The 72,089-nt window shown below is 43.0% G+C and overlaps 5 protein-coding genes across 5 annotated transcripts; all 5 read left to right on the top strand.

Annotated features, from left to right (window-relative positions):
- Window positions 1–42,476: 42,476 nt before the first annotated feature.
- On the top strand, window positions 42,477–45,748 carry LOC109764666 (GCN5-related N-acetyltransferase 9). The gene is made up of 6 exons (XM_020323463.4): window positions 42,477–42,819; window positions 42,932–43,003; window positions 44,064–44,151; window positions 44,761–44,893; window positions 44,983–45,021; window positions 45,176–45,748. Exons 1-6 carry the CDS (start codon window positions 42,582–42,584, stop codon window positions 45,239–45,241), a joined length of 636 nt encoding a protein of 211 aa, XP_020179052.1. The 5' UTR covers window positions 42,477–42,581; the 3' UTR covers window positions 45,242–45,748.
- Window positions 45,749–45,963: 215 nt separating this feature from the next.
- On the top strand, window positions 45,964–48,765 carry LOC109764674 (chloroplastic import inner membrane translocase subunit TIM22-2). Its single transcript, XM_020323469.4, has 5 exons — window positions 45,964–46,244; window positions 46,697–46,761; window positions 46,856–46,928; window positions 47,014–47,067; window positions 48,291–48,765. The coding sequence occupies exons 1-5, from the start codon at window positions 46,076–46,078 to the stop codon at window positions 48,527–48,529; spliced, it is 600 nt and encodes a 199-aa protein (XP_020179058.1). The 5' UTR covers window positions 45,964–46,075; the 3' UTR covers window positions 48,530–48,765.
- Window positions 48,766–54,388: 5,623 nt separating this feature from the next.
- LOC109764696 (cytochrome b561 and DOMON domain-containing protein At4g12980-like) lies at window positions 54,389–55,482 on the top strand. Its single transcript, XM_020323491.2, has one exon. The coding sequence runs from the start codon at window positions 54,654–54,656 to the stop codon at window positions 55,221–55,223; it is 570 nt and encodes a 189-aa protein (XP_020179080.1). The 5' UTR covers window positions 54,389–54,653; the 3' UTR covers window positions 55,224–55,482.
- A 1,087-nt stretch (window positions 55,483–56,569) lies between these two features.
- On the top strand, window positions 56,570–57,247 carry LOC109764685 (uncharacterized). Its single transcript, XM_020323479.1, has one exon. The coding sequence runs from the start codon at window positions 56,570–56,572 to the stop codon at window positions 57,245–57,247; it is 678 nt and encodes a 225-aa protein (XP_020179068.1).
- A 2,467-nt stretch (window positions 57,248–59,714) lies between these two features.
- LOC141021949 (uncharacterized) lies at window positions 59,715–60,143 on the top strand. The gene has a single exon (XM_073497809.1). The coding sequence runs from the start codon at window positions 59,715–59,717 to the stop codon at window positions 60,141–60,143; it is 429 nt and encodes a 142-aa protein (XP_073353910.1).
- The last annotated feature ends 11,946 nt before the right edge of the window (window positions 60,144–72,089 follow it).

The raw sequence follows: 72,089 nt of genomic DNA, 5'->3' as shown, positions 1-72,089 counted from the left end.
CAGACACTTGTCATTTGAGAGCATCCCATCCTCCGAGGACTTTGAGCAAAAATCATCAAGTGAGGAAAACCCAAACCCAAACACCTACAAACCCAAAGTGATTGAGCATCACTGAAGAGATTGATCCTGCGTGGATCCGACGCTTGTTACCTTTGAAGACTGTGCATCTTCCAGACGGTTAGGCGTCATGGTCTAGAGCATCCAAGAGGAAATTGTGGATCGCCGAGTGACCGAGTTTGTGAAGGTTTGGAAGTCACCTGAAGACTTACCACGAGTGATTGGGCGAGGTCTGTGTGACCTTAGCTCAAGGAGAATACAGTGAGGACTATGTGTCCGGGACTATGTGTCCTCAGGTTTAAATACCTAGCCGCTCCAACCAGACGTACAACTGTCACAGCAGTTGGAACTGGTCTACCAAATCATTGTCTTCACCAAGCCTACTGGTTCTATTTCCTCAACTCTTTCATTTCCTCATTACTGTGTTGTGTGCTTGTTCATATCTGTTTGTAGACTTTAACTAAAGACTTTCTCAATTTCCTCAGTTCAATTTCTTCAGTCTGTTTGTCTTCATCCTGTTTTATCCTATGCTTACGCTTCCTGTACTCTATGTCTGTTTTCATTTCATCATGATGTCCATGTTTATGTTATGTCATGTATGCATCTGAGTACTTATTCCGCTGCAAGTAGTTCTTCGCTTAGGAATTTCCTCACCCTGAAATTCCTCAGTGAAGAATTCATAAAAATCACCTATTCACCCCCATCTAGTCGATATAACGCACTTTCATTTGGCCCTACTCACTACTCTACCCTTACTACCACTACTTGCCTCTATGGCTTCATTATTGTTGATGATTACTCGAGATATACATGGGTGACATAATCCTCTACAAGAATGAAGTGCAGGATGTCTTCAGACGATTCGCCGATCATGCCATGACGAACTATGGCATCAAGATCAAGCACATCAGGAGCGACAACGGCACAGAATTCAAGAACTCCGGCCTCGACACTTATCTTGATACATTGGGCATCACTCATGAGTTCTCGGCTCCATACACACCTCAGCTGAATGGCATCATGGAGCGCAAGAACAAAACCCTCATTGAGATGGCTCGGACGATGCTTGGTGAGTACAAGACTCCAAGGAAGTTCTGGCCTGAAGCCAATGATACTGCATGCCACGTCATCAACCGTGTTTATCTTCACAAGCTTCTAAAGAAGACATCCTATGAGCTCCTAACTGGTAGGAAGCCAAATGTCAGTTACTTCAGAGTATTTGGTGCTAGGTGCTGGATCAAGGATCCACATCACACTTCAAAATTTGCACCGAAAGCACATGAAGGTTTTATGCTTGGCTACGAAAAGCATTCGCACTCCTACAGAGTTTTCAACCTCTTTCACTATAAAGTGGTTGAAATTGTGGATGTGCGGTTCGATGAGACTAACGGCTCGCAAAGAGAGCACCTGCCAAATGTGCTAAATGAAGTCCCACCTAGTGAATCTATCAAGCTTATGGGTACTGGAGAAATCCTACCTTCAGAGGCACAGGCTGAAGAAGAAATCATCATTTCTGCACCTAGTCAACCCGAAGACACTGCTCAGCCTGAAGCCAATGCTGAAGATGAAGACAATGATCAGCAAGGGCAAAATCTTCATCCAGTTCATCCTCGTGTTGCAAATGAAGTACAGATTGAGAAGATAATTGATAGCATCAATGCACCTGGTCCGCTCACTCGTTCAAGAGCAACACAGCTAGCAAGTTTCTGTGGGCACTTTGCATTTGTCTCTATATCTGAACCCAAGAAAGTTGATGAAGCCTTCATGGAACCTGAATGGATTCAAACTATGAAAGAAGAGCTTCAACAGTTCGAGCTGAACAATGTGTGGGAATTGGTTAAGCGTCCTGATCCTCGCAAGCATAATATCATTGGCACCAAATGGATCTATCGGAACAAACAAGATGAGCATGGTAAAGTTGTCAGAAACAAGGCTCGTCTAGTTGCTCAAGGTTACACGCAAGTAGAAGGGATTGACTTCGATGAAACTTTTGCTCCCGTGGCTAGGCTTGAAGCCATTCGTATACTACTAGCAACCAACCATCACAACATCCTCCTGTACCAAATGGATGTGAAGAGTGCCTTTCTCAATGGAAAGATTGAAGAAGAAGTGTATGTTGCACAACCACCTGGTTTTGAAGACCCAAAACATCCTGACATGGTATACAAGCTCAACAAGGCACTGTATGGCCTCACACAAGCTCCTCGCGCTTGGTATGACACACTCAAAGACTTCCTAAAGAGCAAAGGCTTCAAACCTGGTTCCCTGGATCCCACACTCTTCACAAAGACATATGATGGTGATCTGTTTGTGTGCCAAATCTATGTGGATGACATTATCTTTGGCTGCACTGACAAGAGATACAGTGATGGTTTGGACACATGATGCAAGAGCAATATCAGATGTCCATGATGGGTGAGCTGAAATTCTTCCTTGGTCTTCAAATCCGTCAGCAGAGCAACGTCATCTTCATATCACAAGAGAAATACCTCAAAGATTGCCTGAAGAAGTTTGGAATGCAAGACTGCAAAGGGTACACGACGCCAATGCCAACCAAAGGGCAATTGGGTCCCGACGACAATGGTAAAGAGTTCGATCAAAAGGTATACCGCTCCATGATTGGTTCCTTACTCTATTTATGTGCATCTAGGCCAGATATAATGCTTAGCGTTTGCATGTGTGCCCGATTCCAAGCGGCACCATAGGAATCGCATCACTTAGCAGTGAAGCGAATTCTTCGATATTTCGCTTACACCCCAACACTAGGATTATGGTATCCAAAGGGCTCAGAGTTTGATCTAGTTGGATTCTCAGATGCTGATTATGCTGGTGACAAGGTTGATCCCAAGTCCACATCAGGCACATGTCACTTTCTTGGACGATCTCTTGTCTGTTGCTCTTCAAAGAAGCAGAACTGTGTATCCCTCTCCACTGTTGAATCTGAATACATTGCTGCTGGATCTTGCTGCGCTCAGCTTCTATGGATGAAGCAAACTCTCAAGGACTATGGCATCCATCTGAAGCAAGTGCCACTCTACTGCGACAATGAAAGCACCATCAAGATTGCCAACAACCCAGTTCAGCACTCAAAGACAAAGCACATTCAGACCCGTCATCACTTTCTCAGAGATCATGTCATGAAGGAAGATACTGATATCATTCACGTCAACACTGAAGAGCAATTGGCAGATATCTTCACAAAGCCCTTGGATGAGAAAAGGTATTGCAAGTTGCGGTGTGAGCTATATATCTTAGAATCCTCAAATGTCCTGTGATTGGACACACATCCTAACGCTTATGCATGTTGATGACTTAGATGTGCAACACACAAAGTAACGTATATCTTCAATCAATGAAGACATACACTCTAAGTGTGAATACATTAATGCGGAATTTGACTTCGGAGCGCCACGATAATTGTGCGCCGTGTCTGGGTCTAATACTTCCTATACGGTGGGTAACGCCACCACCAAATTCTTTTGAAGTGTTTCAATTGGCGTCACAATTGCAAGGTCTTCGCATTTGGTTTGTCTTCAACATTGATTTGACTTCACGTTTATCTTTGCAATGTTGAGTGGTCTTATGCTTATATATTCGTGTTCTGTCCTCTACAGCATTCACTTATGGCTATGTCTTCATACTTGAATTTTTTCCTAATCTAAGTGAATGTGATCGGACCCTAACCCCTTCTGTGCTTCTACCTCAAATTCTATCTATCCAAATCATATGCATTCTATTGAAACCTGTCGATTGTCTTCTCTGAATCCTTGTCAGCAGAAGGCGAAGAGACAAAAGTTTAAATCTGTTTTTAATGCTATATCCTTACTGCCTGAATACCGGAGAAGCCGGAACGACCACCCGACAATCCTGGCGTGCGTGGGAACATGGAACAACTTCCAATAAGTTGCATGCATGCCACGTGTCCTTCAGATGTGAACCGCTAGGGGCACCTGTGTAATTACGCTGTGTTGTCCCTTTCCTTATAAATATACACTAACCACGGTCATATCTCTTCTTCCACCTCGCCACCTCGCACAAACCCTAGCGCCTCCGCTAGCTCGTGACGACGCCGGAGACGAAGCGCTTAGCTGCCGCGACTTCTTCGACGCTGTCCTCACGCCGGCCGCGGACCTCGTCCTCTCCGCCGCCACCGCCGTAGGTGTCTTCCGCCGCCAAGTTAGGGCGCGGGAGATTGAACTGCTCGGCCTCTAACTCTGCCTCGTCTAGCAGTTCATCAGCAGTAATTAAATCTCACTTTTTACTGCCTTTTAGATCCGTCAAATCCATCCACTTCAACCAAAAGTGGTTTCTACACTTCCAAATCTGGATCCGTCTTTATCTGCATCTCATATCATGCTAAGTATATTCACTTATGCTTCATAACTACTTAGATTCCTCACTTGTACTTATTCATGGGTTAGTACAAATCTGGAACCAACTCTCTTCAAATAAGTGAATGTCTTCGCACTATGAGGTCAATGTCTTCAAACTGATTTATCTTCAAAATCTTCTGAGAATGCATATGACCTCTTCCCCTTCCCTTGCACCTCTAATGCTGTCACGGGTACATGTCCATGGGAAAATCCCTTGGTTCTCATAGTCTGCATTCATTTGCAGAGTTCTTACAACGTCATATTCACTCACCTGAAGCCAGCTCTTGTCTGACCAGCAAAAGAAAGCCATTCACTGTTCTGAAGCCATTCAGTCTGAATATAATGGCAACTGAGAAATCAGCAAGAAAAGGTGGCAGGCAGTGCCATGGAGATACTGCTAAGGATTTACCTCCTGATCTGTTTGAAATGTACAAAACCGATCCTGAGGAGAGCTACGGCCAGCGCAAGACCCGAATCCAATGGATTCAGAGATATTGGGCAGAAGAATGGTTCAAGTACAGATTTGTAACTGTCGAATATGCTGAAAAGAACGCCATCAAGCGCCCATGGGGAGATATTCTGTACAGGAATCTGCAGCCCAAGTCAAAGTCTGGAGCCATTGCTCAAGGCTTCTACCCATGCATGGTCCGAGGACCGAAGCCAGAGAATGCCGACCCATCATCTATGTTATGGTGTCGCGAAGACAATCTTTTCAATCGCAACTATCAGTTTGCAAAAGAGTCAGCTGTGAAGAACAAGAAAGATCTTGGACTCAACTTCAACCCTGGTCCGTCTGCTCCAAGAGTTGATGGCACCCATGATGCAAGTCCCAATATCATCGGCCCCTTTGACAACTTTGATGGCCTTCTCTCTCACATTGCTGCTCAAAGGGCCACTGTGGAGCAATCAGCTGATGACGCAGACTCTGAAGATGCGCCAGCACCACCGAAGCAGAAGAAGAAGAAATCAAAAGCTTCAAAGCCTTCTGCCGCACCAAATGCTTCGACTGTGAAGCCATTGGCCACTGCACCTCCTGAACCCAGTGTGCAGTCTGAGGATTTGTCTCGTGTCTCCAAGAAGACCGAGAAGTCCAAGAAAATCAAGAAGCCAAAGAAGATTTCTGGGCATGAACTGACCCCTGCTGCCGTTCTGCGCAATGAGGATGACACCATTGATCTGTCCAGTGATGAAGATCTTGGTGATGATGCCCTTGAGATGCTAATCAAGAGCAAACAAGAGGCGGAGATCTTCAACGATCTGCCCCTCTTTGACATGGACATTTTGAACAATTTCATTGATGAGTGGTTTAATGACCAGAGCATCAGCATTGATGATCTTCAGCTGCCTGTGGACATCAGCGTCACCTTTGATGGAGCCATTGCTAATGAGTTGGCCTTGGCTCAGAAGATAGTCGAGCTCAAGAACAAAATTGATTATGAGAAGGCTCACTTCAAGAAGAACATGGCCAAGCTCAGCATGGTAGATGTTCAAATCTTCAAGAAGATGCTGCTTGACCTCAAGGAAGAGTTCCATAAGAAGCGTAATGAAGCTAATGGTTCAAGAGAGTGCATGAAGTACTTTGCACAGAAATGTGTTCAAGCACACAATGAAGCTGAAAAGTGCAAAGCTCTTGGGCGTCCTGGCATCGACCCCAGAATGGCTGCCAAGCAGAAGAAGTCTGCTGTGACCCAAACTGAAGCATCAAGGCAGGAAGAACCTCGCATTGTCTTCCCTACCAGCATGACTAGCTCGAAGCCAAAGGTCATCTCAACAGCTTCAGAGCTGAAGAAGACAAGGGCAGCTGAAGCCGAAGCCAGGAAACGCAAGCACAAGGATGTTCCTGATGAAGCCCCGTCCAAGAAGAAGTTGATGACAAAGTCTTCAAAGAAAGAGTGTGCTGCTACCACTGAGCTCCTCATTGTTGAACCCATTTATGTTGCACTTCCAGCTTCAAACAACCAAGAGCGTCGTCTTGTGATCCATGAGCCTGCTTCCACAGAGGCTCATGAAGATGAAGAAGTTCCAGCTGTTGACCCCATCACAGCTGAAGACATTGGTCATGAAGACAATGTTAATGATGATGTAGTCCTTCCTTAGCTCGAGCCCCAGTCGGTATCATCGCCTACTCCAACGAGCAGTGAACTAATCAGCATTGGTCGTCCATTGACGCCAATCGCTCAAGATGACTCATGGACCGAGCGCTCACAACAAGAAACCCCCATTCATGATGAGACACCCAGAACTCCACCACCTCAAGTCACCACTCCGGTGCTTGACGACGACAACTACATGGTGTAGACCACTCCCTCACCAAAGGCGTCGCCCGCATTTCTCAGGCTTCGCAAAGGCCCCAGGCCACAGGTCACCATGTCGAGCATTCCGGAAGGGGAAGTGCAACAAAGCTCAGTAGCACGTCAAGTGTTTCCTGAAGCCACCCCTACTTCGAATGTCTCTGAGTCTGAAGCTAAAGCTGCTGAAGACATTCCGGCTGCATCAGCTGATGAAGATCAAGGAGAAAGAGTTGCCACACCCCCTGCTGCTGATCCAGTCATTCTCGAGGAGAATGTGATCGTGCCCGACCCTCCTGTTATTAAAGAAACGGAGGTTGAAAACACTGAGGCTGCCACAAACAATGCTACTGACGACGATGACGTTGCCATGGCCGAAGACAATGTGGAGCCTGAAGCAAATGTGGTGCCTGAAGCTCATGTACAACCTGAAGCCACTATGAATGCTGAAGCCACTGTTCCACCTCCAAGGCCTCACACAATTGAACAGGCACATGATCATGGCCAGCTTGTCACAGTGAGATGGCCCATTATGGTTCCTCCCACAGCTCCTGGACCACAATATGACTATCATGTGGAGCAAAGGCCACAAATTCAGAAGCCCAAGCCACGGCTGCCAAGGCTTCTAGGTGTGGCGACTACACCAGGATCATTCAGTGTGCACAACTTCAGAGCCCACAACACCTTCTTCGATAGCGCCAAGAATCCCTATTCACAGCCAAACATCTCTTCTGATCGATTCTGGAGCTGATACGTCTCCAACGTATCCATAATTTATGAAGTATTCATGCTATTATATTATCCATCTTGGATGTTTAATGGGCTTTACTATGCACTTTTATATTATTTTTGGGACTAACCTATTAACCCAGAGCCCAGTGCCAGTTTCTATTTTTTTCCTTGTTTCAGTGTTTCGTAGAAAAGGAATATCAAACGGAGTCCAAACGGAATGAAACCTTCGGGAGTGTGAATTTTGGAACGAACGTGATCCAGGAGACTTGGAGTTGAAGTCAGGGAAGCTCGAGGTGGCCACGAGGCAGGCAGGCGCGCCTGCCCCCCTGGGCGCGCCCCCACCCTCGTGGGCCCCTCGTGGCTCCCCTTACCGACTTCTTTCGCCTATATATATATATATATATATATATATATATATATATATATATATATATATATATATATATATCCATATACCCTAAAAACATCGGGGAACATAATAGATCGGGAGTTCCCCCTCCGCAAGCCTCTGTAGCCACCGATAACCAATCTAGACCCGTTCCGGCACCCTGCCGGAGGGGGGATCCCTCACCGGTTGCCATCTTCATCATCCCGGCGCTCTCCATGACGAGGAGGGAGTAGTTCACCCTCGAGGCTGAGGGTATGTACCAGTAGTTATGTGTTTGATCTCTCTCTCTCGTGTTCTTGATTCGGCACGATCTTGATGTACCATGAGCTTTGCTATTATAGTTGGATCTTATGATGTTTCTCCCCCTCTACTCTTTTGTAATGGATTGAGTTTTCCCTTTGAAGTTATCTTATCGGATTGAGTCTTTATGGATTTGACAACACTTGATGTATGTCTTGCATGTGCTTATCTGTGGTGACGATGGGATATTCACGTGATCTACTTGATGTATGTATTGGTGATCAACTTGCGGGTTACGTAACATTGTGAACTTATGCATAGGGGTTGGCACACGTTTCCGTCTTGAATCCCCGGTAGAAACTTTGGGGCACTCTTTGAAGTACTTTGTGTCGGTTGAATAGATGAATCTGAGATTGTGTGATGCATATCGTATAATCATACCCACGGATACTTGAGGTGACATTGGAGTATCTAGGTGACATTAGGATTTTGGTTGATTTGTGTCTTAAGGTGTTATTCTAGTACGAACTCTATGATAGATCGAACGGAAAGAATAGCTTCGCGTTATTTTACTACGGACTCTTGAATAGATCGATCAGAAAGAATGACTTTGAGGTGGTTTCGTACCCTACAATAATCTCTTCGTTTGTTCTCCGCTATTAGTGACTTTGGAGTGACTCTTTGTTGCATCTTGAGGGATAGTTATATGATCCAATTATGTTATTATTGTTGAGAGGACTTGAACTAGTGAAAGTATGAACCCTAGGCCTTGTTTCAACGCATTGCAATACCGTTTGTGCTCACTTTTATCATTAGTTACCTTGTTGTTTTTATATTTTCAGATTACAAATACCCATATCTACCATCCATATTGCACTTGTATCACCATCTCTTCGCCGAACTAGTGCACCTATACAATTTACCATTGTATTGGGTGTGTTGGGGACACAAGAGACTCTTTGTTATTTGGTTGCAGGGTTGCTTGAGAGAGATCATCTTCATCCTACGCCTCCCACGGATTCATAAACCTTAGGTCATCCACTTGAGGAAAATTTGCTACTGTCCTACAAACCTCTACACTTGGAGGCCCAACAACGTCTACAAGGAGAAGGTTGCGTAGTAGACATCAAGCTCTTTTCTGGCGCCGTTGCCGGGGAGGTGAGTGCTTGAAGGTATATCTTTAGATCTTGTAATCGAATCTTTTTGTTTCTTTTTTTATCACTAGTTTAGTCTATAAAAGAAAACTACAAAAAAATGGAATTGAGTTTGTCTCATACGCTTCATCTTTTTAATATCTTTCGTGAGAATGATGGGAAGGAAAAATGTGCTCAAGTGCTAGAAGAAGAAGTCTATAAAATGTTTGGCACTAAATCTTTGAATGATGAGCATGATTGCAATGTTGTTAGTATGAACTCTTTGAATATCCATAGTACTAATGATGATTGCAGTAGTCATGATAAAAATATCTCTTATAAGCATGTTGATTTTTGTGGAGTGCATAGAGTTTGCAAGTACATACCAAATAGAGAAGATAGATTTTGCAAGAGGCATAAGTATTTAGAAACTAAATGGTTGCAAGAAAGGCTAAATGTGAGTGCTGAAAATTTAAAATGTCTTTACCGTACTTGTGAACTTTGCAATGAACATGGTCATTTAAATCTCTGATGCAAATTGTTTCATGATTGAATCGTGTCCAAAAATTGTGATGACTTGATTTCCCTTGCACATCATAATGAACTTAGTTTGCTTTTGGGTTATGAAGAAATGAAACGTCAAACTAAGCATATTCCAGAGTATAGCCTTGAGAAATTCCTCGATATTGATCTAGAAGAAATTTATATGTATTGTGCGGTGAATTGCATTGAAAATCCTTATATTGCCAAGTATATAAAGAAAAGAAAACAAATAGAGGATGAAGAGAATATTAATGAAAGGGAAGAGACTTCCCAATATCCTCCTATTATTTCTTATGATGAATCAGGTAACGAGGAGGAGCCTTCTATTCAACCAATCTCATTAATAAGGAGCTCAAAAAAGAAGGTTAAACCCACACATGATGTGAAGAAGAAAAAGAAAAGACGGAGAAGCAAAAGTAGAAAGGTATTCCTCTCAAATGATGTTGCTCCTACTACTCATTGTGATGATGATAATTGCTATACTATTGGTGCTATCCATACTATTAATGATGAGAGTGATTATGCTTATGATATGAAAAGGCCCAAGCTTGGGGATGCTATGTTTGATGAGAATGACGTGTTTGAGAATATATTTGCTGCAATTAATGTTTGTCCCAAGCTTGGGGATGCTACGTTTAATGAAGATGATATTTTTAGTCTCCCAAGTTTTGATATGCAAATTTATAATGATGATAGCATGTCTCCTACTTATGATGATTATATTGATGAAAGTGGGTTTGGAAGAGTGTCAACTTTAGGAAGTAATGATCCCACTATTTTGGAGGGTGTTGAATCTTATTGTTACAATTATGAAAGTGGATTTGGAGAGGTCATGACTTTATTTAGTAATGATTCCACTCTCTTGGAAGAGGTTTCAATCGATTATGATGAGAATAAAGTTGCTACTTATGACGATTATTGTGATGAAACTTATGCTATAAAAAGTAGTGATGATAAAAATTGTCATGATTATGATTACCATTTTTCTGAATATCACTCTTTTAATGTGGAAACAATTTATAGTATTCGAGTCTCTTATGATACTCCCACTATTCTGAAAGAGAAGAATTTTGCTTATGCGGAGAGTAATAAAATTTCTATGCTTGTAGATCATGAAAAGAATGCTTTATGTCAAGGTTATATTGTTGAATTAATTCATGATGCTACTAAAAATTATTATGAGGGAGGAATATATGCTTGTAGGAATTGCAATAATATCAAGTTTCCTCTCTATGTGTTGAAAATCTTGAAGTTATGCTTGTTTTGCCTTCATATGCTAGTTGATTATTGTTCCCATAAGTTGTTTGCTCACAAAATCCCTATGCATAGGAAGTGGGTTAGAATTAAATGTGCTAGTCATATGCTTCATGATGCTCTCGTTATGTTTCAATTCTTATCTTTTATGTGAGTATCATTGAAATCATCATGCCTAGCTAGGGGCGTTAAACGTTAGCGCTTGTTGGGAGGCAACCCAATTTTATTTTTTGTTCTTTGCTTTTTGCTCCTGTTTATTAATAAATAATCTATCTAGCCTCTGGTTAGATGTGGTTTTATGTTTTAATTAGTGTTTGTGCCAAGTAAGACCTATAGGATCTTTTTGGATGATAATTATTTGATCTTGCTGAAAAAGACAGAAACTTTATGCTCACGAAAACAATTGTTAAGAATCACCAGAAAGTGATAAAATACTGATTCCAATTTCAGTAGATCAATAAACAAATTATCTAGGTATTCTTATTTTGGTAGATTTTTCTAAGTTCCAGAAGTTTGCGTTAGTTACAGATTACTACAGACTGTTCTGTTTTTGACAGATTCTGTTTTGTATGTGTTGTTTGCTTATTTTGATGAATCTATGAGTAGTGTCGGAGGGTATGAACCATAGAGAAGTTGGAATACAGTAGATATTACACCAATATGAATTTATAATGAGTTCACAACAGTACCTAAGTGGTGATTTATTTTCTTATACTAACGGAGCTTATGAGTTTTCTGTTAAGTTTTGTGTTGTGAAGTTTTCAAGTTTTGGGTAAAGATTCGATGAACTATGGAATAAGGAGTGGCAGGAGCCTAAGCTTGGGGATGCCCAAGGCACCCCAAGGTAATATTCAAGGACAACCAAGAGTCTAAGCTTGGGGATACCCCGGATGGCATCCCCTCTTTCGTCTTCATTCATCGCTAACTTTACTTGGAGCAATATTTTTATTCACCACATGATATGTGTTTTGCTTGGAGCCTCATTTTATTTTGTTAGTATTTGCTTGCTGTTATTTAGATTAATGTTTTGCATCTCTATTTTCAATAAAAATGTCAAGGATAGCCTTTACCATGCTTATTTTGCAAGTATACATGTTGCTGTTTCAAAACAAAAAGTTTAACGCTGTTGCAAAAATTCCCTAGAAAAGCCAGAATATGATAAAATGTTGAAACTTTTTGCATAATAAGCTCTGATAAATTTTCTAAAGTGTGGTAGAATTTCATAATGTTTGGAGTTAGGGAAGTATGATGAATCTTGCATTCTTTACAGACTGTACTGTTTTGGCAGATTGCTGTTATGTTTGCATATGTTTGCTTGTTTAATGATTCTATTTGAGGATAGGAGTATTAAATATGCAGAGGCATTTAGTATGAAATGTTGAATAATAATTTTAGTGATTTTTACAGTAGAAAATGATAAGGTTTTTGCATTGGTTTATACTAACTTATCTCATGAGTTCTTGTTGAGTTATGTGTGGATGAAGTTTTTGAGATTTAGGGAAACCGTGATATGAGAGGAATTAAGGAGACACAAAACCTCAAGCTTGGGGATGCCCAAGGCACCCCAAGATAATATTTCAAGAAGTCTCAAGCATCTAAGCTTGGGGATGCCCCGGTAGGCATCCCACCTATCTTCTTCAATAATTATCGGTTAGTATCGGTTGAGCCTAAGTTTTTGCTTCTTCACATGATGAGTGCTATCCTTGAAATGTCGTTTTATTTTGTTTTGCTTGCTGTTTGAATAATATCCCAAGATCTGAAATTCTTAAATGAGAGAGAGTCCTCACATAGCTACATAATTATTTAACTACTCATTGATCTTCACTTATATCTTTTTGGAGTAGTTTCTCATTTACTCGTGTGCTTCACTTATATCCTATGAGTAAATGGTTGAATGATTTGAATGTCATAAATCTGAAATTATATATGTTTCATATGCCTTTCCCATGGGGAGTAATGCCTTCACATATAAGAAGTAGAGGTGGTAAAAAATTTGAAGGTTAGCAAACATTGTATTGGTCACTTGAACAATTCATGAAAGTATATTGAAGGAAGAGAGATTTCACATATAAATATACTATCTTGGACATCTTCTATGATTGTGATCCCCTTATATTTTTTCAAACTTGATCAAATTAGTTGAAGTTGTACAAGGAAGACAACTTAATGAGTTATGCTTGGGTATATTTGTACAAGTTATATTGTTATGGATCCTCTAACATGTGGTGCTTGCTATTTAGAATCCTTTGCTAGCCAAAATATCTGTACTAAGCAGGAATACTGCTTGTGCATCCAAATTCCTTGAACCAAGTTTCTTCCATGAGTGTTCACCATATCTACCTATATGCGGTATTTACCTGCCGTTCCAAGTAAATTTGCATGTGCCAAACTCTAAACCTTCAAATAATAATCTGTTTTGTATGCCCGGATCGCTCATGTAGCGACTAGGGGTTGTCAGTATCTTCCATGCTAGGTGGGTTATTCTCACGATGAGTGGACTCCGCTCATCATTCACGAGAAAATGGCTGGTAACTGGGATGCCCAATCCTATGATCAAAAGATCAAAAACAAATTCGCAAATAATTTAAACAAAACTCCCCCAGGAATGTTGATAGTTGGACGGCACCCGCTGTTTCGGACAAGCCGTGGAGTGTGAATGTTGGTGGAGGGGGAGTAAAAATTTTACCTTTCTGCGTGGGAATCGCCTATGATGTATCAAGTATGGAAGATATTTGGGAACTCTTGGTCGTAATGTTGACAATGAAAGCATACCTCTCAAAATTATTTTCATCTTTGTTTTTGCTTCGAGCTCTGGCACCTCTGCAAATCCCTGCTTCCCTCTACGAAGGGCCTATCTTTTACTTTTATGCAAGAGTCGGTAGTATTCCTTCTCATTCCAACCTACTCTTTAGTTGGAAAGCATCATGTGATGGAAAGATCTAAGCATATATGGCCATTCAAATATATTTGAGCATGAATTATTACTATTGACATTACCCTTGAGGTAAAAGGTTGGGAGGCGAAACATTAAGCCCCTATCTTTCTCTGTGTTCGATGAATACTATTTATTCTAAAAATATGCTTTGAGTGGTAGCAATCATGGAAGACTATATGATAGTTGAGTATGTGGGATTTGCTAAATCAAAGCTCTTACATAGACCCTTCCTGAAAATACGATGAATTGTAATTGTTTGATGACTAATAACACGGTTTGTTAGTTTTCAAGAAAATTTATGATCTATACTTTAACATGTGAATAGTTTGTTACTTGATCATGAAAAGTTCTATGAGTTGAGCTACTGTTATGACATATAATGATGCTAGAAAAGGTGATTGAAATTATCATTGATCAAACTTATGCACGTACTAGCATTCACACGTCATAAATTATTTCTTTTATCATTTACCTACTCGAGGACGAGCAGGAATTAAGCTTGGGGATGCTGATACGTCTCCAACGTATCTATAATTTATGAAGTATTCATGCTATTTTATTATCCATCTTGGATGTTTAATGGGCTTTACTATGCACTTTTATATTATTTTTGGGACTAACCTATTAACCCAGAGCCCAGTGCCAGTTTCTGTTTTTTTCCTTGTTTCGGTGTTTCGCAGAAAAGGAATATCAAACGGAGTCCAAACGGAATGAAACCTTCGGGAGCGTGATTTTTGGAACGATCGTGATCCAGGAGACTTGGAGTTGAAGTCAGGGAAGCTTCGAGGTGGCCACGAGGCAGGGAGGCGCGCCTGCCCCCTGGGCGCGCCCCCACCCTCGTGGGCCCCTCGTGGCTCCCCTTACCGACTTCTTTCGCCAATATATATCCATATACCCTAAAAACATCGGGGAACATATTAGATCGGGAGTTCCGCCTCCGCAAGCCTCTGTAGCCACTGAAAACCAATCTAGACCCGTTCCGGCACCCTACCGGAGGGGGGATCCCTCACCGGTGGCCATCTTCATCATCCCGGTGCTCTCCATGACGAGGAGGGAGTAGTTCACCCTCGAGGCTGAGGGTATGTACCAGTAGCTATGTGTTTGATCTCTCTCTCTCATGTTCTTGATTCGGCATGATCTTGATGTACCGCGAGCTTTGCTATTATAGTTGGATCTTATGATGTTTCTCCCCCTCTACTCTTTTGTAATGGATTGAGTTTTCCCTTTGAAGTTATCTTATCGGATTGAGTCTTTAAGGATTTGAGAAAACTTGATGTATGTCTTGCATGTGCTTATCTGTGGTGACAATGGGATATTCACGTGATCTACTTGATGTATGTTTTGGTGATCAACTTGCGGGTTCCGTAACATTGTGAACTTATGCATAGGGGTTGGCACACGTTTTCGTCTTGACTCTCCGGTAGAAACTTTGGGGCACTCTTTGAAGTACTTTGTGTTGGTTGAATAGATGAATCTGAGATTGTGTGATGCATATCGTATAATCATACCCACAGATACTTGAGGTGACATTGGAGTATCTAGGTGACATTAGGGTTTTGGTTGATTTGTGTCTTAAGGTGTTATTCTAGTACGAACTCTATGATAGATCGAGCAGAAAGAATAGCTTTGCGTTATTTTACTACGGACTCTTGAATAGATCGATCAGAAAGAATAACTTTGAGGTGGTTTCGTACCCTACAATAATCTCTTCGTTTGTTCTCCGCTATTAGTGACTTTGTAGTGACTCTTTGTTGCATCTTGAGGGATAGTTATATGATCCAATTATGTTATTACTGTTGAGAGAACTTGCACTAGTGAAAGTATGAACCCTAGGCCTTGTTTCAACGCATTGCAATACCGTTTGTGCTCACTTTTATCATTAGTTACCTTGTTGTTTTTATATTTTCATATTACAAATACCCATATCTACCATCCATATTGCACTTGTATCACCATCTCTTCGTCGAACTAGTGCACCTATACAATTTACCATTGTATTGGGTGTGTTGGGGACACAAGAGACTCTTTGTTATTTGGTTGCAGGGTTGCTTGAGAGAGACCATCTTCATCCTACGCCTCCCACGGATTCATAAACCTTAGGTCATCCACTTGAGGGAAATTTGCTACTGTCCTACAAACCTCTGCACTTGGAGGCCCAACAACGTCTACAAGGAGAAGGTTGCGTAGTAGACATCAGGAGCCATCAACAGCGCAGCTACTACTCCTGCATTCTATACAATCAAGAGCGAATCTTTCCTCATATGCGTCTGGATTGCGAAGCTATTGCTGGGCTGCCCTGTCTTGAAGAAGCACTAGACTGCTTTCGGGATGTTGGTCTTCCGCAGTTTGTAACAGACAAAGAGCACTGGAATGAAGAGCTTCTGCTACAGTTCTATGCCACACTTCACATTCGTGGCTACAACAGGGATCCGAAGACATGGATCCTTGAGTGGATGACAGGAGATGTGCATCGTGAAGCCAAAGCTCAAGACATCATCGAGCTTACTTCCCTGTCCACTCTAAGTGAATTGTATGAGCCTGGTTATCAGCTTCATAGAAATGAACTGTTGAGTATTTTTTCAGAGGCCTGAACCCAATATGAGTCAGATGCTCAGTATGATGAAGCCACTCTTGGGCAACGTAGTAATTTCGAAAAATTCCCACGCACACGCAAGATCATGGTGATGCATAGCAACGAGAGGGGAGAGTGTTGTCCACGTACCCTCGTAGACCAAAAGCGGAAGCGTTATGACAACGCGGTTGATGTAGTCGTACGTCTTCATGATCGACCGATCCTAGTACCGAACGTACGGCTCCTCCGCGATCTGCACATGTTCAGCTCGGTGAAGTCCCATGAACTCACGACCCATTAGAGCTTCGAGGGAGAGCTTCGTCAGCACGACGGCGTGATGACGGTGATGATGAAGCTACCGGCGCAGGGCTTCGCCTAAGCACTACGACGATATGACCGAGGTGGATTATGGTGGAGGGGGGGCACCGCACACGGCTAAGAGATCAATGATCAAATTGTGTGTCTATGGGGTTCCCCCCCGGTATATAAAGGAGTGGAGGAGGGGGAGGAGGCCGGCCTCCTAGGCGCGCCCCAAGGGGAGTCCTACTCCCACCGGGAGTAGGATCCCTTCCCCCCTTTCCCTAGTTGGATTAGGAGAGAAGGAAGGGGAAGGAAGGAGGAAGGAAAGGGGGGGCCGGCCCCCCTCCCAATTCAGATTGGGCTTGGGGGCGCGCCCCCTCCTTTGCTCCCTTCTCCACTCTCCCACTAGGGCCCAATAAGGCGCATATACCTCCCGGGGGGTTCCGGCAACCTCCCGGTGCACCGGTATATGCCCGAACTCACCCGGAACCATTCCGATGTCCAAACATAGGCTTCCAATATATCGAACTTTACGTCTCGACCATTTCGAGACTCCTCATCATGTCCGTGATCATATCCGGGAGTCCGAACTACCTTCGGTACATCAAAACACATAAACTCATAATACCGATCGTCACCGAACTTTAAGCGTGCGGACCCTACGGGTTCGAGAACTATGTAGACATGACCGAGACTCATCTCCGGTCAATAACCAATAGCGGAACCTGGATGCTCATATTGGTTCCTACATATTCTACGAAGATCTTTATCGGTCAAACCGCATAACAACATACGTTGTTCCCTTTGTCAGCGGTATGTTACTTGCCCGAGATTCGATCGTCGGTATCTCAATACCTAGTTCAATCTCGTTACCAGCAAGTCTCTTTACTCGTTTCGTAATGCATCATCCAGCAACTAACTCATTAGTCACATTGCTTGCAAGGCTTATAGTGATGTGCATTACCGAGAGGGCCCAGAGATACCTCTCCAACAATCGAAGTGACAAATCCTAATCTTGATCTATGCCAACTCAACAAGTACCATCGGAGACACCTGTAGAGCACCTTTATAATCACCCAGTTACATTGCGACGTTTGGTAGCACACAAAGTGTTCCTCCGATATTCGGGAGTTGCATAATCTTATAGTCATAGGAACATGTATAAGTCATGAAGAAAGCAATAGCAATATACTAAACGATCAAACGCTAAGCTAACGGAATGGTTCAAGTCAGTCACATCATTCTCTAATGATGTGATCCCGTTAATCAAATGACAACTCATGTATATGGTTAGGAAACATAACCATCTTTGATTCAACGAGTTAGTCAAGTAGAGGCATACTAGTGACACTCTGTTTGTCTATGTATTCACACATGTACTAATTTTCCGGTTAATACAATTCTAGCATGAATAATAAACATTTTTCATGATATAAGGGAATATAATAACAACTTTATTATTGCCTCTAGGGCATATTTCCTTCAGTCTCCCACTTGCACTAGAGTCAATAATCTAGATTACACAGTAATAATTCTAACACCCATGGAGTCTTGTTGCTGATCATGTTTTGCTCGTGAGAGAGGCTTAGTCAACGAGTCTGCAACATTCAGATCTGTATGTATCTTGCAAATCTCTATGTCTCCCTCCTTGACTTGATCGCGGATGGAATTGAAGCGTCTCTTTATGTGCTTGGTTCTCTTGTGAAATTTGGATTCCTTTGGCAAGGCAATTGCACCAGTATTGTCACAAAAGATTTTCATTGGACCTGATGCACTAGGTATGACACCTAGATCGGATATGAACTCCTTCATCCAGACTCCTTCATTTGCTGCTTTCGAAGCAGCTATGTACTCCGCTTCACACGTAGATCCCGCCACGACGCTTTTTTTAGAACTGCACCAACTGACAGCTCCACCGTTCAATATAAATACGTATCCGATTTGTGACTCAGAGTCATCCGGATCAATGTCAAAGCTTGCATCAACATAACCATTTATGACGAGCTCTTTGTCACCTCCATAAACAAGAAACATATCCTTAGTCCTTTTCAGGTATTTCAGGATGTTCTTGACTGCTGTCCAGTGATCCACTCCTGGATTACTTTGGTACCTCCCTGCTAAACTAATAGCAAGGCACACATCAGGTCTGGTACACAGCATTGCATACATGATAGAGCCTATGGCTGAAGCATAGGGAACACCTTTCATTTTCTCTCTATCTTCTGCAGTGGTCGGGCATTGAGTCTGACTCAATTTCACACCTTGTAACACAGGCAAGAACCCTTTCTTTGCTTGATCCATTTTGAACTTCTTCAAAACTTTATCAAGGTATGTGCTTTGTGAAAGTCCAATTAAGCGTCTCGACCTATCTCTATAGATCTTCATGCCCAATATATAAGCAGCTTCGCTGAGGTCTTTCATTGAAAAACTCTTATTCAAGTATCCTTTTATGCTATCCAGAAATTCAATATCATTTCCAATCAACAATATGTCATCCACATATAATATTAGCAATGCTACAGAGCTCCCACTCACTTTCTTGTAAATACAGGCTTCTCCAAAAGTTTGTATAAAACCATATGCCTTGATCACACTATGAAAACGTTTATTCCAACTCCGAGATGCCTGCACCAGTCCATAAATGGATTGCTGGAGCTTGCACACTTTGTTAGCATCCTTTGGATCGATAAAACCTTCAGGTTGCATCATATACAACTCTTCTTCCAGAAATCCATTCAGGAATGCAGTCTTTACATCCATTTGCCAAATTTCATAATCATAAAATGCGGCAATTGCTAACATGATTCGTACGTACTTAAGCATCGCTACGGGTGAGAAGGTCTCATCGTAGTCAACTCCTTGAACTTTGTCGAAAACCTTTCGCAATAAGTTGAGCTTTGTAGACAGTAACATTACCGTCAGCGTCAGTCTTCTTCTTGAAGATCCATTTATTCTCGATGGCTTGCCGATCATCGGGCAAGTCAACCAAAGTCCACACTTTGTTCTCATACATGGATCCCATCTCAGATTTCATGGCCTCAAGCCATTTTGCGGAATCCGGGATCATCATTGCTTCCTCATAGTTCATAGGTTCGTCATGGTCAAGTAACATGACCTCCAGAACAAGATTACCGTACCACTCTGGTGCGGATCTTACTCTGGTTGACCTACGAGGTTCAGTAGTAACTTGATCTGAAGTTACATGATCATTATAATTAACTTCCTCACTAATTGGTGTAGGAGTCACAGGAACAGATTTCTGTGATCAACTATTTTCCAATAAGGGGGCAGGTACAGTTACCTCATCAAGTTCTACTTTCCTCCCACTCACTTCTTTTGAGAGAAACTCCTTCTCTAGAAAGGATCCATTCTTAGCAACGAATGTCTTGCCTTCGGATCTGGGATAGAAGGTGTACCCAACAGTCACCTTTGGGTATCCTATGAAGACACATTTCTCCAATTTGGGTTCGAGCTTATCAGGTTGAAGCTTTTTCACATAAGCATCATAGCCCCAAACTTTAAGAAAAGACAACTTTGGTTTCTTGCCAAACCACAGTTCATAAGGTGTCGTCTCAACGGATTTAGATGGTGCCCTATTTAACGTAAATGCAGTCGTCTCTAAAGCATAACCCCAAAATGATAGCGGTAAATCAGTAAGAGACATCATAGATCGCACCATATCTATTAAAGTACGATTACGACGTTCGGACACACCATTATGCTGTGGTGTTCCAGGTGGCGTGAGTTGCAAAACTATTCCGCATTGTTTCAAATGAAGACCAAACTCGTAACTCAAATATTCTCTTCCATGATCAGATCGTAGAAACTTTATTTTCTTGTTACGATGATTTTCCACTTCACTCTGAAATTATTTGAACTTTTCACATGTTTCAGATTTATGTTTCATCAAGTAGATATACCCATATCTGCTCAAATCATCTGTGAAGGTCAGAAAATAACGATACCTGCCGCAAGCCTCAACACTCATCGGACTGCATACATCAGTATGTATTATTTCCAACAAGCCTGTTGCTTGCTCCATTATTCCGGAGAACGGAGTCTTAGTCATCTTGCCCATGAGTCATGGTTCGCAAGCATCGACTGATTCATAATCAAGTGATTCCAAAAGCCCATCAGCATGGATGTTCTTCATGCGCTTTACACCAATATGACCTAAACGGCAGTGCCACAAATAAGTTGCACTATCATTATTAACTTTGCATCTTTTGGCTTCAATATTATGAATATGTGTATCACTACTATCGAGATTCAATATAAATATACCACTCTTCAAGAGTGCATGACCATAAAAGATATTACTCATATAAATCGAAAAACCATTATTCTATGATTTAAATGAATAACCATCATGCATCAAACAAGATCCAGATATAATGTTCATGCTCAACGCTGGCACCAAATAACAATTATTTAGGTCTAAAACTAATCCCGAAGGTAGATGTAGAGGTAGCGTGCCGACCGCGATCACATCGACCTTGGAACCATTTCCCACGCGCATCGTCACCTCGTCCTTAGCCAATCTTTTCTTAATCCGTAGTCCCTATTTTGAGTTGCAAATATTAGCAACAGAACCAGTATCAAATACCCAGGTGCTACTGCGAGCATTAGTAAGGTACACATCAATAACGTGTATATCACATATACCTTTGTTCACCTTGCCATCCTTCTTATCCGTCCCTTGCATGTTATAGTTCATCACGAAGCTCTTGTAGCTTGGTGGTAGTGATCGAAGAATTCTGTCAATGACACTATCATCCAGAAGATTAACTCCCAGTTAAATCAAGTGATTGTTATACCCAGACATTTTGAGTATATCCTCACTGACAGAACTATTCTCCTCCATCTTGCAGCTGTAGAACTTATTGGAGACTTCATATCTCTCAATCTGGGCATTTGCTTGAAATATTAACTTCAACTCCTGGAACATCTCATATGCTCCATGATGTTCAAAACGTCGTTGAAGTCTCGGTTCTAAGCCGTAAAGCATGGCACACTGAACTATCGAGTAGTCATCAGCTTTGCTCTGCCAGACATTCATAACATCTGGCGTTGCTCCTGCAGCGGGTTTGGCACCTAGCGGTGCTTCCAGGACGTAATTCTTCTGTGCAGCAATGAGGATAATCCTCAAGTTACGGACCCAGTCCGTGTAGTTGCTACCATCATCTTTCAACTTAGCTTTCTCTAGGAACGCATTAAAATTCAACGGAACAACAGCACGGGCCATCTACTACAACAACATAGACATGCAAAATACTATCAGGTACTAAGTTCATGATAAATTAAAGTTCAATTAATCAAATTACTTAAGAACTCCCACTTAGATAGACATCCCTCTAATCATCTAAGTGATCACGTGATCCATATCAACTAAACCATGTCCGGTCATCACGTGAGATGGAGTAGTTTTCAATGGTGAACATCACTATGTTGATCATATCTACTATATGATTCACGCTTGACCTTTCGGTCTCAGTTTCCGAGGCCATATCTGCATATGCTAGGCTTGTCAAGTTTAACCCGAGTATTCTGCGTGTGCAAAACTGGCTTGCACCCGTTGTATGTGAACGTAGAGCTCATCACACCCGATCATCACGTGGTGTCTCGGCACGACGAACTTTCGCAACAGTGCATACTCAGGGAGAACACTTGTACCTTGAAATTTAGTGAGAGATCATCTTATAATGCTACCGCCGAACTAAGCAAAATAAGATGCATAAAAGATAAACATCACATGCAATCAATATAAGTGATATGATATGGCCATAATCATCTTGTGCCTTTGATCTCCATCTCCAAAGCACCGTGATGATCACCATCATCACCGGCGCGACACCTTGATCTCCATCGTAGCATCGTTGTCGTCTCACCAACTATTGCTTCTACGACTATCGCTACCGCTTAGTGATAAAGTAAAGCAATTACATGGCGATTGCATTTCATACAATAAAGCGACAACCATATGGCTCCTGCCAGTTGTCGATAACTCCGTTACAAAACATGATCATCTCATACAATAAAATTTAGCATCATGTCTTGACCATATCACATCACAACATGCCCTGCAAAAACAAGTTAGACGTCCTCTACTTTGTTGTTGCAAGTTTTACGTGGCTGCTACAGGTTGAGCAAGAACCGTTCTTACCTACGCATCAAAACCACAACGATATTTCGTCCAGTATGTGTTGTTTTAACCTTCACAAGGACCGGGCATAGCCACTCGATTCAACTAAAGTTGGAGAAACTGACACCCGCCAGCCACCTGTGTGCGAAGCACGTCGGTAGAACCAGTCTCGCGTAAGCGTACGTGTAATGTCGGTCCGGGCCGCTTGATCCAACAATACCGCCGAATCAAAGTATGACATGCTGGTAAGCAGTATGACTAGTATCGCCCACAACTCACTTATGTTCTACTCGTGCATATAACATCTACGCATAAACCTAGCTCGGATGCCACTGCTGGGGAACGTAGTAATTTCAAAAAATTCCTACGCACACGCAAGATCATGGTGATGCATAGCAACGAGAGGGGAGAGTGTTGTCCACGTACCCTCGTAGACCGAAAGCGGAAGCGTTATGACAACGCGGTTGATATAGTCATACGTCTTCACGATCGACCGATCCTAGTACCGAACGTACGGCACCTCTGCGATCTGCACACATTCAGCTCGGTGATGTCCCACGAACTCACGATCCAGTAGAGCTTCGAGGGAGAGCTTCGTCAGCACGACGGCATGATGACGCTGATGATGAAGCTACCGGCGCAGGGCTTCGCCTAAGCACTACGACGATATGACCGAGGTGGATTATGGTGGAGGGGGGCACCGCACACGGCTAAGAGATCAATGATCAACCTGTGTGTCTATGGGGTGCTGATGTCTACTACTCAACCTTCTTCTTGTAGACGTTGTTGGGCCTCCAAGTGCAGAGGTTTGTAGGAAAGTAACAAATTTCCCTCAAATGGATGAGCTAAGGTTTATCAATCCGTGGGAGGCGTAGGATGAAGATGGTCTCTCTCAAACAACCCTGCAACCAAATAACAAAGAGTCTCTTGTGTCCCCAACACACCCAATACAATGGTAAATTGTATAGGTGCACTAGTTCGGCGAAGAGATGGTGATACAAGTGCAGTATGGATGGTAGATAAGGGTATTTGTAATCTGAAAATATAAGAACAGCAAGGTAACTAATAATAAAAGTGAGCACAAATGGTATTGCAATGCTAGGAAACAAGGCCTAGGGTTCATACTTTCACTAGTGCAAGTTCTCTCAACAATAATAACATAATTGGATCATATAACTATCCCTCAACATGCAACAAAGAGTCACTCCAAAGTCACTAATAGCGGGGAACAAACGAAGAGATTATGGTAGGGTACGAAACCACCTCAAAGTTATTCTTTCCGATCAATCCATTGGGCTATTCCTATAAGTGTCACAAACAGCCCTAGAGTTCGTAGTAAAATAACACCTTAAGACACACATCAACCAAAACCCTAATGTCACCTAGATACTCCAATGTCACCTCAAGTATCCGTGGGTATGATTATACGATATGCATCACACAATCTCAGGTTCATCTATTCAACCAACACATAGAACCTCAAAGAGTGCCCAAAGTTTCTACCGGAGAGACGAAAACGTGTGCCAACCCCTATGCATAGGTTCATGGGCGGAACCCGCAAGTTGATCACCAAAACATACATCAAGTGAATCAATAGAATAACCCATTGTCACCACGGTTATCCCACGCAAGACATACATCAAGTGTTCTCAAATCATTAAAGACTCAATCCGATAAGATAACTTCAAAGGGAAAACTCAATCCATTACAAGAGAGTAGAGGGGGAGAAACATCATAAGATCCAACTATAATAGCAAAGCTCGCAATACATCAAGATCGTGCCAAATCAAGAACACGAGAGAGAGAGATCCAACACATAGCTACTGGTACATACCCTCAGCCCCGAGGGTGAACTACTCCCTCCTCGTCATGGAGAGCGCCGGGATGATGAAGATGGCCACCGGTGAGGGTTCCCCCCTCCGGCAGGGTGCCGGAACAGGGTCCCGATTGGTTTTTGGTGGCTACAGAGGCTTGCGGCGGCGGAACTCCCGATCTATTCTGTTCCCCGATGGTTTTAGGGTATATTGGTATATATAGGAGAAAGAAATACGTCAGGGGACCATGAGGGGCCCACGAGGGTGGAGGGCGCGCCCAGGGGGTGCGCGCCCCCCTGCCTCGTGCCCTCCTCGTTGATCCCCTGACGTGCACTCCAAGTCTCCCGTATTGCTTTCCTTCCAAAAGTAACTTTTCCGAAGGTTTCATTCCGTTTGGACTCCGTTTGATATTCCTTTTCTGCGAAACACTGAAACAAGGGAAAAACAAAAAATGGCACTGGGCTCTGGGTCAATAGGTTAGTCCTAAAAGTAATATAAAAGTGCATAGTAAAGCCCGTAAAACATCCAAGATGGATAATATAATAGCATGAATACCTCATAAATTATAGATACGTTGGAGACGTATCAGCATCCCGAGCTTAATTCCTGCTCGTCCTCGAGTAGGCAAAAGATAAAAGAAATAATTTATGAAGTGTGAATGCTAGCAGGTGCATAAGTTTGATCAATGATAATTTCTATCACCTTTTCTAGCATCATTATATGTCATAACAGTAGCTCAACTCATAGAACTTTTCATGATCAAGTAACAAACTATTCACATGTTAAAGTATAGATCATAAACTTTCTTGAAAACTAACAAACAGTTCTTAGTCATCAAACAATTGCAATTCATCTTATTTTCAGGAAGAGTCTATGTCAGAGCTTTGATTTAACAAACTCCACATATTCAACTATCATATAGTCTTCCATGATTGCTACCACTCAAAGCATAATTTTAGAACAAATAGCATCCATCGAACACAGAGAAAGATAGGAGCTTAATGTTTCGACTCCCAACCTTTTACCTCAAGGGTAATGTCAACAATAATAATTCATGCTCAAATATATTTGAATGGCCATATATGCTCAGATCTTTCCATCACATGATGCTTGCCAACTAAAGAGTAGGTTGGAATGAGAAGGAATAATACCGACTCTTGAATAAAAGTAAAAGATAGGCCCTTCGCAGAGGGAAGCAGGGATTTGCAGAGGTGCCAGAGCTCGAAGCTTTAAAACAGAGATGAAAATAATTTTGAGAGGTATGCTTTCATTGTCAACATAACGACCAAGAGTTCCCAATATCTTCCATACTACATACATTATAGGCGGTTCCCACGCAGAAAGGTAAAGATTTTTACTCCCCCTCCACCAACAATCATCAATCCATGGCTTGCCCGAAACAACGGGTGCCTCCAACTAACATCAAACCTGGGGGAGTTTTGTTTGCAATTATTTTTTATTTGATTTCGATCTTTTGATCATGGGACTGGGCATCCCAGTTACCAGCCATTTTCTCGTGAATGATGAGCGGAGTCCACTCATCGTGAGAATAACCCACCTAGCATGGAAGATACTGCTAGCCCCTAGTCGCTACATGAGCGATTCGGGCATACAAAACAGATTATTATTTGAAGGTTTAGAGTTTGGCACATGCAAATTACTTGGAACGGCAGGTAAATACCGCATATAGGTAGATATGGTGGACACTCATGGAAGAAACTTGGTTCAAGGAGTTTGGATGCACAAGCAGTATTCCTGCTTAGTACAGATATTTTGGCTAGCAAAGGATTCTAAATAGCAAGCACCACATGTTAGAGGATCCATAACAATATAACTTCTATACAAATATACCCAAGCATAACTCATTATGTTGTCTTCCTTGTCCAACTTCAACTAATTTGCTCAGGTTTGAAAATAATTAATGGGTATCACAATCATAGAAGATGTCCAAGATAGTATATTTATATGTGAAATCTCTCTTCCTTCAATATTCTTTCATGAATTGTTCAAGTGACCAATATAATGTTTGCTAACCTTCAATAAATTTACCACCTCTACTTCTTATATGTGAAGGCATTACTCCCCATGGGAAAGGCATATGAAACATATATAATTTCAGATTTATGACATTCAAATCATTCAACCATTTACTCATAGGATATAAGTGAAGCACACGAGTAAATGACAAACTACTCCAAAAAAGATATAAGTGAAGATCAATGAGTAGTTAAATAATTATGTAGCTATGTGAATACTCTCTCTCATTTAAGAATTTCAGATCTTGGTATTTTATTCAAACAGCAAGCAAAGCTAAAAAAAATAAAATGACGCTCCAAGCAAAACACATATCATGTGGTGAATAAAAATATAGCTCCAAGTAAAGTTACCGATGAACGAAGACGAAAGAGGGGATTCCATCCGGGGCATCCCCAAGCTTAGGCTTTTGGTTGTCCTTGAATATTACCTTGGGGTGCCTTGGGAATCTCCAAGCTTAGGCTCTTGCCACTCCTGATTCCATAGTCCATCGAATCTTTACCCAAAACTTGAAAACTTCACAACACAAAACTTAACAGAAAATCTCGTGAGCTCCGTTAGCGAAAGAAAACAAAACACCACTTCATGGTACTGTAATGAACTAATTCTTTATTTATATTGGAGTTAAACCTACTGTATTCCAACTTCTCTATGGTTTATAAACTATTTTACTATCCATAGATTCATCAAAATAAGCAAACAACACACGAAAAACAGAATCTGTCAAAAACAGAACATTCTGTAGTAATCTGTAACTAACGCAAACTTCTGGAACTCAAAAAATTCTAAAATAAATTGGTGGACCTGAGGAATTTGTCTAGTAATCATATGCAAAAAGAATCAACTAAATAGCACTCTCCAGTAAAAAGTTTTAGCTAATGTCGTGAGCGCTAAAGTTTCTGTTTTTTACAGCATGATCATAAAGACTTCACCCAAGTCTTCCCAAAGGTTCTACTTGGCACAAACACTAATTAAAACATAAAACCACATATAAACAGAAGCTAGATGGATTATTTATTAATAAACAGAACCAAAAAGCAAGAAACTAAAATAAAATTGGGTTGCCTCCCAACAAGCGCTAACGTTTAACGCCCCTAGCTAGGCATGATGATTTCAATTATGCTCACATAAAAGATAAGAATTGAAACGCAAAGAGAGCATCGTGAAGAATATGACTAGAACATTTAAGTCTAACCCACTTCCTATGCATAGGGATTTTGTGAGCAAACAACTTATGGGAACAATAATCAACTAGCATAGGAAGGCAAAACAAGCATAACTTCAAAACTTTAAGCACATAGAGAGGAAACTTGATATTATTGCAATTCCTACAAGCATATATTCCTCCCCATAATAATTTTCAGTAGCATCATGAATGAATTCAACAATATAACCAGCACCTAAAGCATTCTTTTCATGATCTACTTGCACAAAAAATTTACTACTCTCCACATAAGCAAAATTCTTCTCATTCCGAATAGTGGGAGTATCATAAGAGACTTGAATACTATAAATTGTTTCCACATTAAAAGAGTGATGTTCAGAAAAAGGGTAATCATAATCATGCCAAGTTTTATAAATATAATCATCTCTACTTTTTATAGCATAAGTATCATCACAATAATCATCATAAGTAGGAGGCATGCTATCATCATAATAAATTTGCTCATCAAAACTTGGGAGGCTAAAAATATCATCTTCATTAAACATAGCATCCCCAAGCTTGGGACAAACATTAATTGCAGCAAATATATTCTCAAAAACATCATCTTCATCAAACATAGCATCCCCAAGCTTGGGCCTTTTCATATCATAAACATAATCACTCTCATCATTAATAGTATGGATAGCACCAATAGTATAGCAATTATCATCATCACGATGAGTAATAGGCGCAACATCATTTGGGAGAGATACCTTTCTACCTTTGCTTCTCCGTCTTTTCTTTTTCTTCTTCACGTCATGTGTGGGTTTAACCCTCTTTTTTGAGCTCCTTATTGATGAGATTGGTTGAATAGAAGGCTCCTCCTCGTTACCTGATTCATCATAAGAAATAATAGGAGGATATTGGGAAGCCTCTTCCCTTTCATTAGTATTCTCTTCATCTTCTATTTGTTTTATTTTCTTTATGTAATTGGCAATATAAGGACTTTCAATGCAATTCACCGCACAATACATATAAATTTCTTCTAGATCAAATCCAAGAAGTTTATAACGGGCAAATTCTGGAAGATAGTTAGTTATACGTTTCATTTCTTCGTAACCCATAAGCAAACTAAGTTCATTATAGTGTGCAAGGGAAATCAAGTCATCACAATTTTTGGACACGATTAGATCATGAAACAATTTGCATCAGATAGTTAAATGACCCCGTTCATTGTAAAGTTCACAAGTATGGCCAAGAAAATTTAAATTTTCAGCACAAACATCTAGCCTTTCTTGCAACAATTTAGTTTCCAAATGCTTATGCCTCTTGCAATATCTATCTTCTCTATTTTATGTGTACTTGCAAACCCAATGCACTCCACAAAAATTGACATGCCTATATGAAACATTTTCATCATGACTAGTGCAATCATCATTAGTACCATGGATATTCAAAGAGTTCATACTAACAAAATTGCAATCATGCTCATCCTTCAAAGATTTAGTGCCAAACAATTTAATGCATTCTTCTTCTAACACTTTGGCACAATTTTCCTTTCCATCATTCCCACGAAAGATATTAAAAAGATGAAGCATATGAGACAAACTCAATTCCATTTTTTGGGTAGTTTCTTTTATAAACTAAACTAGTGCTAAAACAAGAAACAAAAAGATTCGATTGCAAGATCTAAAGATATACCTTCAAGCACTCACCTCCCCGGCAACGGCGCCAGAAAAGAGCTTGAGGTCTACTACTCAACCTTCTTCTTATAGACGTTGTTGGGCCTCCAAGTGCAGAGGTTTGTAGGACAGTAGCAAATTTCCCTCAAGTGGATGACCTAAGGTTTATCAATCCGTGGGAGGCATAGGATGAAGATGGTCTCTCTCAAACAACCCTGCAACCAAATAACAAAGAGTCTCTTGTGTCCCCAACACACCCAATACAATGGTAAATTGTATAGGTGCACTAGTTCGGCGAAGAGATGGTGATACAAGTGCAGTATGGATGGTAGATAAGGGTATTTGTAATCTGAAAATATAAAAACAGCAAGGTAACTAATAATAAAAGTGAGCACAAATGGTATTGCAATGCTAGGAAACAAGGCCTAGGGTTCATACTTTCACTAGTGCAAGTTCTCTCAACAATAATAACATAATTGGATCATATAACTATCCCTCAACATGCAACAAAGAGTCACTCCAAAGTCACTAATAGCGGGGAACAAACGAAGAGATTATGGTAGGGTACGAAACCACCTCAAAGTTATTCTTTCCGATCAATCCATTGGGCTATTCCTATAAGTGTCACAAACAGCCCTAGAGTTCGTAGTAAAATAACACCTTAAGACACACATCAACCAAAACCCTAATGTCACCTAGATACTCCAATGTCACCCCAAGTATCCGTGGGTATGATTATACGATATGCATCACACAATCTCAGATTCATCTATTCAACCAACACATAGAACCTCAAAGAGTGCCCAAAGTTTCTACCGGAGAGTCAAGACGAAAACATGTGCCAACCCCTATGCATAGGTTCATGGGCGGAACCCGCAAGTTGATCACCAAAACATACATCAAGTGAATCAATAGAATAACCCATTGTCACCACGGTTATCCCACGCAAGACATACATCAAGTGTTCTCAAATCATTAAAGACTCAATCCGATAAGATAACTTCAAAGGGAAAACTCAATCCATTACAAGAGAGTAGAGGGGGAGAACATCATAAGATCCAACTATAATAGCAAAGCTCGCGATACATCAAGATCGTGCCAAATCAAGAACACGAGAGAGAGAGATCCAACACATAGCTACTGGTACATACCCTCAGCCCCAAGGATGAACTACTCCCGCCTCGTCATGGAGAGCGTCGGGATGATGAAGATGGCCACCGGTGAGGGTTCCCCCCTCCGGCAGGGTGCCGGAACAGGGTCCCAATTGGTTTTTGCTGGCTACAGAGGCTTGCGGCGGCGGAACTCCCGATCTATTCTGTCCCCCGATGGTTTTAGGGTATATTGGTATATATAGGAGGAAGAAATACGTCAGGGGAGCCACGAGGGGCCCACGAGGGTGGAGGGCGCGCCCCCTGCCTCGTGCCCTCCTTGTTGCTCCCATGACGTGCACTCCAAGTCTCCCGTATTGCTTTCCTTCCAAAAATAACTTTTCTGAAGGTTTCATTCCGTTTAGACTCTGTTTGATATTCCTTTTCTGTGAAACACTGAAACAAGGGGAAAACAGAAACTGGCACTGGGCTCTGGGTCAATAGGTTAGTCCCAAAAGTAATATAAAAGTGCATAGTAAAGCCCATAAAACATCCAAGATGGATAATATAATAGCATGAATACTTCATAAATTATAGATATGTTGGAGACGTATCAGGTGCCCCCCTCCCCCGTATATAAAGGAGTGGAGGAGGGGGAGGAGGCCGGCCTCCTAGGCGTGCCCCAAGGGGAGTCCTACTCCCACCGGGAGTAGGATCCCCCCCCCCCTCTTCCCTAGTTGGATTAGGAGAGAAGGAAGGGAAAGGAAGGAGGAAGCAAAGGGGGGGCCGGCCCCCCTCCCAATTCGGATTGGGCTTGGGGGCGCCCCCTCCTTTGCTCCCTTCTCCACTCTCCCACTAGGGCCCAATAAGGCCCATATACCTCCCGGGGGGTTCTGGCAACCTCTCGGTGCACCGGTATATGCCCGAACTCATCCGGAACCATTCCAATGTCCAAACATAGGCTTCCAATATATCGATCTTTACGTCTCGACCATTTCGAGACTCCTCGTCATGTACGTGATCATATCCGGGACTCCGAACTACCTTCGGTACATCAAAACACATAAACTCATAATACCGATCGTCACCGAACTTTAAGCGTGCGGACCCTACGGGTTCGAGAACTATGTAGACATGACCGAGACTCATCTCCGGTCAATAACCAATAGCGGAACCTGGATGCTCATATTGGTTCCTACATATTCTACGAAGATCTTTATCGGTCAAACCGCATAACAACATACTATGTTCCCTTTGTCAACGGTATGTTACTTGCCCGAGATTCGATCGTCGGTATCTCAATACCTAGTTCAATCTCATTACCGGCAAGTCTCTTTACTCGTTCTGTAATGCATCATCCCGCAACTAACTCATTAGTCACATTGCTTGCAAGGCTTATAGTGATGTGCATTACCGAGAGGGCTCAGAGATACCTCTCCGACAACCGGAGTGACAAATCCTAATCTTGATCTATGCCAACTCAACAAGTACCATCGGAGACACCTGTAGAGCACCTTTATAATCACCCAGTTACATTGTGACGTTTGGTAGCACACAAAGTGTTCCTCCGGTATTCGGGAGTTGCATAATCTCATAGTCATAGGAACATGTATAAGTCATGAAGAAAGCAATAGCAATATACTAAACGATCAAATGCTAAGCTAATGGAATGGGTCAAGTCAATCACATCATTCTCTAATGATGTGATCCCGTTAATCAAATGACAACTCATGTCTATGGTTAGGAAACATAACCATCTTTGATTCAATGAGCTAGTCAAGTAGAGGCATACTAGTGACACTCTGTTTGTCTATGTATTCACACATGTACTAAGTTTCCGGTTAATACAATTCTAACATGAATAATAAACATTTATCATGATATAAGGAAATATAAATAACAACTTTATTATTGCCTCTAGGGCATATTTCCTTCAGCCACTGCATTTTGATGCTGAATACCCCAAAGAGTTCTTCGTCAAGGACCTCGAGTACTTGCCCCGCACGGTATATCACATTCTGAGGCGTATCCTATGGCCAATCAAGGGATATTCTTCCGAAGCCAAACTTGAAGGAACCATGAAGACTCTGGTATTTTATATTGTCAATGGCGTTAGATACCCAGGATTTGTTCATCAGACAACTTGCTGCATCTGGGATTGATCTGTTTGGCCTGAAGTTTTATGCTCCATGGGTGATGCGCCTGATCAAACTCCATTCTTCTGTTGACTATCAGCCCTCAGCGTGCAACCATCTTGTCTTTCTGCCTGAGGTTGATCTGTCCATTGAAGCCATCTACCCCGAGCCTGCCAAGACGCCTCTATATCTTCATAATGTTGATCGTCAAAGCTACACGCAACCAATAGAAGGAATTCATGTCCCCAATGCTGCAACTACTACTTATCCTCTGGCTGGCAATATGCGTGTCCCACATCGTGCCAACACTGAAGCCACTGCTAGTACAATTGCCCAAAGTCCTCGGAAGCGTTCACGTGTACTCAATGACCGAGAGCTTCTTGTGGCCTTACATCAGAAAGCAGGATAAGCATCATGACTGGCTCAAGCGTCAGATGCAGAGTCTTTTGGTGGATCTCAATCGCATTCGAAACTTGGCCACCAAGAACTCATTTGTTGCCCATGAAGCCTGTCGGCGGTCCTGGAAGAATTTAACACTGCTATGTCCTAAAGATGATCTTCGCGAAGATGGCTTCACTAAGGACTTCAAGTTTGATTCCAGGCCTCCACAAAATGCAAGCTGGCGTCGCACACCGTCCATTGAAGACTCTGAATATTCATCTTCGGCTGCAACTGTTGTTGTGGGAGTCATCGATGAAGAAGCGATGCCACTTCACCGACCATGGCTGCACTGCATCTCGACACTGCGTCGGGCCCTTCTGCACCACCAAACTCCAACGTCGACCCTGCTCCATCATCTGCTCCTTCTGGGAACGAGTAGATGCTCTATGTCTTCAAACCTTTTTGGTCATTACTGACAAAAGGGGGAGAAGCATATGAGTTGATAGTCTTCAAGCAGGTCCTTATGGGTGGTTGCATTATTTTTGCCAAGTATTTACAACTCTCGTCTTTTGATACATTTGGTTCTTTGAGTTGTAACACTTAAACTCGATGGTCGTATGCTACTTTTTCTGCTACTTTGTGATGCGATGATAAATTCCGCATGAAGCCATTCTGGAGACGTCCATTTTTCATTATGCATGTCATTATCTTCATTATATCTTTATATGCATGATGAATTGTCTTCATAAGTTGAAGAGGATCTTCACAAAGTAAAACCTGCCATGTGCATTTGCATTCAAAAGCAAATTACTTATATGCACATCTTCAGGGGGAGCCTTTTTCTACATATGAATACAATCACTTAATTCTTAACTTTCACATACTTTTATCCCCGTTGAAAACTTCAACCTGTTTGTCATCAATCACCAAAAAGGGGGAGATTGTAAGTGCATCTAGTGCCACCCTAGTTGGTTTTGGAGTATTGACGACAAACTTGGTTGAGGAACTAATGTGTTTGTGAGAATTGCAGGATAACACAGGTAGTAGTCCCATACTGATTCAGTTTACCTACCAGAGATGACCCCTAAAAATGTGTGAAGACATTGAAGACAATGGTGGTCTGTGAAGATATTCACGTTGAAGATTATGACATGAGAAGAAATTCACGTGAAGACTATGGAGTGCGAAGACATAGTTGTTTCGTAGTTTCCTTTTCTTCTTTGTTGAGTCATAGGAACCACCGTACTGTTAAGTGGGGTCCAATTGAACAAAGTCAGAGTGACTGATGTGATGCTCAACCAAATCCTATGTCTTCGAGCGAAGACAATGAGAGCAAATCTTATCCAGAGCTGGATGAGTCAGCTTTACTTGTAGCCCAAGTCAAGCTGTCACGTGTGTTTGAAATCTGACCGTTGGACACGTGTCACTTCCTTAGTGACCCAGGGTCATTTCGGACATATCAGGTCGGGTTGCCTCCTGGCTATAAATAGCCCACCCCTACACCATAAATTGGTGGCTGCTCAGAGTTAGTGCACGACTTTTGTCGTTTGAGAGCAACCCACCTCCGAAGCATTTGAGAGAGAGATCCTTGCGAGGACAAAGCCCAAAACACCCAGAGCCAAAGAGTGTTAGGCATCACTGAAGTCTTTCTGTCCGCGTGATCTGAAGACTTGTTACACCTGTGAATCCTCCAGCCGGTTAGGCGTCGCGTTCTGAGCATCCAAGAGTCATTGTGGATTGCCGGTGAACGAAGTCTGTGAAGGTTTGGAAGTCTACCTTGAAGACTTACCAGAGTGATTGGGCGAGGACTAAGTGTCCTTAGCTCAAGGGGAATAAGGTGAAGACGCGGTCTTCTGAGTTAAATCTCAGCCTCCCTAACCAGACGTACAGTTGTCACAACAACTGGAACTGGTCCAACAAATCCTTGTCCTCACCAAGCAACTGGTTCTATCCTTTACTTCTCTTTACTTACAGTTTGTCTTCGTGAAGTCATTGCCTGCCTGCATGATCTGATTGTCTTCGCTGTGTGAAAACTGGTGTTGTTTGGCTTCATACTATCTTCCATCCTGATCCATACTACCTAGCTGCTAATAGTCTTCGTGCTTTCACTTCATTGCTTACTTGACTATGGCCTGTCTAGTGTAGTCTACCTTTCGCTGCATATCAATAGGTTTATTTCTACTGTTTGTCTTCAAAGCCCCCGTGTTTTGAAGACTTCCATAAAAATCGCCTATTCACCCCCCTCTAGTCGATAACTAGCACTTTCAGCTTTACACCAATATGACCTAAACGGCAGTGCCACAAACATGCTACACTATCATTATCAACTTTGCATCTTTTGGCATCAATATTATGAATATGTGTATCACCACGATCGAGATTCAACAAAAATAGACCACTCTTCAAGGGTGCATGACCATAAAATATATTATTCATATAAATAGAACAACCATTATTCTCTGATTTAAACGAATAACCGTCTCGCATCAAACAAGATCCAGATATAATGTTCATGTTTAACGCTGGCACCAAATAACAATTATTCATGTCTAAAACTAATCCCGAAGGTAGATGTAGAGGTAGCATGCTGACGGCGATCACATCGACCTTGGAACCATTCCCGACGCGCATCGTCACCTCGTCCTTAGCCAATCTTCGTTTAATCCGTAGCCCCTGTTTCGAGTTACAAATATGAGCAACTGAACCGGTATCAAATACCCAGGCACTACTACGAGCATTAGTAAGGTACACATGAATAACATGTAAATCAAATATACATTTGTTCACTTTGCCATCCTTCTTATCCGCCAAATACTTGGGGAAGTTCCGCTTCTAGTGACAAATCCCTTTGCAGTAGAAGCACTCAGTTTCAGGCTTAGGTCCATACTTGGGCTTCTTCCCGGGAGTGGCAACTTGCTTGCCATTCTTCTTGAAGTTCCCCTTCTTTCCTTTGCCCTTTTTCTTGAAACTAGTGGTCTTGTTAACCATCAACACTTGATGCTCCTTCCTGATTTCTACCTCCGCAGCTTTGAGCATTGCGAAGAGCACGGGAATAGTCTTTTCCATCCCTTGCATATTATAGTTCATCACGAAGCCCTTTATAACTTGGTTGCAGTGATTGAAGAACTCTGTCAATAACACTATCATCCGGAAGATTAACTCCCACCTGAGTCAAGTGGTTATGGTACCCAGACATTCTGGGTATGTGTTCACTGACAGAACTCTTCTCCTCCATCTTGCAGCTATAGAACTTGTTGGAGACTTCATATCTCTCAACTCGGGCATTTGCTTGAAATATTAACTTCAATTCCTGGAACATCTCATATGCTCCATGACGTTCAAAACGTCTTTGAAGTCCCGATTCTAAGCCATAAAGCATGGCACACTGAACTATCAAGTAGTCATCAGATCGAGCTTGCCAGACGTTCATAACATCAACATCTGCTCCTGCAGCAGGCCTTTCACCTAGCGGTGCATCAAGGACATAATTCTTCTGTGCAGCAATGAGGATAATCCTCAAGTTACAGACCCAGTCCGTGTAGTTGCTGCCATCATCTTTCAACTTAGCTTTCTCTAGGAACGCATTAAAATTCAAAGGAACGGTAGCACGGGCCATTGATCTACAACATAGATATGCAAAAACTATCAGGACTAAGTTCATGATAAATTAAAGTTCAATTAATCATATTACTTAAGAACTCCCACTTAGATAGACATCCCTCTAGTCATCTAAATGATCACGTGATCCAAATCAACTAAACCATGTCCGATCATCACGTGAGATGGAGTAGTTTTCAATGGTGAACATCTCTATGTTGATCATATCTACTATATGATTCACGTTCGACCTTTCGGTCTCAGTGTTCCGAGGCCATATCTGCATATGCTAGGCTCGTCAAGTTTAATCCGAGTATTCCGCACGTGCAAAACTGTCTTGCACCCGTTGTATGTGAACGTAGAGCTTATCACACCCGATCATCACGTGGTGTCTCGGCACAACGAACTGTCGCAACGGTGCATACTCAGGGAGAACACTTATACCTTGAAATTTAGTGAGGGATCATCTTATAATGCTACCACCGTACTAAGCAAAATAAGATGCACAAAAAGATAAACATCACATGTAATCAAAATATGTGACATGATATGGCTATCATCATCTTGTGCCTTTGATCTCCATCTCCAAAGCAACATCATGATCTCCATCGTCACCGGCTTGACACCTTGATCTCCATCGTAGCGTCGTGGTCGTCTCGCCAACTATTGCTTCTACAACTATCGCTAACGCATAGTGATAAAGTAAAGCAATTACATGGCGTGTGCATCTCATACAATAAAGCGACAAAACCATAAGGCTCCTGCTAGTTGCCGATAACTTTTACAAAACATGATCATCTCATACAACAACGTATATCACATCATGTCTTGACCATATCACATCACAACAAGCCTTGCAAAAACAAGTTAGACGTCCTCTTCTTTGTTGTTGCAAGTTTTACGTGGCTGCTATGGGCTTCTAGTAAGAACCGTTCTTACCTACGCATCAAAACCACAACGATTTTTCGTCAAGTGTGTTGTTTTAACCTTCAACAAGGACCGACCGTAGTCAAATTTGATTCAACTAAAGTTGGAGAAACAGACACCCGCCATCCACCTTTATGCAAAACAAGTTGCATGTCTGTCGGTGGAACTGGTCTCATGAACGCGGTCATGTAAGGTTGGTCCGGGCCTCTTCATCCAACAATACCACCGAATCAAAATAAGAAGTTGGTGGTAAGCAGTATGACTATTATCACCCACAACTTTTTGTGTTCTACTTGTGCATATCATCTACACATAGACCTGGCTCGGATGCCACTATTGGGAACGTAGCATGCAATTTCAAAAAAAATCCTACGATCACGCAAGATATATCTAGGAGATGCATAGCAATGAGAGGGGGAGAGTGCGCCCACATACCCTCGTAGAACGAAAGTGGAAGCGTTAGTATAACGCAGTTGATGTAGTCAAACGTCTTCACGATCCAACCGATCTAGTACCAAACGTACGACACCTCTGAGTTCAGTACACGTTCAGCTCGATGACGTCCCTCGAACTCTTGATCCAGCAGAGGGTCGAGGGAGAGTTTCGTCAGCACGACGGTGTGGTGACGGTGATGGTGATGTGATCTGCGCAGAGCTTCGCCGAAGCACTGCGACACTATGACCGGAGGAGTAAACTGTGGAGGGGGGCACCGCACACGGCTAAGAGAATAATGGTTGTCCCTTGGGGTGACCCCTTGCCCCCGTATATAAAGGAGGAGGGGAGGAGGTGGACGGCCTAGAGGGGCGCGCCATGGGGGGAGTCCTACTAGGACTCCTAGTCCTAGTAGGATTTCCCCTTCCTTTTCCGGAGTGGGAAAGGGGGAAAGGGAGAGGGAGTAGGAGAGGGAAAGGGGGGCGCCGCCCCCTCCCCTAGTCCAATTCGGACTCCCATGGGGGGGGGCGCAGCCACCCCTTGTGGGCTATCCCCTCTCTCCCTTATGGCCCATGAGGCCCAATATCTCTCCTGGGGGGTTCCGGTAACCTCCCAGTACTCCGAAAAATACCCGAAACCATCCGTAACGATTCCGGTGTCCGAATATCATCGTCCAATATATCAATCTTTACCTCTCAAACATTTAGAGACTCCTCGTCATGTCCGTGAGTTCATCCGGGACTTTGAACAAACTTCGGTCACCAAAACACATAACTCATAATACAAATCGTCATCGAACGTTAAGCGTGCGGACCCTACGGGTTCAAGAACTATGTAGACATGACCGAGACAGCTCTCCGGTCAATAACCAATAGCGGAACCTGGATGCTCATATTGGCTCCCACATATTCTACGAAGATCTTTATCGGTCGAACCGTTATGACAACATACGTTATTCCCTTTGTCATCGGTATGTTACTTGCCCGAGATTCGATCGTCGGTATCCACATACCTAGTTCAATCTCGTTACCAGCAAGTCTCTTTACTCGTTCCGTAATGCATCATCCCGTAACTAACTCATTAGTCACATTGCTTGCAAGGCTTATTATGATGTGCACTACCGAGAGGGCCCAGAGATACCTCTCCGATACTCGGAGTGACAAATCCTTATCTCGATCTATGCCAACCCAACAAAACACCTTCGGAGATACCTATAGAGCATCTTTATAATCACCCTTTTATGTTTGTGAAGTTTGATAGCACACAAGGTATTCCTCCGGTATTCAGGAGTTGCATAATCTCATAGTCAGAGAAATATGTATAAGTCATGAAGAAAGCAATAGCAATAAAACTTATCGATCATTATGCTAAGCTAGCGGATGGGTCTTGTCCATCACATCATTCTCCTAATGATGTGATCTCGTTCATCAAATGACAACACATGTCTATGGTCAGGAAACTTAACCATCTTTAATTAATGAGCTAGTCTAGTAGAGGCATACTAAGGGACACTTTGTTTTGTCTATGTATTCACACATGTATCAAGTTTCCGGTTAATACAATTCTAGCATGAATAATAGATATTTATCATGACACAAGAAAATATAAATAACAACTTTATTATTGCCTCTAGGGCATATTTCCTTCACAAGGTTCCCCGCGTCTACCCCCCAGACGCCAGGGTTCCTGGCGTCTGGCCCCTGGCCTCCGCAAAACTTCCTTTTGCACTTTCGAAAACCCTCGTGGGCTTTACCCCTTGGCCCAAATAAAGTGTTCTCGTGCCCAAACATTTCGGGAAACATCCGAAACCCCTTACGGTGAATTCCGGAACCTTTTCGGAGATCAAACACTATTATCATATATTAATCTTTACATCCGGACTAATCAGGAGCTCCTCGTCATGTCCGTGATCTCATCCGGAACACCGAACAACATTAGGTCACCAACATACATAACTTATATAATACTATATCGTCAACGAACGTTAAGCGTGCGGACCCTACGGGTTCGAGAACTATGTAGACATGACCGAGACACCTCTCTGGTCAATAACCAATAGCGGAACCTGGATGCCCATATTGGCTCCTACATATTCTACGAAGATCTTTATCGGTCGAACCTTATGACAACATACGTAATTCCCTTTATCCACCGGTATGTTACTTGCCCGAGATTCGATCGTCGGTATCTCTATACCTAGTTCAATCTCGTTACCGGCAAGTCTCTTTTACTCGTTCCGTAATACATCACCTAGTGACCAACTCCTTAGTCATTTGCTTGCAAGCTTATGATGTGTATTGCCGAGAGGGCCCAGAGATACCTCTCCGATACTCGGAGTGACAAATCCTAATCTCGATCTATGCCAACCCAACAAACACCTTTGGAGATACCTGTAGAGCATCTTTATGATCACCCAATTACATTGCGACGTTTGATAGCACACAAGGTATTCCTCTGGTATCCGGGAGTTGCATAATCTCATAGTCGAAGAAATATGTATTTGACATGAAGAAAGCAATAGCAATAAACTGAATGATCGTTATGCTAAGCTAATAGATGGGTCTTGTCCATCACATCATTCTCCTAATGATGTGATCCTGTTATCAAATGACAACTCATGTCTATGGTTAGGAAACCTTAACTATCTTTGATCAACGAGCTAGTCTAGTAGAGGCTCACTAGGGACTCGGTATTTGTTTATGTATTCACACATGTATTTAAGTTTTCGATCAATACAATTCTAGCATGAATAATAAACCTTTATCATGATTAAGGAAATATAAAATAACAACTTTATTATTGCCTCTAGGGCATATTTCCTTCACAACATCTATATGAAATAGGGTGGCTTCTGTTGTAAGCGTTGATTGACTAAAACTCGAATGTTTAGAATACCAACACAAAACCATGTCATTTTTGTACCTTTAATACTTCTTTGTGGCCAGATTAGATGAAATGTTTAGGCTTACCTTTGATTTCATATCCGGCAGCTTGCCAGGATTCTGCTTGTGCTAATGTCGACGCTCTGCCCAATCCGCTACAACTATGGTTGGCGATGTCAACATATATGAAATAGATTGGCTTCTGGTGTAAGCGGAGATTGACTAAAACTCGAATGTTCAGAATACCAACAAAAAATAAGTCATGTTTCTACCTTTAATTCTTCTCCGTGGTCAGTTAGATGAGATGAAATGTTTAAGCTTACCTTTCATTTCATATCCAGCAGCTTGTCAGGTCCTCGTCCCATACCTTCATTTTGTCTCATGTGTGTTGAACATTGTCTTCCTCGGTTCCAGCTTCACTGATGTAGGTAGGGCTGGGCGAGAAAGGGTCCCCTCTTGCCTATTAGTAAGCGGGCCAACGCACTAGAACACCCTTGTTGATGATTCTTTACTACGACTGCATCCAGCTGCTTGTGCTAGTGCTAATGCTTTGCCCAATATGTTGTAGCCATGGTAGACGATGTCAAATAGGTTGTAGAAAACAAAGTGAATCGCCTAAATTCATTTTTTTATGAGAAGTAAAAAAGCAAGTATAGTTTATTTTGAAGAGAACACATAGAACCAAGGACTATATCATGGAGGGGCTCCTGCCTAAGCCTTCGTGAATCCTCCACTCTCCTACAAGGCACTCTGAATTGTTTGATCCAAATGTAGATTTTTGCAAGTTCTAGTAGACAGAAACAAGAGAGTATTTCTTGCCACCCGACCCAAGAACCTTAACGAATTGAAATTTGTGTGTCTCCTAAGCAGAAGAGTTTATCCATAGAGACTCAGATACTTCTTGACTTCACCTCTTTCTTAATTGTCATTTTATGCGTGACCTCACAACTAGCAAGTCAGGACTATCGACGTTCACATCATTAGCAGCTCACTATAGTTCTGGACAACGTCGCAAATAAAAAGGCTTCCCAGCATCCCAGTTCATTTTGCACTAGTCACTTGCTCTGCACATGTCCAGACACAATGACTGACTTTTGACTGTTGTTCGCTAGCTATATGTATGTAGGGTTCTTCCTTCCTGGTTACAAATAGACTAGTCATGCCTATATTTATACCCCCGACTCATCTGAGTTTTCTCGATCACCCCTTCCCCATGTCCAATTGTCAATACGCATGCTGTTTAGTCATTCAGTCCCTATGCTTGCTAACGAATCAGAGACCCATCTGATCTGCGTGACGCCATGAAGTTTCCACTGCTTCAGTTCCGAATTTCTCCTTGTACGTTTACAGAACAGAGTACGTTTTCCCTGCCTGGTGGCGTACTCAGTGATGAGTCACTGAGGGCAAAGCAGTTTGACACGGTGACCCGCTGTTCCGTGGACCGTGGGGCAAAAGTTTTCTTTTCCCCTTAGAAAACCGTGGGCCGAAATTGAAACCCTGCGGCTGCAATGGAGGCGGCGGCGGCGGCTGCTGCGGCCGTGGGCGGGGAGGACGACGGGCGGGGTCGGAAGGGAAGCTGGTACGCGGTGGGGGAGCGTGCGGTGCTGGTGCCGTACCTGCGGGAGCACGTCCCGCGGTACCACGAGTGGATGCAGGACCCGGCGCTGCTGGAGGCCACCGCGTCGGAGCCGCTCTCCCTCGCCCAGGAGTTCGAGGTCCACCGCTCCTGGACCCTCGACCCTCTCAGTTCGGCTCCTGCCCCCTCGCTGCTTCCCCCGATCTCCTCCCTCTAGTTTGCCTCGATTTGGTGGTGAGCTGACATGCTGTGACTGATTCAGTGACATTTGTTTCGTTGCAGAACATACTTTCATAGTGCTGGATAAGGAGTTGATCGAGGGAGACTTCGTGGTCGGGAACCCTCACACGGAAGGTTTGCTACTCTCTTCTGCACGTTGCTTTTAGTAAATGTTTTAACTTGCTTAGTTCAGTCCATGATCATGAATCGGGAATCAGAGTTTACATGGATCTGGTACGATTCTGGTTGCAATTTTGCATACATGTTTCGAGGAGGATGTTGTGGCTTCTGGTGTAAGCGTAGATTGACTGATGCTTGAATATTTAGAATACCAACACAAAACCATGCCATTTCTGCACCTTTAGTTCTTCTCTGTAGTAAGATGAGATGGAATGTGTAGGCCATTACGGAATGCGTTTCCTCAAAAGAGGAACGGTTTGGGAAAATGAAATTTAATGTTCGAGCAATCAAATGGGCCAACAGTAGCGTGTTAGAGTTATGCAACGGTGTTGGGAGGAGGAGGCCTCAGCTGTCAAGCGGGGTGGAGAGTACCCAGATCTTCCAGTTGGAACATGGATAAGGGAAGGAGGAATGCCTGTTCAGTCCTTCAATTATATGCCAGAGTTGCTAGAACATAGAGATGAAAGATAATACACATTTGACAGGTAGAAAACAATACATGATCATCGAACTGTGTATTTGATGTCAGTTAGTTATATATAAACTTTATATCTCTAGTTGACACAGAAAGCAACTCAAATGAATTTACAGAAGTTTCACTACCAGTATTTATAGGGTGCAAATGTAGTTTTCAAGTTAAAATTTGAATTCACATCTCTACTATAGTGTTTTAGGATCCTGATGTTGATTTAGTGATCTAACTCTAGATCATTGTTGTATGCGTACAACAGTTAAGACAGGACTGTTCTCTTCCTCTAGCTTTTGTAGCTCACTTGCCCTGTCCTTCAGCCTTCATTACTAGTATATGTTCATAACGTCAGAATTCCGACCAATGTACAAGAATCTCCTAGGAATAGATTGGTTTAGTGCAAACAAGGTTCCTCCTCCTCCAGACAATCCAGTGCTGCCCTATTGAAACATCTATGTATGACTGATTAATTAATTTTTTGTTGATTTCATATTCAGCAGCTTGACAGGTCCTGCTAGTGCTAATGCTCTTCCTAATCCGTTGCAGCTATGATTGGCGATGTCAACATCTATATGAATGACCCTGATGATTTGGAACTTGCAGAGATAGAGATTATGATAGCTGAACAAAAGAGGTACCATCTTTTTAGTATTGGTTTAGTACCTCTTCTCATCACCTTAGATATATGTTCTATATTTCATTATTTTTGACTCATGGGAAATTACATGCATGTTCTGTCCATTCTGACAGCCAGTAGACTTTGATAGTCCAATTTGGGCATCACATTGAATTCTGTATGTCCTAAGTATTTGTTTTAGCTTAAACTGGTAACAATTGCGACCACTCAACTTATTATCCATTGAATTATCAGTAGTGTGATACACTGATACTTTTTCACCAACTGCACTCATAGGAAATTTCATCAATATGGTACTATTTAATAATTCTCTAGAATTATGTTTTCTCTCGGTCCGTTTTGTTTACCTGCGAATCTTTAACCTCTGTATTGCCCAAACACTGATGATCATGAAAGCCCTTGACATGATACCAGTGTTTGTTATAAAGTAATTAAATTGTTAACGAATACAACATAATTCGCAGTTGCTTTACCTCTACCATTATTACTGCAGTACTTATCCATAATATAGAGTTTAGCAGATTGTTTTGAAATGAGATTGTAATGGACTGATGGTGTTTAGTTATGTTACTCATGGTTCCATACTTCCGTTGCTTCATGTTGCAGCCGTGGAAAGGGACTAGGTCAAGAAGTGACCTTAATGATGATGTCGTTTGCAGTAGAGAAATACGGAATTCACACTTTCAGAGCAAAAATTAGTGACTCAAATACTGCATCGTTAAAGCTCTTCAGGAAATTGGTGAGCAGATAAACCCACCGTTCTCCCCCCCTTTCCTCGCTTGTTTCTGATTACTGATCATAATTGTATGTTCTGTGGTCTGCACTCAGGGCTTCAAGGATGCTTCCCATAGTGCAGTTTTTAAGGAGGTATGGATTTTTGCAAATACTATCTTAGCATACTATAGATTTTTCACTAAAAATGTTTCACACGTATAAAAACATATTAGCCTATTGCAACGGCAGTAGTCAATACTTACTGCTCCATCTTTCCTTGATCGGGCTCATTATCTCTATCTCTCAGGTGACACTGGAGGCGCCTGCAGCTGAACTCCCATTAAGCTCCCCTTTGACCATAGGAAGTTGGTGACATCTGTGATTATATGCCCCAAGATGTGTTGCAGTAGACATGCAATCAGTGGCTGGTCTTCACCAACTGATAGAAGCTAATTGTGTGCGCTATTTGGCATACTTAATGTAATGAGTACTGCCTTCATCTGCCAACAACTGCTTGGGCCGATTGCGCACAGAGATATATAGCAATAATATGAAGAACCCTGTGTTGGATTGCTGAGCAGTTGAGGTGGCGCCTGATGTTTTGAGACGAAACATTGCAAGTTCGGTACAAATTGCCATTGGGGCAAATGGAACAGGTCGCGGTAATTTGCAGGAACTGTAGATGGTATATGCATCGTCAATGACACGACACGGGACACTTTGTTTGAAGCATTTCACGGTGCTCGTCTTTTGCGTTTGCGGAGTTCAGATAGCCTTATGGGTGAATTCTTTTTGTTTTTGTTGAACGTGCATGATTGAATGTACTAAACGATTTGTATAAGCGAATGTGGCAAAAAAGTTTCAAAGTTCAAGTACAAAATATTGAAAGAGAGTTAAAAAAAAAGAGTTTCACAATTTACCCTAGAATTAAAAAAAAAAGTCGGAAGAACTGTTTAAAGGGCACCTCTGCAACGGACGATTTGTGCAAGTGGACGATTTCTATGTCCTGCGCTACGATTGGGCTTGTTTAATATTGCTGTTCGATTGGGCTTGTAAAGCCGGCCGGCCGGCCGGCCTACCCAACCTTGGAGGGACTGGCAGCGGGACCCGCTCACCAGAGAGAGGCTGGAGTCCCGTCCTATACTCCAACCCTGGGCCTGGGCGAACGAAACAGGAAACGATAACGAAACTCGCAGAGAGGGCGGACATGGCGGCGAGGAGCGAGAACGAGTCGGACGGCGACGTGGGCACCAACCCCGCCGAGGGGGGCTCGTCCCTGTCCCTGCCGCCTCTAGCTGCCGGTCCAGCCGTGTGCGTCCTCCGGTCCGCCGGGGACTTCGCCGGCGGCGCCTTCGTCGGATCTATCTTTGGATATGGTAATATCCTCCGTCCCCGTCCCCCCTCCCCACCTTATCCTTTTCCGGATTACTCTGCTCTGCGGTGATGCTTTCTTTGATTCTGTCGTGGGTACTTTCGTGAATTTCTATTATCGGTGTTCAGTTCTTCTTAAATAGTGAAAAAAAGTTCTTATTAGAAACTTGATTATACGGAATTTGGTAGGTTTTACACCCAGTTCTAGCTAGCCTAAGAGTATAAGATTGTCCACATTTGATACAATTCCTGTATTCATTTAATCTTCAATTCCTTGTATTCATTTAATCTCCAATAGTCCAATTCCTTGTATTCATTAAATCTTGATTTTGATCCTTATTGTGTTAGCATAACGGAAGCACTACTGGTATACATGTTGTCACTAACAACACCTGTGACACCCGGTTTAACTTCCTCACACAAAATCCTTATACTGCATATCGGATTCTGTTTTCAGGACAAGGTTTGCTATCTAAGAAGGGTTTGAAGGGCTCACTCGGCAATGCAGGGTCTTCTGCCAAAGTTAGTGTTCACCTCTGTGTGCATATTCTTAACTAGGAAATTGCCCTGTCATTTTCATAAAAAGCTTGCTCATGGTATAAACTTCTTGGACCAGAGTTTTGCAGTTCTTTCTGGCGTCCAGAGTTTGGTTTTGTGCTTGTTGAGGAAGCTGCGTGGGAAAGATGATAGTATGTGTATCTGTTCAGTGGTCAGCTTTTTATTAACACCTTGGGAGTTGGATACATAGTATGAACTAACATGTTCCTTTTGCAGTCATCAATTCCGGCATTGCTGGTTGTTGCACAGGTCTTGCTTTGAGTTTTCCAGGTACATTCACATTGAACCAACAACACGTTCACAGTTTACTTACTATTGTGCTTGACATTGTTTAGAATAGTATGAAGAAGTTGTGATGTGATATTCTGTGGTACTGCATAATGTTGTGAAATAATTGGTAGTAATTGCAAGCAAATTTTGGCTTTGTCTTCAATTTCCGGTCACCAAGTTACTTTGTATTGTTATTTATTTTTTAGGGGACACTCTGTATTGTTATCCTTGTTGCTGGAATACCTAAAAAAGAGATTATCTAAAAATGTCATTTCTGTCAATACGAACTGGTAAGCTCCTATGCATGGATTCTGGGATGGCCCTTTGTAATCAACACTTTGAACATGTTATAATTAGGTTAGTAGTTTATTATCCGACTGTGTTAATTTATCCATTGAGTGATGAAGTTTAATTTCAGCTGTGCATCCAGTTCATGCTATATATTGTTATCATACTTATTTAGATAATCCGAGTACGAACGTACACTGAAGTTTGTCTAGAAATACAAGACTGAATTACTGATTATCATTTTAGAATTTCAAGTAAATTAATTTACAAGAAGCCCCATATCACTTGTAAGAAATTTACTAAACTCAGGAGCCTTATTCTTTGCATGATAAAAAGAAGCACCATCTATAATTTTAACAGTAAAAGGCGCTCACCGCCTGTCTCGCTTGTTAATGGAGTCCTGCAGCCACTGGGCAAGAATGCAAAGAGTTCATTTAACTGACCAAGCCCTTGAATTTTTTCGAGATGCTGTTAAGGACTTCACATCTTGCAGTCCAATTAAACTGGACTGCGCATGTGTTTAATCAGGGTAATTTAGTGGTGGTAATATAGTTAAGTTGGTGATGTGCTAAACACCATCTTATGCATTACGCATACCTACTCTGTTCACACTGCATCTCTCTGTTGCTTTACTGGCACATGTGCTTCTGAGTCATGGGCCTCATGACAGTCATGACATTTCAACAAGTGTAGTATTCAAGTGTCTTAAGGAACTCTAGGCGGCAGTCGTCAGTTGTTCTAACGAAAGAGGAAGTTTGCACTGAAAAAGGATATTTCAAGCATGATTTTGTTTAGTCAAGATCATATCTGCATTTGCTACCCAAGGCTACTACCTTTAATCGGCTATGATTATTAATATCAACCACTATCATTTTGTTAAATTGTTGAGGCTTTGGTGGCATGGTTTTCTTACACGCTTGTTTGTCTGAATCCAGGTACACCACAAGCGCTGCTTCAGAACTGCGCCACCTTCGCAGCATTCTCATGCATCATGGAGGGGCTCAACAAGCAGCAGACCGCGATGGCGCACACCCTCACTGGGAACGCCTTGACCTTTGCACACGACAATGGCGCGGGCGTCCTCCCCCCCTTCACTCTCCCCCCAATCCTCGATGCTTCCGATGCTTTCGCCTCATGCTGCCAGGCCTTGGTCGCCAAGCCTAAGAAGCACTAGACAGCAGCATTAGGAGGGAGAGAGTGAGATATGCTCAGGAAACCTAGCTAGCTCCTAGCGTTATGTAAATTTTGCTTTTGGATAATGTCGAAAATCTAGATTGTTTGCTTTTTCAGCCGGGTGTTTTTTGTCGCCGCGTTTCGTGGCGTGGGCTTGCTTTGTTGATGATATGTCAAGGATAGATTTTGTTTACCGGGAAGATAAGATGTCGTGGAAAATTTTGCTTGATGGCTGTATCTGCTTTGTTAAAATGGTTGAAGCGTTGCTACTCTCCAACAGTGAGAGCCGCGTGGTATTTATTCATAAGAGATGGTGACCGTTTACAGGATGCGTATGTTCATAGGAAGCGTACGACTTAACTAAGACTATAAATTTTCATCTAGCATCCCATGTATTAAAAGAGAGAGAGAGAGAGAGAGAGAGGGGGGGGGGGGGGGGGGGGGAGTTGAGGTTACACTTACGTTAAACACCTAGATCTGTTAACACCCTCCTTTAATCTCAACTATCCTATATTAAGATTATTTCAAAATTTGCCAAATGGTTAAACACCCATATCTATTAACACCCTCCTTTAATCTCAACTATCCTATATTAAGATTATTTCGAAATTCGCCAAATGGTTTGACCGAAAGAGCTTTAGTGAAGCCATCTGCCACTTGATCCTTGGATGGAATGAATCGTATCTCCAGTTTCTTTTCTGCAACCCTTTCTCGTACAAAATGAAAGTCAATTTTAGTATGTTTTGTTCTGGTATGAAAGACAGGGTTAGCAGACAAATATGTGGCTCCCAAATTATCACACCATAGACACAGATACGACTTTGCTTAATTCCCAATTCTCCAAGCAGGGATTCTAGCCAAATAATTTCAGCGGTGGCATTAGCTAAGGATTTATACTCAGCTTCTGTACTTGATCTTGATACTGTTGCCTGTTTCCTAGCACTCCAAGAAATAAGGTTAGAGCCAAAAAATACTGCAAAACCTTTAGTAGACTTTCTGTCATCACTGCAACCTGCCCAATCAGCATCAGAGAAGGCACTCACAAGTGTGGAATTTGAGCATCTGATTTGAAGTCCCAAATTCACAGTATGCACATAGCGTACAATTCTTTTGACAGCTGTCCAGTGTGTGGTAGGTGCATGCAGATATTGAAAAACCTTATTAACAACAAATGATATGTTAGGCCGTGTGAGAGTCAAGTACTGTAAGGCTCCAACGACACTTCTATATTTTGTACTTTCTTCTTCCTTAAGTAGTTCTCCTTCGTATGCTGAAAGTTTTTCTGAAGAAGATAAAGGTGTGGGTGAAAACTTACAATCCTTCATCCCAATGCGGGCTAGAAGTTCAGTAGCATATTTCTCTTGTTTCAGTACTATGCCATCTTGAATCTTTTTAACCTCAATACCTAGGAAGAAGTGCAAATCTCCAAGATCCTTCAAGGCAAATTCAGAACTCAAATCATTCAGAAGAGCATCAGTGGCACTTTGTGAAGAGCTTGCAACTACGATGTCATCGACATATATAAGCACAAAGATAACAATGTTTGCTTTGTTATAAATGAACAATGAAGTGTCAGCTTTGGATGCAGCAAAACCAAGATATTTTAACTGTGAGCTCAACCTGGAGTCCATGCTCTAGGTGCTTGTTTCAGACCATAAAGAGCTTTATCAAGCTTGCACATGTAATCGGGTATTTTCTTGTCCTCATATCCTGGTGGTTGCCTCATGTAAACCTCCTCTTCCAGAACACCATGCAAAAACGCATTCTGCACATCTAGCTGTCTCATACTCCATCCTCTGGATACAACAATAGCTAGCACAAGTCTTATAGTTTCGGCTTTTACAACATGACTAAAAGTATCTTCATAGTCTATACCATATCGTTGCTTAAAACCTTTTGCAACTAGACGAGTTTTATACCTGTCAATAGAACCATATGCTTTCTTCTTGATTCTATATACCCACTTGCAGTCAATGATGTTTTTACCTCTTTGATCAGGCACAAGATGCCAAGTTTTGTTTCTCATAAGTGCAGAATATTCTTCATCCATTGCTTTCTCCCATCTCGGATCTTCAAGTGCATCATTCAGTTTTGCTGGCTCTCCTGCAATACACAACATACCCCATGGTATAGTACCATCTTTTCTTATCTTCGGATTTCTTATACCTGCAGTCGAGTCTTGACATGAGAAATAGCTGCCAGTTGTGTTTGCACATAGATGGTGCAGTAGGGCTTGCCATAGAAGATCCTGTCGAGCAATTTGTATGTGTAGACACTTTTGCTCCAGAGCTGGCGCCTGATGTATCGGGGGACGGGGATCCACGTGATGGCGTAGATGTACATGGGTTGGACAGCTGATATTGCCTGACAGGTGTAGGCGCGTGATCTAGGACGGATCCCCCTGCACGATCTAAGGCAGATGGCGTGGTAGGCGCCGCCGGATCTCCCTCATGTTCTGCGCCTACTTCGTTTTCTTCTGCCACATGAAATATTGCTCCAATTTCCTTCGGATTTTGATCATTGTGATTGTTTTCTTCAGAGACCTGCATAGGCACAATAACAGGTCTAGAAATAGCAGAGTTATCACATTGGTCAGTACAATTGTCACCCCCGTGATCAAAACTCCGGAGATTAGGTGGAAGGAGTAGAATTTCTTTGCGAAGAAGTGCTCCGGCGTTTGGATGAAGGGATTTGAAAGGAAAACCAGACTCATCAAACACAACATCTCGGGAGATATAAACTCTACCTGTAGATACATCTAGGCATTTGACACCCTTATGAATAGGACTATATCCTAGAAACACACATTGTTTGGAACGAAACGCGAGTTTGTGTGTGTTATAGGGTCTAAGATTTGGCCAGCATGCGCAGACACGAAGGGAATTATAATCTGGTGTAATGCTCAAAAGATGTGTGATTGGAGTCTCAAACTTGATGACTTTGCTGGGTAGCAAATTAATGAGGTATGTGGCAGTCAAAAAAGTTTTATCCCAAAATTTGAGTGGCATAGATGCATTGGCTAGCAAGGCTAGACCTACTTCAACAATGTGGCGATGTTTTCTTTCAGCGGATCCATTTTGTTGGTGCGCATGTGTGCAAGATACATGGTGAGAAATACCAATTTTCTGAAAGAAGGAATTGAGCTTCTCATACTCACCTCCCAATCAGTTTGCATAGCAATCATTTTAGAGTCCATTTTCCGTTCGACAAGATTTTGAAAATTAGTGAAAACTTGGAACACATCAGATCATCTTTTGAGAAGATAAATCCAAGTAAATTTGCTATAGTCATCAATAAAGCTCACATAATACGAATGTCTACCAACTGAGGTAGGGGCTGGCCCCCAAACATCTGAAAATACAAGTTGCAAGGGGGCAGTGGAAATATTGGTAGAAACAGGGTATGGTAGCTGATGACTTTTAGCTTGTTGGCAAGGATCACAAACTGACTCAACACTAGACTCATGAGAATGAGGAAGTTTATTTTTGCTAAGAACATGCTGAACAATAACCGAGGATGGATGACCCAAGCGACTATGCCACTTTGCCGAGGATGGCTTGGTGACAACAAAGACTTGCTTATTTGACCATGATGACGATGAGATGAGTGGATAGAGGCTTCCCACGCAGTTTCCTCTAAGAATTATTTTCCTTGTCACCAGATCCTCAATCAAAAAGAAATAAGGGTGAAATTCTATAAGAACATGGTTATCAAGTGTAAAACGATGAACGGAGACAAGATTCTTTGAGGCTTCAGGAACATGTAAAATATTATTGAGTTGTAAATTTTTCACGGGAGTTTTAACAATTGAATAACCAATGTGAGTAATTGCCATACCAGAACCATTGGTCGTGTGCACTTGATCTTTTCCATTGTACTTGTCCCGCATTGTTAGCTTGTCAAGTTCTCCTGTGATGTGGTCGGTGGCACCGGTATCTGCATACCAGTTTGTATCAACCCCATAGGAGTTAGTGTCCGCATTGGCCCACTTCTCCTCATGATAGCTATCTTCTTCATAGCGCCACCAGCATTCTCGTACGCTACCTGGATGATAGTTCTTACAAATCTGACATTGGTCATGAGATTGTGGTTGTTGCTGTAGTGGTCCATGTGAGCGGCCTCATTAGCCAACGCCCCCACCGCCACTTCTACCAGAAGGGAGGAGCGACCGCCCCTGCCACGCCCTCTGAATCCACGCCGCGATTACTTCTGCCACGGCTTTGTCCGCGCCTTCTGTAGGCTGCGTTCGCGGAGGTGTTGAAGCCTCCATTTGTGTTGTTACCTAGCATCTGAATCCTTTGATCAAAGGCAGAAATTTGTGAGAAGAGATCATCAACAGATATAGAAGACTTGATGGCGTCGACTGCTGCAACGATTGAATCATAGTCACGATCGAGACCGGCGATGATATAGTCAACCATCTCCGGATCAGAGACCGGCCGACCAGCAGCAACAAGTTCTTCACCTAGGCTTTTCATCTTGGCGATGTAGGCGGGGCTTGACATGGCACCCTTCTTGGTGTTGGTGATGGCGATCCTCCGGTTTGTAACCCGAGAAAGCATCTGTGAGGCGAACAACGTCGTGATTGCAGCCCACAGATCAAACGTGGTTTCCTTCCCCACAACTTGTGCTAGAATTTCTCTAGAGAGAGAATTCAACAGGTAGCTCAGAACCTGCTGATCCTTCGATATCCATGTGGCATACATGGAATTTGGTGCCATGGCCATGGTTTTATCCGCCTGTTGTGTTTCCACCGTCTTCGGTGGTGCGGCGTCTGAGCCATCAAGGAGACCAGTGACCTGCGCACCACGCAGACCCGGCATCACTTGAGCCTTCCAAAGGAGGTAATTCTCCCTTGTCAATTTCTCGGTCGGAGGTGAGCCGAGGTTGAGGACAACGGCAGCCGAATTGAAGGCCATGGCGTGAGGTTTCTATATGTTTTTTCTATAGGTAGATGATAGGGAAGAGGTTGGCTCTGTATACCATGTTAAAATGGTTGAAGCCGTTCCTACTCTCCAACAGTGAGAGCCGCGTGGTATTTATTCATAAGAGGTGGTGACCGTTTACAGGATGCGTACGTTCATAGAAAGCGTACAACTTAACTAGAACTATAAATTCTCATCTAACATCCCATGCATTAAGAGAGAGAGAGGAGTTGAGGTTACACTTACGTTAAACATCCATATCTATTAATGCTCTGCAACCGTTGCATGGTCTACTAGGTGTTTCACATCTGGGATGCGGTAGTTAAGTGAAGTTGATGGTTATTCTGTGTTCCTAAGTATGCACTGGTCAACAATGCAGTCTATTTTCGACCCTAAAAAAAGGTCTATTTTCTGTACGAGAGTACAGTACGCACTGGCGCCTGCAGCAGCTTGATTGAACCGCCATTGGCGACCGATGAAGTGTAGGTGTGACGCTCAGCTTGCTTCCGTCGATAACGACGCCCGTAACGACGGGCACGCTGCAGCATGTCTTGTGTGTGGATCAACGAAGCCTTCCCGTCACGGCGTGTTGCAGCGATGACAAATGGGTTGCTACGGCGTGCACGGACGGACGTAACGAGGCATTCATCTGCCGATCGTCCCCCAGATTTTGGACACGCAACTGCGTCTGCGTGCGTGTGCAGCACACCGGCCACGGCTGGTGTTTCCCGGAGAACGTGTGAATTTCTTCAGTTTCCCAGAGAAAGTCTTGTGTTCGCCACAGCACCGACGTACGCACGGTAGAAATCTCGTGGCTGTCCCGCGCAAAGTCAAAATGGGATGCTTCGCAAAGGGGATATTTGGTCGGTTTTCATGTATAGAGTCGCCAAATTTTACCCTCTGGTCTGATGAAATGAAAAGTACGACCGGCACGGCGGAGGAAGTTATGCTTGCGATGCTACCGAGGGGTCTGAAACCGCAAGAGATAACCCGTCGTCAACTCTGGAGCTTTTCATCCACCCGTGCACTGCACTGCACGTACCTCCGGCATCCCAACTTTCACGTCGCCGGCCGTATTACAAATAGCCTCTCCCCACCTTCACGCTTGCTGCCACCACACGGCCCGCACTTGCACCTCCGGCCAGCTCGGAGGAGAGCCGAGACGAAGCAACGACGCGGCACGAGCAAGGCTGAGGCTCCATGGCGCGGCTCCTCCTCGTACTCGCAGCCACCGCCGTGCTGCTGCTTGCCGCCGGCGCGACGGCCCAGCAGCAGGGCTGCGAGAACGCGACGTTCCCTGCGGGCCGGTCGTTCGCGCGGTGCAACACCCTGCCCGTGCTCGGGGCCAGCCTGTACTGGACGTACCACGCGGCGAACGGCACCGCCGAGCTCGCGTTCCGCGCGCAGTCCGACGCCACCGGCTGGGTCGCCTGGGGCATCAACCCCGGCGGCGCCGGCATGGCCGGGAGCAACGTCTTCGTCGCCTCGCCGGGCGGCGGCGGCGCCGTGTCCGTGCTCACCACCATCCTGCGGACCACGTCCCCCGCCCTGGACAACACCACCCTCTCGTTCGCCGTGCCGGTGCCGCCCACCGCGGAGTACGCGGCCGGCGCGTACACGATCTACGTGACCGTGGCGCTGCCGGGGAACTCCACGCAGCAGAACACGGTGTGGCAGGCCGGCCCGCTCAGCGGCGGGGCCATAATGGCGCACCGGATGTCCGGCCCGAACCTGCAGAGCGTCAAGAGGCAGGACTTCCTGTCCGGCTAGAGCGCCCGCCGAGGCCTCCACACCACGCTGCGGCGACGCGTATGTTTGTATACGCAGATATTGTCAGTGTCATGATCATGTATAAATAAATCGCACGGCGTATTTCTCGTGTTCCTGCTATTAGATGTCTGTTAAATTTAGGGATATGCGAACCAACCTGTGGTTGGATGGTTAGAAGAATTGTGGTATCCCCAGCCTACCAGGGTTTAAATCCTAGTGCTTACATTTATGTTCAAAAAACTGATGTTAAATTTTTTTAGGGATATGTGTGATTAATATTTTTAACCATTTTCTCACAGCTGGCATTTATCTTTTTCTTTAGATCAGATTTGATTGATTAAACAAATTTAGAGTATAGCATATCAAAAAACTGAAATAAACAAGAGTTACGAAAATTCAGAGAAACCGAGAGTTAAAAATAGGGCACCAATATTGTAGTGGCGCTCTCTCATGGGGTCACCCGACCGAATGTCACGATCTGACAGTGTTCCCTCCAAAAACCACCCCCGACGAACGACTAATAATTGCCATGCTAAAACAAATACATTTGCCATGTAATTGTATAAAGATTTGCCATGTTGTAGATGCGCAGAAAGATTGTCAGGAATTTGCTATGCTGCAGTAGACTAATTGTCATGCGTTTTTGAGGATTTGACATGACAATTACTCATAACTAAGGAGAATTGTTAGTTTAAAAAATTCAAACTTATTCAGGATTCACCATCCTCACAGAAAAAAAATTGACATGCTGCATCAAAGGGAACTAGTGAAACTTGCCATGCTCTAAAAACAGAATTTGTCATCCGAGCAACGCGTTTGCTCAAAAACCTCCGAGCTGACGTCAGATCATTAACATTTAGGTCAAAATAAACCTCCATGAAGTACTCATCCTTAGTTATGTCGTTCCCACATCAGAGTTCCATCATGCCTCAAGTGTAGAATCGGTACAAAACCAAACATGCACAAAAATTTCGTAAAAGTTTGAAAATTTGCATGAGCCAACGACATTAAGATATAGGAAGTTAAGAGTGTTTGAACGCGATATGATCAGCCTCAGATGCACAATGAAAAGGCTGGTTTGCCACTATTGCAGATTGGGTCATCATATCAAAGTGATTCACAAGATTACTCACCAGGAAAAGTTTTTTCCCCTCGTGTTAGGGTCTCCTCTCTCGTCTGCGGCGACGCGACGTTGAGCCTTTCCTCCGCCGCCGTCCCCCAGTCCCCACGCTCGGGCTGATCCAGGGGTGCCCTCGCGGCACTTCCCGGCCTTGGCGGGCGGATCCTGGGTCTAAAGCGGCTGGAGTTTCCTCCTCCCTGCTTTGCAAAAGCTAGGGTTTCCTCCCATGGCGGCCACAGAATCTGAATCGGTGGCGTGCGATGAGGAGCTGCAACAGATGATGCGGCAACTTGGGATTGAGGACTCTGATTTGATTGATATCGTCTATGAGGATGCATGCCCGGAGCCGGTGAAGGAGTCCATCCGATGGCTTGCAATCGGGAGAGTACACACATCTAAAGAGTTTGGGGATTTCTGGTTCTACAAGAACATGCGCAGTACATGGGACCTTGCTCAAGATGTCAAATTCAGATCTTTGGGTGATAAACTATACACGATGCAGTTTTCATGCCTTGGCGATTGGGACAAGGTGATGGAGGGCGGCCCTTGGTCCTTTCGGGGCAATCCTGTACTCATGGCGCCATACGACGGATTCACAAAGCCTTCGTCTATTGATCTATGCAAGTTCAAGATTTGGATGCAAATTCAGGACCTTCCAGACGGATTTGAACCCCTTGTTCAGTCCCTTGCACGAACAGTTGGTGAGTTTTGCTCGCTGGATAACAGAGGAAGAGATGTTGCAGGAAACTTCTACCGAGTAAGGATTATATTGGATGTCAGGAACAAATTGAAAAATCATGTCTCGGTGGTCAGGAAAAGAAAGAGGCAAATTTTCAAGGTTAAATATGAACGGCTTCCAGATTGGTGCGCCGTTTGTGGCATGATTGGTCATTTGCATACATAACATGGTGATGGAGTGCATCCGGCGTCGGCCATGTTTTTCAAATATTTGCGTGCAACTTGGGGTAACGCTGCTCGGGGGAGACGCACTGAAGAAGATCCCCCGAAAGCTACAGCCTCGGCAACTGCAGATGGAAAGGATATGGAACTGGATGAAAGCAATAATGTAGGAGCTGCTGTTGACTTGGATCAGAGCAGAAAAAGGGGAGGTGCAGGACATGAGAAGGGGGCTGGTTCCCCTCCAACTAGCAATACTAAAGGTCAGCTACTCTTGATTGATTCTGGTCAAAGTGTGCCACCCAGCCCTTCTGGAAAACAAGAACCAAAGAGATCAAGACTTGATCAGAATCCAAACAAAACAAAAAATATGTCCACAATGGCGGGTTCCCAAGTGGAACGCCGCCAGGACAAATGACTCTCCTAAGTTGGAACTGCCGGGGGGCGGGGAACTCCCGGACAGTTCGTGATTTGGCGACTATGGTTCAGTCGCATTCCCCCACGCTGGTTTTTTTGTGTGAGACAAGGCAATCAGCAGTAAGAATGAAGAGACATCGAGCTAGATTTGGTTTGCAAGGTTACGAAGGAGTGGACAGTATTGGGAATAGCGGAGGGCTTGCCCTCTTCTGGCATGAATCATTGTTGGTTAATGTGCAGTTTTCAAATGAGCGCTGCATTGATGCGCACGTGCAATCTGGACCAGATGAACCTCCTTGGAGACTTACGTGTGTTTATGGTGAACCAAGAGTTGAGGACCGACACTTGATGTGGGAATTGATGCAAAATTTATGCCCCAAGTCCGATTTGCCGTGGCTGGTGATACGTCTCCAACGTATATATAATTTTTGATTGCTCCATGATATATTATCTTCTGTTTTGGACATGATTGGGCTTTATTATTCACTTTTATATTATTTTTGGGACTAACCTATTAACCGGAGGCCCAACCCAGAATTGCTGTTTTTTTGCCTATTTCAGAGTATCGCAGAAAAAGAATATCAAACGGAGTCCAAACGGAATGAAACCTTCGGGAACGTGATTTTCAGAACGAACATGATCCAGGAGACTTGGACCCTACGTCAAGGAAGCTTCCAGGAAGCCACGAGGTAGGGGGGCGCGCCTACCCCCCAGGCGCACCCTCCACCCTCGTGGGCCCCATGTTGCTCCACCGACGTACTCCTTCCTCCTATATATACCTACGTACCCCCAAACAATCAGAAACGGAGCCAAAAACCTAATTCCACCGCCGCAACCTTCTGTACCCACGAGATCCCATCTTGGGGCCTGTTCCGGAGCTCCGCCGGAAGGGGCATCGATCACGGAGGGCTTCTACATCAACACCATAGCCTCTCCGATGAAGTGTGAGTAGTTTACCTCAGACCTTCGGGTCCATAGTTATTAGCTAGATGGCTTCTTCTCTCTTTTTGGATCTCAATACAATGTTGTCCCCTCTCTTGTGGAGATCTATGCGATGTAATCTTCTTTTGCGGTGTGTTTGTTGAGACCGATGAATTGTGGGTTTATGACCAAGTTTATCTATGAACAATATTTGAATCTTCTGAATTCTTTTATGTATGATTGATTATCTTTGCAAGTCTCTTCGAATTATCAGTTTGGTTTGGCCTACTAGATTGATCTTTCTTGCAATGGGAGAAGTGCTTAGCTTTGGGTTCAATCTTGCGGTGTCCCTTCCCAGTGACAGTAGGGGCAGCAAGGCACGTATTGTATTGTTGCCATCGAGGATAACAAGATGGGGTTTATCATATTGCATGAATTTATCCCTCTACATCATGTCATCTTGCTTAAGGCGTTACTCTGCTCTTATGAACTTAATACTCTAGATGCATGCTGGATAGCGGTCGATGTGTGGAGTAATAGTAGTAGATGCAGGCAGGAGTCGGTCTACTTGTCTCAGACGTGATGCCTATATACATTATCATACCTAGATATTCTCATAACTATGCTCAATTCTGTCAATTGCTCAACAGTAATTTCTTCACCCACCGTAAAATACTTATGCTCTTGAGAGAAGCCACTAGTGAAACCTATGGCCCTCGGGTCTATATTCCATCATATTAATCTTCCAACACTTAGTTATTTCCGTTGCTTTTTATTTTGCTTTTATTTTACTTTGCATCTTTATCATAAAAATACCAAAAATATTATCTTATCATATCTATCAGATCTCACTCTCGTAAGTGACCGTGTAGGGATTGACAACCCCTTATCGCGTTGGTTGCGATGATTTATTTGTTTGTGTAGGTGCGAGGGACTCGTGCATAGCCTCCTACTGGATTGATACCTTGGTTCTCAAAAACTGAGGGAAATACTTACGCTACTTTGCTGCATCACCCTTTCCTCTTCAAGGGAAAACCAACGCAATGCTCAAGAGGTAGCAGCTGGTTGTCGGAGACTTTAACGAGTGTATGTGGGACTTTGAACACTTCTCTAACACGCCGAGGCAGCAGTCCCAAATGCAGGCGTTCCGAGACATGCTTGAAACTTGTGCATTGTCAGACATCGGGTTCAGTGGTGTGCCGTACACATATGACAATATGCGAAGTGGTAATGCAAATGTGAAGGTGAGGCTGGACACAGCCGTAGCCACCCCGGCATGGCGTAACATGTTTGATGATACTATGGTTAGGCACCTAATATCCCCATGTTCAGACCATGTCCCTGTGCATGTATCGGCGGGTCTTATGATGGATCAACCGACGAAGCCAAGGATGAGGCAGTACGAAGTGATGTGGGAGAGGAAACCAGCCATTCAAGAGATCATCGCAGATGCTTGGAAAGAAGCAGGTCAGAAAGGCACATTGGGGGATGTACATGCTGCTCTTAGAGGAACTATGATGAAACTGTGTTCCTGGAGTAAAGATAAATTTGGTAATGTGGCCTGAGACATTGAAAAATCCCGAACCCAACTTGAGGAGCTTATGCTCATGAACGCTGACAGGTGTGAAATTCGCAAAGCCACTGACCGTATGAATGAACTTCTGTACAGAGAGGAGTTAATGTGGATGCAACGGTCAAGAATCACATGGCTAAAGGACGGTGATCGTAATGCAAATTTTTTTCACGCAAAATCAGTTTGGAGGGCTAGGAAAAACAGGATAAAGAAAATTGAGGACCTGAATGGTACTGTCCATACTGTAAAACAAACTATGGAGCATGCAGCCACATCATATTTTCAGGACATTTTCTCGGCAAAAAGCAACCTGGATGCCTCGCCGATTATTGATTTAATCACCCCAGTTATTGATGCAGAAACTAACGCGAGACTGTGTACTGTTTTCTCAGAGAAGGAGATCTCCGACGCTTTGTTTCAGATTGGCCCCTTGAAGGCCCTGGGACCCGACGGGTTTCCAGCTCGTTTCTTTCAACGCAACTGGGATATTTTGAGAGACGGTGTTATTACAGCTGTGAAAATATTCTTCCGCACTGGTATTATGCCCCCAGAGGTAAATGATACAGTGATTGTCTTGATCCCAAAGATCCCAAACCCTGTCAAGATAACTGATTTCAGGCCCATTAGTTTGTGTAATGTAATTTACAAAGTTGTCTCAAAATGCTTGGTCAACTGTTTACGTCCTGTCCTGGATGACATCATTTCTCCCACACAGAGTGCCTTCATTCCAGGGCGGATGATTACAGATATTCTTTGGTTGCTTTTGAATGCATTCATCACATCAAACAGGAGAAGGACCCCACAAAGAGCTTTTGTGCATATAAACTGGATCTCTCTAAAGCTTATGATAGGGTTGATTGGAATTACCTTAAGCAAATGATGCAAAAGCTTGGCTTTGCTCACTAATGGGTGGATTGGATAATGTCTTGTGTTACCTCGGTGAGATATTCCGTAAAATTTAATGGAGCCATCTTGGATTCGTTTGCACCGTCGTGTGGGCTACGAGAAGGTGATCCTTTATCCCCATACTTATTTTTGTTCGTTGCTGGCGGTCTCTCTACCCTTATTAACAAGGGTATTGTTTCTGGAGATATATCACCTTTGAAATTGACTAGACGTGCTCCGGGTGTTTCACATCTTCTTTTTGTTGATGACACGTTGTTGTTCTTCAAAGCTCGTAGCCAAGAGGCTCTTTATGTGAAGAATGTTCTGAATGTGTATGAAAAGGCTAAAAGACAATTGTTGAACCCTACTAAGAGCTCAATATTATTTGGTAGCTCTTGCCCTGCCACTACAATTACTGATATTAAAGGTGTTTTGGGTGTCACCACTTCAGGTTTTGAGGAGAAATACTTGGGGTTGCCTACACGGGATGGAAGGATGTCGAAGGGTAAATTTCAGAATTTACAGGTGAAGTTGACCAAGCGTCTCTTCTCGTATGATGGGCACCCTACCCAAGTCGGGAAGGAAGTTCTCATTAAAGCTACTGCACAGTCTATCCCTACCTACATTATGAGTGTTTATAAGCTCCCTCTCGAAGTTTGTGACGATCTGAACCGCTTGGTGAGAAATTACTATTGGGGGGCCGAAAAAGGTAAACGGAAAACTCATTGGGTAGCTTGGCACAATATGATAAGGTCCAAGAAACAAGGTGGACTTGGTTTTCGGGATTTCAGAAGCTTCAATCAGGCTTTGTTGGCTAGGCACGCCTCGCGCATTTTGATGTTCCCTGATAGTTTCTGTGCAAGGGTGTTGAAAGCAAAATAGTTTCCAAATGGTCGCTTTGAAGACACATTTTTTTAGGTAATCCCTTGCCCTCTTGGCAGGCTATTTGCTACGGCTTGGAGTTGCTGAAAAAGGGTCTTGTTTGGAGGATTGCCAATGGCGAAAAGGTTCGGATATGGCGGGATAGATGGATTGTCCGTGGAGCTACTGGTGGTTTGATTTCTCCCAAAGGAATATGCCGCTTCAGGTGGGTCTCTGAGCTGCTTGATTACTATGGTACATGGGACTTAGGCCGAATCCAACAGTACTTTATGCTGGTTGACGTAATTGAGATTTGCAAGATCACGCCATCCCCTATGCTAGGGGAAGATTTCATTGCTTGGGCACCGGAAAAAACGGTATCTTCACCGTTCGTAGTGCTTACAGACTCGCTGTAGAGGATCTGGCTGGGCCGCTGATTGCCTCTTCTAGCTCTAGCCCCGACGAGCGTGATGGGTGGAAGGCGATCTGGTCCTGTCGCGCCCCTCCAAAGGTTTTAACATTTGCATGCAGACTTGCATCGGACTCACTGGCCACATGGTGCAATAAACATAAAAGGTCACTTGAGGTTTTCAAAACGTGTCTAGTTTGTGGTATGGAGGACGAGGACAGCTTTCATGTATTCTGTGCATGCACTAATGCAAGGAATTTGTGGCGCGCTATGGAGGTCGAGTGGGTACTGCCCACGCTCTCCAGTATCCAGCCGTGTCACGAATGGTTCCTGAACTTGGTGTGCGATGCTGACGAACCATCACGAGTCCGGCTACTGATTTTGTTGTGGAGGATTTGGCATGTTAGAAATGAGGTTGTGCATGCGAAACCTGCGCCACCAGTTGAGGTTTCAGTTCGGTTCCTGTGTAGCTATGTGAACTCACTACATGCGCTGGAGCTTGCCCCCATCGCTGATATCAAAGGAAAAATGGTATCCCACTCTCACTTTCCTCATATGGCAGCATGCAAAAATATTGGAGTAACCCCATCATGTCCTTGGTTTCCACCGGAACCTGGGAGAGTCAAATTAAATACTGATGGTTCGGTGGCCAAGGGTACTGCTGGGGTAGGTATGATTCTTCGTGATCATGCAGGGTCTATTATCTTCAGCTCCTGCCGGTATCTTTTCACTTGTGAGGATGCTTTAGAAGCAACAATTTTGGCACTAAAGGAAGGTCTATCCCTTGCTCTGCAATGGAGCAACTCACCAATAGATATTGAATCAGATTCTTTGGAAGCCGTTACAATGGTAAAGAGTGATCAGAGCAACATGTCTAAATATTCGTTTTTGATTAGAGAGATCAAAATTAGTATGGGGGAACGTGATACTTGTATTACTCATATTCGTCGCAGTGCTAATAATGCTAGCCATTTCATGGCCAACTTTGGTAGGCTGCAAGGCCGGACTGCTGTCTGGCTGAGCTCTGGTCTAGAGGAAGTCCTGAATATTGTTGGACGAGATTGTAATCCTTAAACTTCTTGAGTAATACAAGTGTTATTTCGCAAAAAAGGGTCATCATATCAAAAACCCACATCACACACGGACAGTTGAACCATCAACGCATGTGGATGTGTAATTGGGGAAGGGTCTCACCCACGATCGAAGAAACATGTGTGATGGGGCGGTCCATCGCACACAATTTTTTTATAATGAAACATGTGCAAACCATCAGAAACAATCCAAAATTTCTTTGCATTTAGACAAATATATGGCATACATTTTTGGCAAAGAAAATGTGTATAATTGTCAGCCAATCGCTGACAGTCCTGGAAGGAGAAACATTTGCGATTTTGGCCATATCGCACACGATTTGAGAAACTGTAAATGTGTGTGATTGTTTGAACCATCGCACACGATTTATTTGGATAAATATGTGCGATGGATCATGCCATTGCACACAATGGCCTTCTAGTTTATGAGTGACATTGCTTTTAGCATCGGACACGGTTGATTTGAAGCTCATGTGTGGGATGAGGTGTTATCACACATGGTTCAAAATGATTAAAGTGTGTTGTTCTAGGTTCTCGTCGCACACAATTTGTTGTGTGGTACCAAGTGCGACGATAGGTGCATCGCACACGGTTCGATTCACCGCAGTATGTGTGTGCGCTTTCTATCCATCGGGCACACTCAATGTACATAACCGTGTGCGATGTAATTTTGCACGTCCAGGTAAAAAACCTAATTCAAATTATAAAATCCATAAAGATTGGTCCCTTATGGCGGCCGAGGACACTAGAATTTTGTGTAAAGATATGGTCGTACCATATGGCCAAGAACAACTTAATCCCTAAGATATAATCAGCTTTTTATTTCTTTTGGTGCATATACATCAACAATGTATTTCTTTAGCAACTTGAAAACATGAATATCATAGGAACAAGTATTCGTTTACTTTAGGGTATAAAGTTCTGAAAAAATGATTTCAGTATCTTATCGCATCATTTCCGATCGAGGCGTGCGGATCATGTGTCTACATGCATATATTTAGTCCATGGATTAACAAAAATGTGCAAGAGCTCTATTTGCTTCCCATTTTTGCACAACAAGGTTATGAAAACCCACGCTCGCAACGGGTAACCCTTGTGTTTAGTTGTGATTATTGAAGGAAATATGCCCTAGAGGCAATAATAAAGTTGTTATTTATATTTCTTTATATCATGATAAATTTTTATTATTCATGCTAGAATTATATTAACCGGAAACTTGATACATGTGTGAATACATAGACAAACAAAGTGTCCCTAGTATGCCTCTACTTGACTAGCTCGTTAATCAAAGATGGTTAAGTTTCCTAACCATAGACATGTGTTGTCATTTGATGAACGGGATCACATCATTAGAGAATGATGTGGTGGACAAGACCCATCCATTAGCTTAGCATAATGATCGTTAAGTTTTATTGCTATTGCTTTCTTCATGACTAATACATATTCCATTGACTATGAGATTATGCAACTCCCGAATACCGGAGGAACACCTTGTGTGCTATCAAACGTCACAACGTAACTGGGTGATTATAAAGATGCTCTACAGGTGTCTCCGAAGGTGTTTGTTGGGTTGGCATAGATCGAGATTAGGATTTTTCACTCCGAGTATCGGAGAGGTATCTCTGGGCCCTCTCGGTAATGCACATCACGATAAGCCTTGCAAGCAATGTGACTAATGCGTTAGTTGCGGGATGATGCATTACGAAACGAGTAAAGAGACTTGCCGGTGACGAGATTGAACTAGGTATGAGGATACCGACGATCGAATCTCGGGCAAGTAACATACCGATGACAAAGGGAATGATGTATGTTGTCATTGCGGTTTGACCGATAAAGATCTTCGTAGAATATGTAGGAACCAATATGAGCATCCAGGTTCCGTTGTTGGTTATTGATCGGAGATGTGTCTCGGTCATGTCTACATAGTTCTCGAACCCGTAGGGTCGGCACGCTTAACGTTCTATGACAATTTGTATTATGAGTTATGTGTTTTGGTGACCGAAGATTGTTCGGAGTCCCGGATGAGATCACGGACATGACGAGGAGTCTCGAAATAAATATTGAAATATTGGACGATGGCATCCGGACACCAGAATGGTTTCGGGACATTTCGGATATTTATCAGAGTACCGAGGGGTTACCGGAACCCCCCGGGGAAGTATTGGGCCTACATGGGCCATAGGGGAGAGAGAAGGGAGCCCGCAAGGGGTGGCGCCCCCAAGGGAGTCCGAATTGGACAAGAGGGAGGGGGTGCGGCCCCCTTTCCTTCTTCCTCTCCCTCTCCCTCTACTTCCCTTTCCCCCCTCCGAAAGGAAGGAAAGGGGGAGGGCGACTAGGATTGGGAGTCCTAGTCGGTTTCCCCCCACCTGGGCGCGCCCCTAGGGTTGGCCTCTTCCCCTCCTCCTTTATATACGGGGGCAGGGAGGCACCCCAAAGCACAACAGTTGTTTCTTAGCCGTGTGCGGTGCCCCCCTCCACAGTTTACTCCTCCGGTCATATTGTCGTAGTGCTTAGCGAAGCACTGCGCGGATCACATCACCATCACAGTCACCACGCCATCGTGATGACGAAACTCTCCCTCGACACTTTGCTAGATCAAGAGTTTGAGGGACGTCATCGAGCTGAACGTGTGCTGAACCCGGAGGTGTCGTACGTTAGGTACTTGATCGGTTGGATCGCGAAGACGTTCGACTACATCAACCGCGTTAACCTAATGCTTTTGCTTTCGGTCTACGAGGGTACATGGACACACTCTCCCCCTCTCGTTGCTATGCATCTCCTAGATAGATCATGCGTGATCGTAGGAAAATTTTGAAATTGCATGCTACGTTCACCAACAGTGGTATCAGAGCCAGTTTTATGCATAGATGATGTGCACGAGTAGAACACAAAGATTTGTGGGCGATCATAGTCATACTACTTACCACCGACGTCTTATTTCGACTCGGCGGTATTGTTGGATGAAGCGGCCCGGACCAACCTTACATTACCACGTTCATGAGACCGGTTCCACCGACAGACGTGCAACTTGTTTTGCATAAAGGTGGCTGGCGGGTGTCTATTTCTCCAACTTTAGTTGAATCGAATTTGACTACGGCCGGTCCTTGTTGAAGGTTAAAACAGCACACTTGACGAAAATCGTTGTGGTTTTGATGCGTAGGTAAGAACGGTTCTTACTAGAAGCCTGTACAGCCACGTAAAACTTGCAACAACAAAGTAGAGAATGTCTAACTTGTTTTTGTAGGGCATGTCGTGATGTGATATGGTCAAGACATGATGAGATATATGTTATTGTATGAGATGATCATGTTTTGTAAAAGTTATCGGCAACTGGCAGGAGCCTTATGGTTGTCACTCTATTGTATGAAATGCAATCGCCATGTAATTGCTTTACTTTATCACTATGCGGTAGCGATAGTTGTAGAAGCAATGGTTGGCGAGACGACAACGGCGCTATGATGGAGATCAAGGTGTCAAGCCGGTGACGATGGAGATCATGACGGTGCTTTGGAGATGGAGATCAAAGGCATAAGATGATGATGGCCATATCATGTCACATATTTTGATTGCATGTGATGTTTATCTTTTATGCATCTTATTTTTTCTTAGTACGGCGGTAGCATTATAAGATGATCCCTCACTAAATTTCAAGGTATAAGTGTTCTCCCTGAGTATGCACCGTTGCGACAGTTCGTTGTGCCGAGACACCACGTGATGATCGGGTGTGATAAGCTCTACGTTCACATACAACGGGTGCAAGACAATTTTGAACGTGCAGAATACTCGGGTTAAACTTGACGAGCCTAGAATGTACAGACATGGCCTCGGAACACTGAGACCGAAAGGTCGAACGTGAATCATATAGTAGATATGATCGGCATAGAGATGTTCACCATTGAAAACTACTCCATCTCACGTGATGATCAGACATGGTTTAGTTGATATGGATCACGTGATCATTTAGATGACTCGAGGGATGTCTATCTAAGTGGGAGTTCTTTAATAATATGATTAATTGAACTTAAATTTATCATGAACTTAGTCCTGATAGTTTTTGCATATCTATGTTGTTGTAGATCAATGGCCCGTGCTACCGTTCCCTTGATTTTTAATGCGTTCCTAGAAAAAGCTAAGTTGAAATATGATGGTGGCAACTACACGGACTGGGTCCGTAACTTGAGGATTATCCTCATTGCCGCACAGAAGAATTACGTCCTTTAAGCACTGCTAGGTGCAAGGAGGGCTGCAGGGGCAACTCCGGACGTTATGAATGTCTGGCAAGCTATATGTGATGACTACTCGATAGTTCAGTGTGCCATGCTTTACGGCTTAGAATCAGGAATTCAAAGATGTTTTGAACGTCATGGAGCATATGAGATGTTCCAGGAGTTGAAGTTAATATTTCAAGCAAATGCCCGAGTTGAGAGATATGAAGTCTCCAACAAGTTCTACAGCTGCAAGATGGAGGAGAATAGTTCTGTCAATGAACACATACTCAGAATGTCTGGGTACCATAACCACTTGACTCAGCTGGGAGTTAATCTTCCTGATGACAGTGTCATTGACAGAGTTCTTCAATCACTGCCGCCAAGCTATAAAGGCTTCGTGATGAACTATAATATGCAAGGGATGAACAAGACGATTCCCGAGCTCTTCGCAATGCTAAAGGCTGCAGAGGTAGAAATCAAGAAGGAGCATCAAGTGTTTATGGTTAACAAGACCACTAGTTTCAAGAAAAAGGGCAAAGGGAAGAAGGGGAACTTCAAGAAGAATAGCAAGCAAGTTGCTGCTCCTGGGAAGAAGTCCAAGTCTGGACCTAAGCCTTAAACTGAGTGCTTCTAAAGCAAAGGGACTGGTCACTAGAAGCGGAACTGCCCCAAGTATTTGGCGGATAAGAAGGATGGCAAAGTGAAAGGTATATTTGATATACATGTTATTGATGTGTACCTTACTAATGCTCGTAGTAGCGCCTGGGTATTTGATACTTGTTCTGTTGCTCATATTTGCAACTCGAAACAAGGGCTATGTATTAAACAAATATTGGCTAAGAACGAGGTGATGATGCGCGTGGGAAATTGTTCCAAAGTCAATGTGATCGCCGTCGGCACGCTACCTCTACATCTACCTTCGGGATTAGTTTTAGACCTGAATAATTGTTATTTGGCGCCAGCGTTGAGCATGAACATTATACTGAATCTTGTTTGATGCGTGACGGTTATTCATTTAAATTAGAGAATAATGGTTGTTCTATTTATATGAATAATATCTTTTATGGTCATGCATCCTTGATGAGTGGTCTATTTTTGTTGAATCTCGATCATAGTGATACACATATTCATAATATTGATGCCAAAAGACGCAAAGTTAATAATGATAGTGCAACTTATTTGTGGCACTGCCGTTTAGGTCATATTGGTGTAAAGCGCACAGAAACTCCATGAATGGGCTTTTGGAATCACTTGATTATCAATCACTTGATTATCAATCACTTGATTATCAATCACTTGATGCTTGCGAACCATGCCTCATGGGCAAGATGACTAAGACTCCGTTCTCCGGAACAATGGAGCGAGCCACTGGCTTATTGGAAATAATACATACTGATGTATGCGGTCCGATGAGTGTTGAGGCTCGCGGCGGGTATCGTTATTTTCTGACCTTCACACATGATTTCAGCAGATATGGGTATATCTACTTGATGAAACATAAGTCTGAAACATTCAAAAATTTCAAAGAATTTCAGAGTGAAGTGGGAAATCATCGTAATAAGAAAATAAAATTTCTACGATCTGATCGCGGAGGCTAATATTTGAGTTACGTGTTTGGTCTTCATTTAAAACAATGTGGAATAGTTTCGCAACTCACGCCACCTCGAACACCACAGCGTAATGGTGTGTCCGAACGTCGTAATTGTACTTTATTAGATATGGTGCCATCTATGATGTCTCTTACCGATTTACCATTATCGTTTTGTGGTTATGCTTTAGAGACGGCTGCATTCACATTAAATAGGGCACCATCTAAATCCGTTGAGACGACACCATATGAACTGTGGTTTAGCAAGAAACCTAAGCTGTCATTTCTTAAAGTTTGGGGTTACGATGCTTATGTGAAAAAACTTCAGCCTGATAAGCTCGAACCCAAATCGGAGAAGTGTGTCTTCATAGGATACCCAAAAGAAACTGTTGGGTACACCTTCTATCACAGAGTCGAAGGCAAGATATTTGTTGCTACAAATGGATCATTTCTAGAGAAGGAGTTTCTCTCGAAAGAAGTGAGTGAGAGGAAAGTAGAACTTTATGAGGTAGTTGTACCTTCTCTCGAATTGGAAAGTGGTTCATCACATAAATTAGTTCCAGTGATGCCTATACCAATTAGTAAGGAAGCTAATGATGATGATCATGAAATTTCAGATCAAGTTACTACCGAACCTCGTAGGTCAACCAGAGTACGTTCCGCACCAGAATGGTACGGTAATCCTGTTCTGGAAGTCATGTTACTAGACCATGACGAACCTACGAACTATGAGGAAGCAATGATGAGACCAGATTTCGCGAAATAGCTTGAGGCCATGAAATCTGAGATGGGATCCATGTATGAGAACAAAGTATGGACTTTGGTTGACTTGCCCGATGATCGGCAAGCCATAGAGAATAAATGGATCTTCAAAAAGAAGACTGACATTGATGGTAATGTTATTGTCTACAAAGCTCGACTTGTTGCGAAAGGTTTTCGACAAGTTCAAGGAGTTGACTACAATGAGACCTTCTCACCCATAGCGATGCTTAAGTCCGTCCGAATCATGTTAGCAATTGCCGCATTTTATTATTATGAAATTTGGCAAATGGATGTCAAAACTGCATTCCTTAATGTATTTCTTAAAGAAGAGTTGTATATGATGCAACCAGAAGGTTTTGTTGATCCTAAAGGTGCTAACAAAGTGTGCAAGCTCCAGCAATCCATTTATGGACTGGTGCAAGCCTCTCGGAGTTGGAATATACGCTTTGATAGTGTGATCAAAGCATATGGTTTTATACAGACTTTTGAAGAAGTCTGTATTTACAAGAAAGTGAGTGGGAGCTATGTAGCATTTCTAATATTATATGTGGATGACATATTGTTGATTGGAAATCATATAGAATTTCTGGATAGCATAAAAGGATACTTGAATAAGAATTTTTCAATGAAAGACCTCGGTGAAGTTACTTATATATTGGGCATCAAGATCTACAGAGATAGATCAAGATGCTTAATTGGACTTTCACAAAGCACACACTAGTACATGTCGGTGCTATACAAACGATTTTTAACCCCTTTCCGCGACGGCATTTGCTACCTCTTGAGCACTGCGTTGGTTTTCCCTTGAAGAGGAAAGGGTGATGCAGTAAAGCAGCGTAAGTATTTCCCTCAGTTTTTGAGAACCAAGGTATCAATCCAGTAGGAGGCCACGCACGAGTCCCTCGCACCTACACAAACAAATAAAAACCTCGCAACCAACGCAATAAAGGGGTTGTCAATCCCATCACGGTCACTTACGAAAGTGAGATCTGATAGATATGATAAGATAATATTTTTGGTATTTTTATAATAAAGATGCAAAGTAAAATAAAAGTCAATAAAAATAGCTAAGTGTTGGAAGATTAATATGATGGAAAATAGACCCGGGGGCCATAGGTTTCACTAGTGGCTTCTCCCGAGAGCATAAGTATTACGGTGGGTGAACAAATTACCGTTGAGCAATTGATAGAATTGAGTATAGTTATGAGAATATCTAGGTATGATCATGTATATAGGCATCACGTCCGTGACAAGTAGACCGACTCCTGCCTGCATCTACTACTATTACTCCACACATCGACCGCTATCCAGCATGCATCTAGAGTATTAAGTCCATAAGAACAGAGTAACGCTTCAAGTAAGATGACATGATGTAGAGGGATAAACTCATGCAATATGATATAAACCCCATCTTGTTATCCTCGATGGAAACAATACAATATGTGCCTTGCTGCCCCTGCTGTCACTGGGAAAGGACACCGCAAGATTGAACCCAAAGCTAAGCACTTCTCCCATTGCAAGAAAGATCAATCTAGTAGGCCAAACCAAACTGATAATTCGAAGAGACTTGCAAAGATAACCAATCATACATAAAAGAATTCAGAGAAGATTCAAATATTGTTCATAGATAAACTTGATCATAAACCCACAATTCATCGGTCTCAACAAACACACCACAAAAGAAGATTACATCGAATAGATCTCCACCAGAATCGTGGAGAACTTTGTATTGAGATCCAAAGAGAGAGAAGAAGCCATCTAGCTAATAACTATGGACCCGAAGGTCTGAGGTAAACTACTCACACATCATCGGAGAGGCTATGGTGTTGATGTAGAAGCCCTCCGTAATCAATGCCCCCTCCGGCAGGACGCCGGAAAAGGCCCCAAGATGGGATCTCACGGGTACAGAAGGTTGCGGTGGTGGAATTAGGTTTTCGTGGATGCTTCTGTTGGTTTGGGGGTATGTAGGTATATATAGGAGGAAGAAGTACGTCGGTGGAGCAACATGGGACCCACGAGGGTGGGGGGCGCGCCTAGGGGGTAGGCGCGCCCCCCTACCTCGTGCCCTCCTGGTTGCTTTCTTGACGTAGGGTCCAAGTCCTCTGGATCACGTTTGTTCCGAAAATCACGTTCC

Source organism: Aegilops tauschii, chromosome 4, assembly GCF_002575655.3.
Source record: "Aegilops tauschii subsp. strangulata cultivar AL8/78 chromosome 4, Aet v6.0, whole genome shotgun sequence".
In the NCBI taxonomy this organism is placed as follows: Eukaryota; Viridiplantae; Streptophyta; class Magnoliopsida; order Poales; family Poaceae; genus Aegilops; species Aegilops tauschii.
This window is presented reverse-complemented; position numbering and strand designations above follow the sequence as displayed.

Coding starts and splice junctions, on each gene's coding strand:
- LOC109764674 (XM_020323469.4), top strand. CDS start 46,076: ATGGCGGCGAGGAGCGAGAACGAGTCGGACGGCGACGTGGGCACCAAC. Junction 46,762..46,855: donor ATGCAGGGTCTTCTGCCAAA/GTTAGTGTTCAC, acceptor TTCTTGGACCAG/AGTTTTGCAGTTCTTTCTGG. Junction 46,929..47,013: donor GCTGCGTGGGAAAGATGATA/GTATGTGTATCT, acceptor TTCCTTTTGCAG/TCATCAATTCCGGCATTGCT.
- LOC109764685 (XM_020323479.1), top strand. CDS start 56,570: ATGGCGGCCACAGAATCTGAATCGGTGGCGTGCGATGAGGAGCTGCAA.
- LOC109764696 (XM_020323491.2), top strand. CDS start 54,654: ATGGCGCGGCTCCTCCTCGTACTCGCAGCCACCGCCGTGCTGCTGCTT.
- LOC109764666 (XM_020323463.4), top strand. CDS start 42,582: ATGGAGGCGGCGGCGGCGGCTGCTGCGGCCGTGGGCGGGGAGGACGAC. Junction 42,820..42,931: donor CTGGACCCTCGACCCTCTCA/GTTCGGCTCCTG, acceptor GTTTCGTTGCAG/AACATACTTTCATAGTGCTG. Junction 44,894..44,982: donor TAAAGCTCTTCAGGAAATTG/GTGAGCAGATAA, acceptor GTCTGCACTCAG/GGCTTCAAGGATGCTTCCCA.
- LOC141021949 (XM_073497809.1), top strand. CDS start 59,715: ATGCAGGCGTTCCGAGACATGCTTGAAACTTGTGCATTGTCAGACATC.